The 68611-nt window shown below is 47.1% G+C and overlaps 5 protein-coding genes across 17 annotated transcripts in view; 2 read left to right on the forward strand and 3 right to left on the reverse strand.

Annotated features, from left to right (window-relative positions):
• The first annotated feature begins 4081 nt into the window (after window positions 1–4081).
• On the forward strand, window positions 4082–16274 carry LOC100910497 (paired immunoglobulin-like type 2 receptor alpha-like). 4 transcript variants are annotated; one of them, XM_039090051.2, is made up of 7 exons: window positions 4082–4330; window positions 4597–5012; window positions 9363–9566; window positions 11554–11584; window positions 14272–14318; window positions 14635–14666; window positions 14829–16274. In XM_039090051.2, exons 1-7 carry the CDS (start codon window positions 4317–4319, stop codon window positions 14952–14954), a joined length of 870 nt encoding a protein of 289 aa, XP_038945979.1. In that variant the 5' UTR covers window positions 4082–4316; the 3' UTR covers window positions 14955–16274. The 4 variants fall into 4 exon arrangements, with proteins under 4 accessions (XP_038945979.1, XP_063127850.1, XP_038945978.1 ...); XM_063271780.1 differs by having other exon boundaries at window positions 4083–4330; window positions 4635–5012; XM_039090050.2 differs by having other exon boundaries at window positions 4085–4330; window positions 4626–5012.
• Window positions 15609–46123, reverse strand: Zcwpw1 (zinc finger CW-type and PWWP domain containing 1). 7 transcript variants are annotated; one of them, XM_039090046.2, is made up of 17 exons: window positions 45459–46123; window positions 38559–38609; window positions 37304–37548; window positions 35767–35842; window positions 34303–34393; window positions 33662–33819; window positions 32939–33040; window positions 23950–24066; window positions 23157–23277; window positions 22494–22569; window positions 22023–22127; window positions 20692–20775; window positions 20157–20220; window positions 19776–19870; window positions 18702–18762; window positions 18147–18281; window positions 15609–16069 (listed from the first exon to the last, which is right to left on the reverse strand). In XM_039090046.2, the coding sequence occupies exons 2-17, from the start codon at window positions 38581–38583 to the stop codon at window positions 15756–15758; spliced, it is 1869 nt and encodes a 622-aa protein (XP_038945974.1). In that variant the 5' UTR covers window positions 38584–38609; window positions 45459–46123; the 3' UTR covers window positions 15609–15755. The 7 variants fall into 7 exon arrangements, with proteins under 7 accessions (XP_038945974.1, XP_063127848.1, XP_038945975.1 ...); XM_063271778.1 differs by having other exon boundaries at window positions 32948–33037; window positions 45459–45696; XM_039090047.2 differs by having other exon boundaries at window positions 32939–33037; window positions 45459–45696.
• A 653-nt stretch (window positions 46124–46776) lies between these two features.
• On the forward strand, window positions 46777–51496 carry Mepce (methylphosphate capping enzyme). Its single transcript, NM_001100678.1, has 4 exons — window positions 46777–48951; window positions 50035–50253; window positions 50688–50814; window positions 50914–51496. The coding sequence occupies exons 1-4, from the start codon at window positions 47368–47370 to the stop codon at window positions 50964–50966; spliced, it is 1983 nt and encodes a 660-aa protein (NP_001094148.1). The 5' UTR covers window positions 46777–47367; the 3' UTR covers window positions 50967–51496.
• Window positions 50890–54221, reverse strand: Ppp1r35 (protein phosphatase 1, regulatory subunit 35). Of its 4 annotated transcripts, XM_039089742.2 has the most exons (5): window positions 53904–54221; window positions 53577–53820; window positions 53360–53496; window positions 53073–53268; window positions 50890–51020 (listed from the first exon to the last, which is right to left on the reverse strand). In XM_039089742.2, the coding sequence occupies exons 1-4, from the start codon at window positions 54129–54131 to the stop codon at window positions 53095–53097; spliced, it is 783 nt and encodes a 260-aa protein (XP_038945670.1). In that variant the 5' UTR covers window positions 54132–54221; the 3' UTR covers window positions 50890–51020; window positions 53073–53094. The 4 variants fall into 4 exon arrangements, with proteins under 4 accessions (XP_038945670.1, XP_038945672.1, XP_038945671.1 ...); NM_001109451.1 differs by lacking the exon at window positions 50890–51020 and having other exon boundaries at window positions 53016–53268; window positions 53904–54209; XM_039089744.1 differs by lacking the exons at window positions 53073–53268; window positions 53360–53496.
• Window positions 54222–65587: 11366 nt separating this feature from the next.
• Window positions 65588–68611, reverse strand: part of Spacdr (sperm acrosome developmental regulator) — a 6180-nt gene continuing 3156 nt past the window's right edge. Inside the window, exon 3 of the mRNA NM_001271236.1 lies at window positions 65588–66069. Coding sequence (NP_001258165.1) covers window positions 65827–66069 — 243 coding nt within the window. The 3' untranslated portion in view covers window positions 65588–65826. The remainder of the gene's footprint in view (window positions 66070–68611) is intronic.

Below are 68611 nucleotides of genomic sequence, written 5' to 3' on the forward strand. Positions count from 1 at the left end.
CACAAAGCCACAGTCATGAAATAGCAATGAAACACTTTTATGGGTGGAGTCACCCCAACATGAGGAAATTATGACGCTTATGAGAACCCAGCATTATGAAACTTGAGAAACACTGAAACTGAAGCTATACTTAGCACCGCTTGAGTTTGAGGCCCCCTCAGTTACAGGAGACTTTGTCTTGAAACCAACAGCAAAGCCAACTCAAACTTCAAATAACACAGAGAGGTCATGGAGAAAGATCATCTGTTGGTTCCCTTTCTGTTGAGGATGGAGAACTTGAAGATGATACCAGTTTCCTCTTCAGATTTACATAAAAATTGTGAATATCAATACTTTAGAGTATGTTATTTGTTTGTTCTTGTCTTCTTTTTGTTTTTGAAAAAGGGGTCTTTCTGCTCTATAGATCCGACTGTGCTAGACCTTGCTTTGTCGACCAAGTCAGGCCTCAAATTCAGAGATGCGACGGCTGCTGTATCCTCCAAAATGGGATGAAGTGTTCCACTACCATGCCTGGTTTATTAGTAGTTTTCAGTTTCTTTTATGGGGTTGCTTATGGTTGTTTTGTTTTTAAGCTACATACCTAGCACTAACACAGCGAGAAGTGAAAGTCTCTCTGTTTCTGTGACCACAAACTAAATGATTCATTTATAAATGCCTCTGTCCTTGGCTATCGGCAGAAGTTGGCAAACGTCATACCAGAGGAGATTGGGCTAGTCCCCCAATCCCACTCACTTGGCCTTTAGGACACAGTGTAGACCCACTTCCTGGTGACTCCTTTGGACAGGGTGACAGGGGGTGCTCATGCTGAGGCTGGGCAGCAGATGAGGAAGAGGAAGATGATGACGTCATCCTAGGGAGAAACACGAGGTCAGATGGCAGCAGGCAGCTGTGCTATTGTAAAGCTTCAGCTGCAACCTGAGCTTCCTGTCTGCACCTCCAGCCATCATCCTTCCTCCACCCTCTCTAGCTTCTCCACTCTACTCAGCCCACAGTCTGAGTAGGGTACTTTGAGTTTCCTTGAAGTCTGTGTGTTGTCACTAGGGAAGAGAAATCAAGAAGTGTGTAGGTAGGTGGTGTGACACAAGTGGAGAGGAGAAAAGTAGGACACCATCCTACTTTTCGTCTGAGGTTATCTGTTGGGTCAGGGCCCACAGAGCCTGCAGTATGTGTTATCTGAGAGATGTTTCTCCAATGGGAGTGGTCAGAGAGGAATAGGAAGCCTTGAGCCTGTTCTCTCTCATCACTGTCATGGGATAATCAATTCGGGCATAAAATCAGATACTCTTAGTACTGTGGACTTGTCAGAAAGTGGACTCTTAAAAGTCACTGATGCTGGTCTGAGGGAGGCCATGTTTGCTCAGGATGAAGACTGGGGAAAGTTGTGGAAGCTGATCAGCTGTCAAAGGTGCCTTGAATGATCTCTGTCTCTGTCTCTCTGTATGTGTGTGTGAGAAAGAGACAGAGAGAGAAAAAGAGAGAGAGAATGTGTGAGTGTGTGTTTCTATGAGTGTGTGAGTGTATATGTGTGAGTGTGTGTATGTGTGTATGTGTGTGTGTGTGTGTGAGAGAGAGAGAGAGAGAGAGAGAGAGAGAGAGAGAGAGAGATCCTATGTGCACACTCAGGTTCATGCATATATAAGTGTGTGTTCAGATATATAGAGTCCAGAGGACATCCTCGTTCATTATGATTAGGGACACCACCCTATTGGACTATCAACCTTTGGTTTCTGTGCTTGGTTTCCTGCCATTTTGATATGTGGGATTTTGTTGTTGTTGTTGTTGTTGTTGTTGTTGGTTTGGTTTGGTTTGGTTTGATTTTCTTGGTTTTGGTTTTCTTGTTTTTTGTTTGTTTGGTTTGGTTTAGATTTTTTTCTTTTCTTTTCTTCTTTTTTTTTTTTTTTTTTTTTGGAGCTGGGGATCGAACCCAGGGCCTTGCACTTGCTAGGCAAGTGCTCTACCACTGAGCTAAATCCCCAACCCCTAGATTTTTTTTTGAGACAAATTTTTACTATGTAGTGTTGCTGCCCTGAAACTAAATGCATAGACCATACTGGCTTCAAACTCAGAGAGATTCATTTGTCTCTTCCCATAGCAGGGTTCACATAGAAATTCAATTGAGTCCAAAACATGAAACTAGGACAGACCCATGACTCAGGATTAAGGAGCCAGTAGGTGACAGCAGTGGAGCAGGGCACAAGGGGCAGCTGGGATCCTGTAGAACTCACCAGGGCCTGTTGTGTAAAAATACTGAGGCTTAGCACATGGCATATGAGAGCCTCGTCATGTCCACCCCCTTCTTGCATGAGTTAGCAATCATGTTTGCCCAGAGGCCCCAAAAAGTAAAGGAAAGGCTGATGAAATCTAGAGGTGAGGACTCAGGACCAGGAGGCCATCGTCACAGACCTCACTGCAGCTAAGAATGTGGTTCATGTGGTAGAGCTGGACTGGCATGCACAGAAGCAAACATTTTATGTCCTACAGGAGATAAAGGGGCATGATGGTGCTCACCTGTAATCCCTGCTCATGGGAAGTCCAGGCAGGAGGACCTGTAGACTTTCATTGTCATCTTTAGATAAATAAAAAGTTCAAGGACAGCTTGGGCTACTTGAGATAAAACTTAAACACATACACACACACACACACACACACACACACACACACACACACACAATTCTTTGTGACAAGGACCACAGCCCTAGGACTTCCAACACATCCCAAAGGTCCTGTGCCTCAGTGTCTCCAAGGGTAGTATGGATATGTGCAGCTGGCAGGGAGGCCATGAGAGATTGTTTCTGGCTCAGGACAATGTATCTGAGGACCACAGGAACACAAGTAGGACAGAGAAGCAGGCATGAGGGCGGGCAGCCTACATAGCCAGCTTCAGGGAAACATGGACAAGGCAGCCTATGCCAGGAAAGTAAGGAAATGGGATGATGCCTCTGCACATGCTACTCAGAGATAATAATGTCACTTCCTCTGATACAATCATGTCTTCCTGCCCTTCAGGGAGCTGATGTCACTGTGTCCTGGGGAAGGGTAGGATGAACCTCCATAGAACAAGCGCTGAGGCCCCCACAGCCTCTGCTCCCACCTCTCATGTCTTCACCCAAGTCACAGGCCAGCTGTGTCCACTGTCAGACATGTCCCAGGCCTTATGTCTTGAGTGACAGACATGTGACTGCTCTAAGCCATCTTTGCCCACTTATTCCAAAGAAAGTTCTGGCATAACTTTCCAAAGAAAGTAAAAATAACTAGAGGGAGTCACTCAGGAGCTTTATGAAAAGAGCCTCCTCAGAGGCTGCACTGAGCCAGCCGATGGAAGTCTCTGAGTGGAAAGGAAGTCTATAATAACTCAATGTGACTAACATCCAGTCAATCAGCCATGTGACTATCATGTGACTTGTGCCATGGCTTCTGTGATCCTTGCTATCCTGTTATGAGTGAGTGTTATGTTGGTGGAGAGAGAGAGGAATGGGATGCTGGTAGAAAGGCTTCTTTAAAAACTTGATTAGATTTAGAGTCATTGTCCTCTTGCCCAGGGAAGTTGGAGACTGTACCACAGGGAGCAGGCCAAGTCAAAGGAGAGTCAACCAGGACTTGGTTCTGTTTGGGCACTGTGAGGGGCACCTAAAAGACACAAAAATGCCAAAGCACAGCTGGGGTGCAGGGAGGGGGAAGGAGGAGAATGGTAAGGGGAGGTGATTGTGCTAGGGGGACTGAATGTGTTTTCTCATCACCACCTTCTTCATTATGTCTGAAGTGGTTAAGAGACTGACAACTTCATTATGTGAGATTATTAGAGAGACACAGTAACCATCATGGTGGGAGACATAATACAGAAGAGATTGAGAGGGAGAGGGAAGGAATAGAGGAAATATAGAGGAAAGGGGCAGAGTGATTAACAAGCTACTTAGGAAATGGAGTAGAGTAAGGCATACTGTCAAGGTGGAAGAGAGGAGAACCAACCATGCCAAGGACTAGGACATGTCTCCCAGCCAAAAATGGGGTCCAAGAGCCCTGTCATGTTGTCAGTAACCACAAGGGCGGATCTTCTGCAACATGGGAAAAGAAGAAGCCAGATCAATAAAGGAAGTTGCTGGCCACAAGGAGGTGGAGATGGAGAGGTCCTGCCCAACTCAGTCCTCCACTTGAGAAGGTCTGAGCATGGGTGTCGCTTTACTCTGATTCTCTCTGGAGTCCTGAGCACGCAGTGTCCCTAGACAGGGCATCCACGCCTTCCTGACAGCCCGGTTGCCCTCACTTCCTGGAAAGAATCTGGCTATGGCTCGGCTTCTCCTTCTTTTGCTGTCAGCAGCATGTCTGCACAGTGGTGAGTGGTGGGGACCTCACTAGCAGGTACTGAACCAGAGGAGGGGACAGAGTGGCTGGGAAAAGTGGATGTCTTGTGAACAGTGTCTGGTAGAGGAGCCAGCCAGGTCTCTCTGCCCTAAGAGTTCAACCTTCAGAGTAAGTCCAACCCAACCCTTCCCTCTTTTTGCTGTCCCCCCAGCCATAGGGACAGTCCTGCCCTGTGTCCCACCCCTCCCTTCAGATGAAGGCTCAGGATGCTCAGGGTTGTCCTTTAAATCCCTGCAGTGGCTTCAGATTCTCCCTGTCCTTCCCAGGGAATTCAGCAGGATATCCAAAAAAGTATGACTATGGTGTCGACCAACCAGCTGTCCTCTCTGGAGTCCAGGGCAGCTCCATCGAGATCCCCTTCTCCTTCTACTTCCCCTGGAATTTGACCAAGGATCCACAGATGAGCATAGCCTGGAGATGGAAGAACTTCCATGGGGAATTCATCTACAACTCCACCCAGCCTTTCATTCATGAGCATTTTAAGGACCGGCTCATCATGAATTGGACACAGGGTCAGACATCTGGTGTCCTCAGAATCCTGAACTTTAAGAAGAATGACCAGGCCACATACTTCGGCCGAGTTCTTCTGCAAACAACAGAAGGCATGAAGGTGTGGCAGTCAATCCCTGGCACCAACCTCACTGTGACCAATAGTGAGTACATTTCAGCCCTGGCTTTGGCGGTCCCTAGCTTCCTTATAGAAGTCATAAGAGAACATCAACTTCTGATCCTTCTTGCAGATTTTTCTCATGTGTTCTCTCCCCTCCGCAGAGCTCTGACAACTTTGCCTTCTCTCTTCCTCATAATCATCTGCAAATCTTTGCAGCTCTTTCTGAGCTGGTCTCTCATTGTGCCCTCAGATCCCACCTCCCTACTTCCAGGCCTCAGCTCTTCCTAGACAGCACCATTTCCTGCTCCCTTCTCCAAACTGTCACTACCATCCATCCTGCCCACCCCCACCCTCATTGCTAGAGATCCATGGGTATCTGGCTTCTCCAGGATGGAGCAGCCCTCCCTCAGTTCTGCATCAGGGTATCGCTTAGATGGAGGGGTTACACATATCTCGTGGCTTCCACAGTAGGTAGCTTCTGGTCCCCATGTACCTCTGATTATCCCTACTTCACCAGTCCTTAAGACATATTCCCTCAGTTTCTTTTTCTCCCCCTCATTTCCTACTTCTCCCTCCTTCCTCATCAACCCCCATCTTTCCCACATGGACCCTCATGGTCTTACTACGATCAGGTTTTCTGTTTACTTCACCTCCTCCACTGCAGCTCTAACTGCATCCACAGAGTGTACACAGGCCCAACCTGCTCATTGGTGGGCATTACCCCAGCCTCTGTCAGTCACCACTGCTGGGCACTCTCATGGTCTATGCACAGAGTGAGACACGGAGGCCAGCAGAGCTCAACCCCTGCTCAAGGACACAGTGATGATGAACAGGCCTTGGAAGGGACCCTTTTCCTCCAAGCTTATCTCAACCAAGAGTCACAAGGCCTCTGCTTGAGTTCACTCTATTGCTTGCCTCCCTTCTGTCTTAATTTTGTGGAGCATGTATATATGGTGTAAGTATGTGTGTGAGTGAGTGCGTGTGTGTGTGCGTGCATGTGGGTCCCTAATATAATACAACACAATAAAGTATAATAAAAGCAAGACCCACCTCATTCCCTTGAGGCAAGGTCTCTCACTGAACCTGTAACTCACTGTTTTGGGCTAAGGCTGGGCTATGAAGCCACAATCATCCGGTCTCCATCTCCCACGGTGTTGTGGGTTATAGGTGTTCACATGGCCTGACTTGCAAAATAAGATGCATGATGTCTGAGGAAGGAACACTCAAGGTTGGCCTCTGGCCTTCACACACACACACGCACACACACACACACTCACACACACACAAACACACACACAAACACACATGCACACATGTACACATGCAGATGCACACATGCACATGCATGCACACACATGCACACACATACACACACATGCACACACAAACACACATGCACACACGCACACATGCAAATGCACACACATACACACACATACATGCACACACATGACTCATACACAAAGGTGTGTATAGAATTTGATAAAACATAAACTTATGGAAAATAAAATATAAAATTAACTGTCAAATAACAATTGATTATCAATAATTATGTTGTGGATGCTCAGCAGGGCCAGTGATAAATGGGCTGTCCCTTCTAGGTTAGACCCACCCGCCTTCCCTGGCCAATCACTGTCTCATCTTGACCCTGGCCAGGAAGCCATATATCTGTGTTTCCTGTGCCTCCTACACAGTAACACATTTGTTTTGTGGCAGTTCCAGAACTTCTATTAAGTTCCAGAACTTTTCTCAGTGAAATATTTCCTTTGTTGCCCTAGGGGATTTTAACAGGGCATTTATTAAAAAAATAACAGAACCTAAATGGCCTTTTCTGAAATTTCCACTCTTCCCAGCCCTCTCCCTCTTCCCCCTTTGATGCTCTCTCCTGGTCTTTGAGATAATCTCTCAGGTGCTTGGTATAACAATCACTACAAGGCAACCATCTCTCTCTCCACTTCTGTCAGACGCACCATGTTTTTCCGCGTGTCCCAACACGCACACTAGACCAGGGTTCTGCCGATGAGTTAAACCTCCCTTCCTCTACAGGTTCTTTCATCAGTATTTTTTTTAATTAATTCATTAACTTAACATTCCTTTCTGTTATTTTTTTAATTTTTTTATTAGATATATTTCTTTACTTACATTTCAAATGTTATTCCCCTTCCCGGTTACCTGTCCATAAGACCGCATCCCCTCCCCTTCCCCCTCCCACCTATGGGTATTCCCCCTATACATCCCCCTTATTGCCCCCCCATATTCCCCTGCACTGGGGGTCCAACTTTGGCAGGACCAAGGGCTTCCCTTTCCCCTAGTGCCCCAACAAGGCTATTCTCTGCTACCTATGCAGTTGGAGCCCTGGGTCAGTCCATGTATAGTCTTTCAGTAGTGGTTTAGTCCCTGGAAGCTCTGGTTGGTTGGCATTGTTGTTTTTATCAGGTTCCTTTCTGTTATTTTTTTAATACATGCCCTGTTAAAATCCCCTAGGGCAACAAAGGAAATATTTCACTGAGAAAAGTTCTGGAACTTAATAGAAGTTCTGGAACTGCCACAAAACAAATGTGTTCTTGGCTACTGAACTGTATGTTACATAGTTCAAATACTTGTCTTATATTAATACATTTATGCCAATAACAATAAATTTTTTTGAGACAGGGTCTCAGTGTGTAGCCCTAGCTAGATTGGAACTTGCTATGTAGGAACTCACAGAGGTCTGCCTGCCTCTGCCTCTTGAATGCCAGGATTAAAGCTGTGTGCCACCACACATAATTTTTTGGGGTGGTATACACCTGAAATCCCAGGACATCAGAGGTAGAGGCAGAGATCTGAAGTTCACGGTCATTTTAGCTACACAGAAAGTTCAAGGCCAATCTAGACTATACGGGGCTTTGTTTTATTTTGTTTTTGTTTTTGTTTTGTTTTGTTTTGTTTTTTAAGAAAAAGTTAAGAGTCATTAGGGGCACTGGTTTTGTGATTGCGAAGACTAATGCTCAAAATCCCAGTACCCAGGAAGGAAGCTGGGTGGCCCTGCACATGCTTGTAAATTCGTGACATTGGAATGTTGGTTCCAAGGAGGAGGATTGCTGGCATTTGTTGGCTTTCAACATGGCTGACACTTGAGCGCTCATTTCATGGGGAGACCGCACCCTGAGGAAAAGATGAACAATGGTGGAAGAGAACACCATAGCCTCTTCTGGCCTCTGTATGCATTTTCAGGTACACATCTCACCCTGTGTGTGCACACGTGCGTTCGTGTGCTTGTGCACATGTGTGTATAGAGAAGTATATGTACACTCACACACACTGCACACATAAACAAAATGAATGGCTAAAAGATTTTGGTACTATTTTATTATTTAAATGTGCCATACATTTAAATAATGTATTCTGATCACATCTACATCAAAAGCGAGGCGTGTCTTCAGCAATAGGTCCTTGCCATCTAGTTGTGGTTGGTAATCGAGAACTATGGCCATAGCCTATGTTGTATTGAGGCCCTTTGGGGCCTCCCTGACCAATAACTCATGGGCAGTTAAGCTGTGCCTATTTTCACTTCATACTCCATGTCTTTAGGAACAACGTTGCCCACCCTTGCAGCTCTTGTCCTAATGAGAATTGTTTTTTTAGAAAAAAGAGTGTTTTTGATGTGTGCAACTTAGAGATTGCTCTTTGTAACTGACGGTGGACATGAGGGTGAGGACATCCTACCAGGAAGTAGCGAGTCATCACTGCTCTCCAGATTCTCAACCTCTGCCCTTGTTCCCTTCTTCCTGTGTGAGCTTCTGAGAGCTGTTCCCCATCCCACATCCCCCACAGGAGACAAGGTACCCATGTCTTCGCCAACCCGAAAAGAAACAATTTGTTACTTGAGTATAGAGTCAGAGTCTGGACCCTAGACGCTCTAACAAGCCAGGTCTGGCTATCTGTTCTCAACAGGACAAGTAAAGGAACAGGTCACAATGACAAGCAAAGGAAAGAGGTTTGCTCAACATGACCAAAGTGGGAAGAGGAACAAGGAGGTCCAGTGTCCCTGTGCCAAGTCCATATTTGGGGTTTTGACAGGACCTGACCTGAGGTTTAGACTTAAATGGAAGGCATTGCTAAGCAGGCCCAGTTGGCCCCCGTGTGGCCCCACCCGCCAGTAAGTCATCACTGTCTCCAGTCTCTCCTGCAAGCTGCTCTGAGGAGCTGTCAGAACTGTGTGAACTAACTCTCTTTCTGGGAGACCAGTTCTCTGGCTGGCTGGCTCCAGGCTCCAACCTTTTCCTTCTCCCGAATTCTTTGGCTGATTCCAACTCCTTGGAGTCCATCGCTTCCGTAGTCTGAAGGGCAAAGAGTGCAGCAAAGACATCTTTAGGACATCTTCACTCCTGCTGACTTTCTCGCTGTCTTCCAGACACCAGCACCCCCGCTACACTTCCAAGCACCACCACTGCCACACCTTCTACACACCCCCAAACCGTCACAACAGAAGGCATGAAGGACGAGCCAAAGAGTGGCCTGGATCCACAAACCATAATTGTGTTGGCAGTGGCTGCTGCTGTGTTCCTGGCTGGGGTTTTGGGATTGACAGTGTTCCTCGGGTGGAGGAGAAAGCAAGGTAAGTGGTGCAGCACTGCGTCCCCAATCACACCTCGTGGGTGTTTCCACGACAATCTACACCAGAGGCATCGAAGGTGAATTTTTACAGGGCCGATCCTCGGGCTCAGTCAGTAAAAGCACTTGCCACACAAGCACGAGGACTTCAGTTCTAACACCATAATGCATGAATCCCTGTGCTGAGGAGGTAGAGACAGGATGGTCCCTGGGGCTTGAAGGCTAGCCACACTAGCCTAATCGGTGAGCCCCAGGCCCCAGTGAGAGACCCTGTCTTTAAAAAATAAATTAATAATAAAAAAATAATAATAAATAACAATTATTAATAATAATGTGGACAGCTACTGAGGAGTGATAGGAAAGGTTGTCGTCTGGCCTCCTCCCTCCCTCTCTCCCAGGTGCAGATCTTTGAAGCCCAAAGTCAGGCCCAGAGGCTTGTGCTTAGAATAGCTGGGGTCTTTTTGTCAGTGTCGTTTTGGTTTAGATGGCTGCAGGTGGGCACTGCTAATCCGCCTCAGAATCTGCTCTAAGTGAACTCAGGTGAAGCTTCTGCAGGGTCAAGTCTGTGAACTGCCCAGTCCAGTCACACCTCAGGTTCTTCTCTGTTGACTTAGTCATTCGTCACCAGTCCTTTGGCTTTCAAAGGAAAAAGGACCTGCCTGGAAGAAAGCCAGGGGAAAAGCAGAGCAGACACGAAGTTGCCTCAGCTCAGCTGTGTCCCTTCGCTTCCCAAAATCTGACCTGACTGGAGGATCACAAGTAGATGAAGCACTAAGCTCCCTCACTCCGTGGGGATGGGGGAGGTGTCCTGAGGGCTGAGTGTTCACTCTGGAAGGAGCTGTGGTGTTGACAGACACAGCCAGAGGAGAAGTGGGTAATTAGACGAACTCTCAAAGGAAATCAAATAATACAGAGTCAAAGAATAAATGATGACAGTGAGAAGTAGCGAGATGGCCTGGAAGGTCAAGGCACCGGCAATGATCAGAGAGCGTGCGAGCGTGCGAACGAGGGAGCGTGCGTGCGTGCGTGCGTGCGTGCGTGCGTGCATGCGTACTCACATACATAGTAAATAAATAAATATACTAAAATAAAAACAGTGACAGCCGATGGTGATCCACACCTGCAGTCACTGCACTTGAGAGGTAGAGGCAGGAGGATTTGAGTTCAAGGCCAGCCTGGACTACATGAGAATTTATCTTAGCCCCACCTCCCGTCCACAAAATAACCAGGAAAGTGTCGGGAGCCATGTAAAGAAAAGGGAAACCATCTCAAAAACTCCTGTGGTGTGTGGTGCTGGTGGAGGAGGCAGATGACAGAACCTTGTAACAGACTGAAGCTTCGGGGTATCTGAAGCCCTCTCCTGAAATCCGCAGGCATTTGCTCTCATGTGCGTATGCCCCCTCCCCACAGATGCACATAGTTTAAAAATTCTTTTCAAAAAAAAGTCTTTAAGCTACAGTTGTATTCAAAGGGTAAAGGAGTTGAGCTCTCCAAGCCTAACCACCTGCAAGTTGTCCTCTGACCTCCACACAAACTGTGGCATGCCTCCCGACATATGATAAAAAAAAAAAAAAGTGGGAATTTTTAAAGACTCTAAAACCTATAGTAGTTAAAACAGCATAGTATGCACCAAGACAAATAGACCGGTAGGATAAAATATAACCCAGAAAGAGGCAGTTTCTAAGGGTGCTAAAAGGAAGGTGGCTAAGTGTAGAGTGTAAACCGGGTATGGGATGAGAGGGATCTCAAGGACAAGGAAGCAAAGAGACAGAAGGGATGGGGCATGGACCAGGCAGAGATTTGGGAGGAGGGGTCGCTAGTAAGACAGTAGCCCTGCAGAGGTAGTTCCGGGCTCTCCCTTGACTGCCCCAGGCAGTTTCTTTGCTCCCCCCCCACCCCCCATCTCCTGAAGGCGTCTGAAATAGAGGACAGTGAGGGATGATGGGGGATCAGCGCCAATGCCACACTGACACTATTTCTTCCCCCAACAGGCCAGAGGACTAAAGCGGAAACCCCAGCCAGGTGAGTGCCCTCTCTCCAGCAGATAACACTTAAACACAAAAGGAGAGCCATGTGCAGGGGCTCTTTGCAGCATCTCCTGCCGCCCCTGGCTCACCCTGTCTTCTGTCTCCCTCACCCTCTGACACCAAGCTCTCACCCCACCAGCTTTGCATACCGACGGGAGTGCAGCAGAGTTTCAGGAGTCTCCCTCTCAGGACAGCTTCCGATTCATCCCCATGCCTCATGGGGTCTTTCTTCTTCTCTCCTGTTGTTGCCTTAACTTCCCTCTCAGTCGGATTTCTTCTCAGCTTTGAGAATCTGCCTGGATTCAGCCAGCTCTCCCATCTTTTCCTTTCTTCTCTGTCTGGTTGGTGAGCCCTCATCCCCCCAGAAACCTTTGCTCTAGATCTTCCCCCATCGCTCCTATTTCCTTTGCCTTCTGACCTCTCTGCCCTTTTCCCCTGCCTTTTCCTTCCCTTACCATACATTGCCTGTTCTAAGCCTTTCTCCTCCAAACCCCACTTTTTCTGAGAAAAGGTCTCATGTAGACCAGGCTAGCCTCAAACTCACTATCTAGCCAAGGATGACCTTGAACTTGCGATCCTTTTGCCTCCCCTTCCTAAGAGTTGGAATGACAGGCTCTGCATCACACCTGGTTTATGAGATGCTTTGGATGAGATCCAGAAGCTTGCGACTGTGATGCAAACAACCCGCTAACTCCTCCCACCCCCAGACTCCTCCCTCTTCCCTCTCCGGGCTCCTTCTTTGGCCAGATGTGTGTGCTTGAGTGCTCCAATCCAAGCTCAGTAAAGCTTCTGTAGTTAAAAAAAAATATTTAAAAATCCTGGTGCGGGGTTCCTTCCCACCTTAGACCAGTGATGTCCCTGAATGAAAGACACACACAGCCTTATATTTTAATAAGTCTTAAGCAGCACAATAGCTGGGCTGCACTCCGTGCTCTAAGAATCCATTTCCTTATCGATACTAGTTAATATGTTTCATCTGGGCTGCTCTTAGCTCTAATTGGCCAGCCCATAGAGCCACGTCTTCTTTACTCCTACCCCACAGAGGCTCTCTCTTCCTCCTACAAGTTCTTTTTCCATGCCGGCTCCTTTCTTCTCCGTGAGGGCACTTCCTCATGGCCTCCTCTCTCTAAGCCTCCGAAAAACCTCCTCCCCACTCATGTCTCTTCTCCCCAGCCATTGCCTTTTGGCATCTTGTTAACTTGGGGGCAGGGTCTCAGGAGCTATGTGCAGACTCTGGGGGTCTTAGAGACCGGCACTTAGCATTACGATAGACAGTAAAAGACGAAACCTCAACACCTGAGTGCCGACCCAGAAGATATGAAACTCTTTTTGCCTTCTAGTTATAACCAAGGTAGTGAGAGAGGATACACTTCATTCTTCCTATTTCTAGTTTCTGTTCCTGCCTAGATTTCCTAGAATAACTCAGCTTTAACTAGTGCTAAGAGACCTCGACCTGGCTATCTTACCAAGGCCTCTCATCCTCTTCCAGAGAGCCTTCTTGTGAGGGCCTAACACCATCATGTTCATCCTCAGTCACTAAGGATCCCAGAGACCACTCAAAGGGAACCTTGGGTGCGGGCGCTTGTGCATGGGAGCGCTTGCATGTGCTTGTGTGTGTTCTCGGGTGCTATCCATTTCTTAAAATAATAATTTTTTTACAGTTTGTTTGTATGCATGTAGATATATGTGTGTGGGATGAGCTTGATATGGCTGGCATGCATGTGGAAGACCGAGGACAAATTCTGAGAGCTGGCTGTTTCCTTCTACCTTACAGGATCGTTAGAATGAGACTCAGGTTGTCAGTCTTAATGGCAAGGCCTTAACCACCAAGTCATCGCACCAGACCCCACTTTGTTGTTGTTGTTGTTGTCGTTGTTGTTGTTGAGACAGGATCTTCCACTGGTCTGGAACTCACCAACTAGACAAGATTGGTTGGCCAGTGAGCACCAGGAGTCCTCCTGCCTCCACCTCCTGAATACAGAGACCATGCCCAGTTCTGTGTGTGTTATGACATGTTCCTGTGTGTGTATGCATGTACAGATGCACATGCACAGGTGCCCACGTGTGTAGAGGTCAGAAGTCCATGTCATGCCTTTGTTGGTCGCTCTCCATCCTATTTTATGTTCTGCATGTATGTTGTGTTTGTGCGTCGTGCTCATGTGTGAGGAGGCTAGAGGTCTATGTGGTGACTCTTCTCAATTTCTCCCCTCCTTTATTTCAAGACAGGGTCTCTCACTAACCTGAAGCTCATCAGTTTGGCCAGGTTGACCAGACAATGAGCTTCAGGGACCCACCTGTCTCTATTCCCTCTTCAAGGCTCACTGTGCCCTGCATCTTTTACATGGGTCCTGGGAATCCCAACCTGGGTCTTCATGTCTGTGAAACAGCCACTTTACCGACTGAACCACCTCTCCGGCCCTCCGATTCATCTTTGAAACGGGGTCTTTCTCTAAATCTGGAGCTCAGCAGTTAGTCTAGGCTGCTCAACCAGTGAGTTCCAGGGATTTCTCTGCCTGTCTCTGCTTCTCCAGTGTCCAGCTTTACATGGTCACTGTGGGGATCAGAACTCTGGTCTTCAAGCTTATGGGACAAGTACCTTCCTAACTGAGATATCCCAGCACTGAATGTCTTAACTCTTTCTCGTCCAGCCTCTAATAGGTTGCCCATCTTATTCCCATGCAGGGAGCCATTGGAAAACAGTGAGAAACGTGAGAGTATTGGCCATGAAGGTAATCCTGTCAGTTTCTTGTTTCCACACTTGGCTCTGCCTTCTCCCAAGACCCCACACTTCCATAAGCATTCCCCTCAGTGCTTCCTTTCATTGTCTCTTTTTTTTTTTTCGGAGCTGGGGACTGAACCCAGGGCCTTGCACTTCCTAGGCAAGCGCTCTACCACTGAGCTAAACCCCCAACCCCTCAGTGCTTCCTTTCCCGCCTCACACTGTCCCTCCAAGTAACCAAAGTAACCACTGTGGGAACTCCCAGTCATCTGTCTGCTCTCCTGCCACTTGCCTGACTTCAGCACTCCATGTTCCTTTTTCTCTAGGACAATATATGGATCCCACAGAGAACCCCAAGGTAAGCAACTCAGACTCCAGCCTGAAGAGAGTGAAAGGGTGTTGAAGGTGGTGGCCAGGTAGAGGCCTGTGGTGTGGGCCTGTGGTGGCCTCAGGCTGCAGCTGCTGCTTTACGGTAGCCACAACTGCACCGCTCCCATCTGACCTCTCATTTCTCCCTCAGGATAATAACATCGTGTATGCCTCCATCTCCCTCTCAAGCCCGACATCACCAGGAGCAGCACCTAGCCTGCCTGTCCAAAAGAACCCCCAGGAAGAGACCGTGTACTCTACCATAAAGGCCAAATGAGTGGGTCTGGGTGACACTCTTACGGTGACTTTTGTTTCTGGTGGGAAGACTCCCAGCTTCCACTGACAACACAGACAGAAATAAACTCACGGGTCACTGAAACCACAGGCAAACACAGAAATTCGTTCGTCAGAGAGTCTGACCACAGAGAAACTGAGAAACTCCCAAGTTCCCTTTTCTAACTTCCTAAGCCTTCCTCACAAAAGTAAACAGATACACAGAATCTGCCTACTTAGAAGAATCTAAGAAGAGAATTGATGTGACCCTTGACTTCTGGCCCTCTAAGGACCCTCCTCTATCACTTTTCTAGCAGCCCAAGCAGGGGAATCCTAAATGCTGGCAGCCAGACTCCATGATGTGCACCCTCATCTGTGACTGTAATAATCAGCTCGGTGTGACTGATTCCCATGTACCACTGCACTGGACATCAGCCCAAATCCTAGATAGACGATGAGGCCGGAAACTCAAATAAACCCCAGGTGGCCAAGGTGTTTGCCAAAGGCCATGTAGCTCCCAGGAAGTTGTCAAGCCAGACATGCTTTCCTAGAGATCCCCCCAGCTCTGGGTCTCACTGCTGTCCCCAGCTTCCACTATTCTCCAGAGAAGGCAGTTTTCCATAGTGACACATACACAGAAAAAGCACACTCAGCAGAGTAATCTCAGAGACCTGCTTTATTAATACAGGCCGCACAGCTCTGATTTGAACTGTGGAGCAGGTCAACAACACCAACATTTAACAGCTGACCAGGAGGACGGAGATGCTCTCCCTGCAGCAGACAACAGCAGGGGGACCACAATACTCTATTCCTCAAAGAGGGCTGCCAGAAACTCCTCCGAGCTGCCCCTCTGCTGCATCTCCCCTCTCTCTTCTGGCTCTCCAATGTCTTCCATGAGTTGTTCCAAGTCCAGGTCACTGGAACCATCATCGTCAGGAGGGAAACTTGTTGCACCCTGTGTCAGGGGCACCTGGGGCTCAAGCCCATCCTTTCCCAATGTATAAACCCCATGCTGAGCTGGTGGGGCAGGGCACTTGGACACAATTTTAATTTCTTTCTCCTCAGATAAGTTGTTGACTGAAGCCTTGTTTTCAGGAGCTTTAAATTTTTTCTTAGGGCCTAGAGAGAATAAGGGACAAAGTTAAGAGTCAACTTATCCTGACTTTCTACAAGCCAGATTTCTGAATTGTTTTAAACATATGACAGGATAACACCTTTATCAAAACATGGAATATGGGCTTTCAGGTCACACTTGGATTCTAGCCTTGTGTCAGCTATATATTCAATATAGATGGCCAATAAATTTGAAACCTAAGTCTCAGTACACTTGTGTCTGAAATGTCAGTGGGGATGGAAAGATGGCTTAGCAGTTAAAAGCTTCAAGTCCCAATGCTCACAGAGTAGCCCAACCATCTGCAACCCCAGGTCTAGACTATATGACACCTTCTTCTGGCCACCAGGCATACACTGTAAAAATAAGTAAGCAAAATGTTAAAACTCAGGCCAGTGATGGGACTAAGGCTCATTCCATGAGAAGGAAGCCATACCTGGCACTGTGGGTAAACAGATCGCAGGCCCTACGGGGAAATCCAATACCATTATCCTACTTAATGGACACAGAATTAAAATGACTCCTAATAACGTACTGCTTCCCCACGGATCACTGCACCTCTCAACCCTTGTCAGAGATGCTTCTCCTTGTAGTAGGTGCCACCTCTCAACTGACCAGCATTCTGAGAATAAGAGACTATGGCATGCACAGCCCTAAACAGAACATGGCACACCCCAGATAAAGCCAGATAAAATTCCAGTATGGAAAGGGAAGGTACACATGAAATCTCCGTGCTAGTTGAGAAACTGCTGACATTTTTTAAAACAGATTTTGCTTTATGTGTATGGGTGTTTTCCCTGCAAGTATATGCATCCCATATGAGGAGTGTCCATGGAGGTCAGAAGAGGGTTTGGCTCCCCGGGAACTAGTTTTGGATGGTTGTGAGCTACCATGTGAGGGCCAGAAACTGAACATGGGTCCTCTGGAAGAGCAGCCAGTGCTTGATTTAGCTTGATAGCTTCTGGGAGGGGGCAGGTCAGTTTTCTTTAATGATACGATTGACCCCTGGTGGGTCACCTACACACCAGGCCTGGCCCCATACCTAAGACTAGCTGGGCAATACTAGCTGGGAAGAAGAAAACTCAAGTTTGGGTGGTCAGGGACGGGAGGGTGAAGAAAAAGAAATAGGAGACGTTGAGGAAGTGAATGTGATCAAAATACACTGTATGAAGTTCTCAAGCCAGGCAGCGGTGGCGCACGTCTTTGATCCCAGCACTCAGGAGGCAGAGGCAGGTGAATCTCTGTGAGCTCAGGGCCAGCCTGGTCTACAGAGTGAACTCCAGATCAGCTAGGGCTACATAGTGAAACCCTGTCTCAAAAACAAAGCAAAATGAGTCAGCGAGATATCTCAGTGAGGAAGCCCACGTGGTAAAGAAGAGAACTGACTCCCCAAAGCGGTCTTCTTGCCTCCACATCTGCACCATGCCATGCACGCACACACACACACACACACACACACACAGAACAGGTAACTGTAAAATGCCAAGTCTAGTCCCAGGACCACTGTGACTTAGTGACTTAGGTTTAAAGGGAATATCATGGAAGCAGCAGGCATCTACTTAGCCACCCATGACCGTATCAGTAAACGCCCTCTACCATTTGGTTTACCATTGGATTTAATCAAATCAGAAACAATTACATTTTCTTGTTTGTTTACTTAGTTCTTGTGAGATAGGGTCTCTCTATATAGCTCTAGCTGGCCTGAAACTCACACAGCTGCCTGCCCCTGCTCTTGAGTGCTGGGATTAAAGGTCTTCCATGCTATCACTGGCCACAATTAAGTTTGTAAAGTTTATAAAGAATGTTCTAGGTTCATTCTGAAACATGGTCTTTCATTCAGAATTTCATTTATCCTTCTCCTTCTCCTCTCTGTCTCCTTCTTTTCAGTGTTTTTGAAAAAGGGTCCCTCTGTGGAGTCCATGCTGGCCTAGACCTCATATATAATACAGGCAAACCTCAACGTCCTAATACTCCACCTCAGCACAAAAGCAGGAAGAGTTGTTCAGTTGCTGAGAAATGATCCAGGGAGGAGAGATGCAGACAAGGACCTCATTCCCCCACAGCCTTCCAGTGTCTGAAACTTACCTGGGTGGTCCAGGTCTGAATTCCCCTGTTCTTCCTTTCCTCTCAGTGTAGGTCCAGGAGGGACTGTGGATTCACTGACCAGAGATTTCTTCACAGTCTTCTTCTTTGGAGTCCCATCTTGTCCTCCTACTGGGCCTGTGTAAACCCCAAGCATAAAGAAAATTTGCTGACAGTTGGCAAGGAAGACAGTAGCTACAAATTTCGCTTCTGCCTTGTTCCACATCCCTTGCTCAGTCTCAGTCTACCAGGTTCCCTCAGTGGCTTCCAGTTCCAGCCATCTTGACACTGCTGCCCCAGGATCTTCTCCTTCCTATGGATGTGCTCAGAACCAGCCTTCTCCAAGAAATCAGCCTTGGGGACTAAGCTGAACCCTACACCTTTAACCTAAGACTTTGGGAACAAGAACGAGGTGCTGTGACTTCTGCCCTGGCATCACCTGGCCTATTCTCTCAGATCCTAGAAATAGGAGTCAGTCAGGCACAACCACCTGTCACACCTACTGTCTGCTTCTGCCCCCCATCTGTGGGACTTGCCCTTTCCAGCTGTCTTGCTTACCTCTTGACTTGGGTCTTTTTCTCTGTATTTTAGCTGGCTTGGGTCTAGGCAAAGTTGGGTCCTTCAATAGGGAAAGAACAGAAAAGGGCAAATTGAATTGTGAAACTCTTTCTGAAGACCATCAGTCATGTGATTCCCACGCAAACATGAGGGCCTGAGTTCACTCTCCAGAACCTACCTAAAAGGCTGTGTGTGGTGGAGCCCACTTGTGATCCCAGCGCTGGAGGTGTGGGAACAGGTGCATTCTTGGGGCTTGATAACCAGCCTACCTGAATGGTCACGCTACAGACCTATCTCAAAAACCCAAGGTGGACGGCATCTGAAGAACGATGCCTGAGAATGACCTTTGACCTCCACATGCATTTGCACACACATGCATGCACAACTTCACACGTGTGCACTAGCATACCATACTCTTTTTAGAAGAGGAGGTGCTAGGGAATGATGTGTAGGCCTCAGAAAGTTAAATTTGGTTTGACTGCAGCCTGGTTCAGCAGGAGATGGTCACCCTCCCATCCTACTTAGTACCAGTCAATGCAAGGACTGGATGCATAAAAAGAGGCTGAGGTGGGGAAGGTAACTTAGAGACTATGAGACGGCTCGGTGGCTCCAAGCCTGACAACCAGAGTTTAATTGGGGGCTGACAAGGTGAAAAGAGAACCATCTCCCTCAACTTGTGCTCTGCCATGTGTTCCCACACCCAAGTAAGCAAATGTAGTAATACACTTTTTTCACAAAAAAGAAGGTGGTGAACTAAAAGAGAATGTGAAAATGAATGTTTCAAAGTGATGTGAAGAAAATGGGTGACATCTGAAGTGTCCACGCAGGAGAAAGCAGTGGGAAAAGAAACTGGCGCATGAAACACAGCACAAACTGAAACTGCAATCAAGGAAATTCCTAAAGAGCTGAGAAAGTCCCACAGAGAAGGTGGAAGCCTCCTTTCCTGGAGGTCTGAAGGGCTGAGCCAGACAGCCAGTCAGTGCCCCAGGCGGGATGGTTCCCAGGGACGGTGAGTCTGTGCCAACCACACCCTACAGGGATCCTGAAGTCACTGGAGCTTTCCCTTAGCCTTACCTTCTTCCCTCCTTCCTCCTCCTTCTCCTCCTCGGAGTTCTTCTCCTCCTTCTCCAGACAAGACTCAGGGCTGTTGGACTCACAGAGCATCCAATCTAGAGAGGGGAAAGAGGGAAGACTATCTGTCTGAGATACACTGTTGAATTGAGCTGATCGCAAGAAATCCATCTTCAAACCCTGTCGTCTGAGTCCTGGGGAGAGCTCCCGCATCACCATGGTCCTACTGATCAAGACTCACACACACCCTGTCTTATCCTCTTCTCCCCATCTGTCTGGGTCACAGTCAAATAGCTCCCATTAGAGAATCTGGACGGGGCAGAGTACAGGCTTGGGTCCTGAGGCAGGGGGCTCTCCACCCTCTGGCCCCTACTCTCTTCCTACCTTTTCCTTCCCCGATGTCTGCTCCATTGTATCGACTCCAGAAACCAAACAAGTTAACCCGCTCCTGGGGAGCCAAGAAACAACAGTGTCACCCACTCCTCCTACCAGGCACGGCTTTGCCCTGTCTTCCAGATTCTAGTTATGACAAAGTTTTCCAAACCATTATCATTTGAAATATCACATTGGCTTTATCTGAACCTTTAAAGGAGATTAATTATAATCTCTTTTCTAGTTTATTCGTGATGGAACAAGTAACTAGGAAAGAGAAATTCACATGTCATTCTCTACCCCACCCTGCTCCTTCCAGAGGAATTTGAAGGTGAAAACCATGTTTGGGCTGAGAGAAGACACCAAGTGTCTAAGGGCAGGGAGAGGAATGGACGTCTTAGGCATCAGGGAAACCTGGCCAGGAAGGAAAGGGTGAGCTGTTAGAGCTGCCATAGGAAAGGCCTCCAGTCCCCTGCAGTGAGGCAGCCGGTGTCGGTTGCCTTTGGACTGAATGGGGCTGGCCAGGGTGAGCCGAGCACTGTCCCACCTGGATATTGATCTGTTCTGCCCTGTGTGCCATCGATATGGCTGCCTCCAGCTTCTGGGTAGAGTCCTTGTTCTTGCATTTTTTCTAAAATAGAGGGTTAGACCTGATGATAAATATGCCTTTAAAACTAGCCAATACAGAAACCTTCAAATAACTAAAAGATTTTTTCACTAGATAATATGGAGCATGAGAGATGGCTCAGCAATTAAGGACCCAAGTTAGGGTCACAGCATCCACACCAGACAGCTCATTACCATATGAAGGTTTGAGTCTAGGTAGGTACCTGCATGCATGTGCTTATACCCACAATTTAAAACAAAATAAATCTTTTTTTAAGGAAAAGATAATCAATAATAATACTAGACACATGATCCCAACATACCACTACCCCCAAGACATTTTTGTTTTTTGAGGCAGGATCACACTCTGTAGCTCAGTCTGACCTAACATCACTTATAGCCTACTGGCCTTAAACTTACAGCAATCCTCCTGCCTCAGCCTCCTGAGTGCTGAATTATAGACATGAATCATCACACCTGACTTAGACACTCTCTTAGCTGCAGGTGTTTCAGTTCCTGGTACTGATACAATCCTCTGTTGTTAGTCTTTTGGGGCACTCCTTCCTAATGACATTTTGGTGCCCTCTCCACAGTGAATCATGCAGGGATTTGAAGGAAAAGAAGAGAGAAGTTCAGGTGACTCCCCTTCCAGCCCCTCACAGGTTCCTCTAAGCCCAGCAGTTTAATACTCAATTGAATAGAAGGCCCACAACAAACATGTCTTCTCCCAACTCCATAATTCTAAAGACCATCTCGTTGGTCTGTGGGACCTCTGCTCACTTTAAGGCTAGTTAAACCCAAAATGAATATAGGAAGGAAGTACGATTTAGAGGTTACTTTGCTTCTCAACTAGGGGACGTTTTTCTCTCAGAAGACAACGTTTGAGGACAATTATTTGGCTGTCCCAACTAGAAAGACAAAACACCAGGTAGAAGATGCTCAGTGCCCAAGATTGTTGCTAACAACTGCATGCACAGCAGCCCTCCACAGCAAAGGACTGTGTGAGCGAAGAGGCCCACGGTGCTGCTGCGACTGAGAAGCCCTGGGTTAACCTGGGCCCTTGAGCTGCAACTCTGACTGATTCAGATAGGGGGTGGTGTTGTCTGCCTGGAAACAGGAGGTTGGGGGCAGAAGGATCAGAAGTTCGAGGTCATCCTTAACTACATAGTGAGTTCTAGGCCAGCCTGAGGTATATGAGAGCCTCTCTCAAAAAAGAGAAAACAAATCACAAAAAGTTTCCCGTCTCACAACAGATGTCCCAAGTTTGCTCACCAGTCTAGCTAGCTCCAAAGACAGCTCCTGGAAATTCTTCAGCATACGGACTGGGATCCACGCACGAGAAACCGCTTCTCCGAAAAATGTCACATGGTACTTAGACTGTAATGAAAGGTGGTATTGTTTGGATTCCTGCCCTTCTGTCTGCCTCTCCCTTAGAAATGGTAGAGGATTCACAGGGAAGATGCTGGAACTCACACACTCCCTGAGGCCTGGCTCACCTACCCAGCCCACCCTACTATTCCTCTACTCTGACCTCAAGAACCCCAGGCAAAGTGTACTGAGCAAAACAAAAATGCCCTGCTAGGAAGCAAGTGTACCTCGCTACAAGTTCATCTCTCCATGACAGTATTTATCTTACCTCCACGTCTGTCACTCTAGCTAAGGGTCTGCTGGCTACATCTGTCTCTAACTCTAAATGTGTTAGGATGCATGTGTTCCTACTTGGGCCAGAACCAGGAAACTCACCGGCAGGGAATCAAGATGAGATGCAAACAGAAAGTACTCCCCCAGGTCAGGATCACATTCTATCATGCCTGGCCACCTGTGGAAGCGGGGAGTTGGGAGAGAAGGGGTTATGATCAGAACACAACCTCACCATCACGCACACATGGAAATCACCAAGATGTTTTATAGAAGATCAAAAGCTATACCCTATTAGTCTTCACCGGCACTCACTACCAAATGACTGACATAACTTCATGCAGAATAAAAGAGATCTCAGTCCTAGAAAACCTGAGGACACTGTCATCCTTCCCTTCCCTCTGCCTGCCCTCCACATGTTAAAAGGCTGTGAAGCAGGCTGTGGTGGCATGTGCCTCACGATCCTGCACTAGGGAGACTTAGACAGGATTTCCAGCTCAGCATTGTCTCAAAAGCAAGAAATTGCTTTAGGTCCTTCTCCCTCTTTAAATCCACTCTCTCCTGCAGCATCAGACCCATTTTTCCATCCCATCCCGCCTCCACCCTGAACCTCCCAAGGCCTTCCAACTCAGCCCTCACCTTTTCCCTCACTGATGCTCCTCCTAATGCAGGCACCAGCTCTACCACAAAGAATTGCCACATCCTTCCTCCCTGCATGACTCAGCACCCCCAGATTCAGGAAAGATGCTCTCTGTCATGGTGCCCTACCATGGGTAACCGTACTGCTTGGCCCAGACAATGGATCCTGGAACGTAGGAGGCATAGGCCACATCGCTCTCACACCCTGTCCAGCTCTCCTCAGGAATATCACAGCGGTTATAATTCAGGTCTGACAAAAGAGAAGAAACACAGAAGCAGGGGACTCAGCAGGCAAAATTAGGATACAGGACACAGAGAGGAGAGAGCAAAGGGACATGGGCAGCCTGCAGGTGGGGGAAAACAGAAACCCAGAGAGAAAATGCAGCTAGAGCCAAGAAAAGGAGTGGGGCCTCCAAAAACAGATTCCAAACCCTGGCTCACATCCCAGTCTGGCTTGGTAGGGCAGTGTGGGGGTCGCCTCTCTGAGAGGCTGTCTCACCTGTAAAACAAGTGTGCTGGACTAGATGGTCATAATCACTCCCAAACTGTCTCACACATCCTAGAATGAGTGCTAAGCTCACTGGGTCTTTCTCGGTTGCCTTTCCTGCCAGGTCATATATCCCTCTCTGTCTAGCACAACCCAACACTAATATTCCAGGCAGTGCTGATTAAGAGCAGGCAATGCTGACATAAGTGGGAGTCACTCAGTGTACACGTAAAGCTGCCCAGTCCACCCCAGGTCTTCCTGCCACCCTTTATGCCACATTCAGCCACAGAACAGGAAGATCCTTCCTTCCCAGAGCTCACAAGGACCCCTCAATGCCAGCTACAACTGACTTGCACTTAATTGAAATAAGATGTGTTGGGAAAGAAACAGAGGAACGATAAAAACTAGGGGGAAACCATTTCCACTCCTAACTACCTGGATTCTGGTCACAAGACCAGTCATCTGGAAGAACGGAGGGATCAATGTCCCCACGGAGCTGCCTCCACTTCTCACACTTTGGAGAGGAACACTGGACCCAGATGACACAGTGGCCTGTGACAGGAGAGAAACTGTTGTGAGACAAAAAACACACCCTTCCTTCTTCCATCCAACTAAATTCAATACACTTTCACCCCACCCCTGAATCGTATCTCAGAGCTTGCATACTAACCAGTCACGTCTCTGAGTTATACGCGGCAGAGTGAAGTCTCGGAGATAGCAATTTACGGAAGGCCAAGCTAACTTGATGACAGACCTGACCTTAGAACTCAAGCCTTCCATTGTAATCTACCAAACACGAATGACACTTTCTGTATTGACATCAAACAGGAAGGCTGCCTTAGTTCAGCAGTTGGGAGCATGCACCCCTTTTCTAGGGTTTAGTTCCAGCACCCCACTCGCTAATGCCTTAACTTCTACTTCGAGGGATCTGATGCTCTCCCCTCTGGCCTCTGTAGGCACTTGGCTCATGTGCACAAACCCACATTCCTGCACACACATACACACAATTTGAAAGCTTGGAGCTAGGAAACTGCTTTCCTTGAAAGCAGGAGAGCTGAGTTAGATCCACACACTACCTACAAAAAAAAAAAAAAAAAAAATGCTGGGCATGGTGATGGGTGCTTATAACCTAGAGAGGAATGGAGGGATCCCTAGGGCTCAATGGCTAACTGGCCTTGGTTGGTGAGTTCCAGGCCAGTGGGAATCAGTCTCAGTCTGGGGGGTGGGGTGTCTGTCTGTCTGTCTGTCTGTCTGTCTGTCTCTCTCTCTCTCTCTCTCTCTCACACACACACACACACACACACACACAAAAGAATGGAAGAAAAGGTGGATGGTGCCTGGGGTTGCCCCTTGGTCTGGCATCTTTCTGGGTCTGATTCTCTGACACTGCACTAGTGTTCTCCAAACACTACCTACCCTGCATCTTTTGTGCACGATATTCATAGTTCTTATCCAAATCTCATTGGATTTATCTTTCTGCTATCAGGTTACAAGCTTAAGACTGCAGGGCTGAGAGATGCCTCAGTGATTAAGAGCAGAGCACACACTAAAGAGGACCAGGGGACCTGAGTTCAGTTCCCAACACCCACCCACACAGGGCATCTCACAACTGCAGCCCCAGAGGATCCTACTTTCTCATCTGGCCTCAGGAGGCACTGCATTCGTGTACACAAATCTACATGCAATATATATGTATACATTTAAAAATAAAATAAATCTTTAAAAATCATGTTAGGACCAATGCCCTGAGTTGATCCTCCTCCACAAGACACAGTTCTGGGCCCAGCATTTCTCTCTTAACCACTTGCTTTGGGCTCCACTCAGAGGCCATGGCTTCCACTTCTTTCAAACCTCCACTTCTATCTCTCTGCTAAACTTTTCTACTATGTTCTTTGAAACTTTGCAAGCTTGAGAAACTATTCACGCAAGCAACAGCCTCTTCTGGGAACTCCACCTCCTTCTGTGTGTGTGCTCACATGTGTGCCTATACAGGTCAGAAGTTGATAGCCAGCATTCTCCTCTGTTATGGTCCATCTTACTGTTTTTACTGTGTATGACTCGGGGGCTATGTGTATATGTGTGTACACACACTGGTGTGTGAGTAGATGTACACACATGCACATGGGTTTTTATAGAAAATTGATTTCTTTTTTGAGACAAGTTTTTACTGCCTGTCCTCAAACTGGCTGTCCTCAGAATCTCGCCTCTCTGCCCCTGCCTCTGCCCCTGCCCCTGCCTCTGCCCCTGCCCCCGCCCCTGACCCTGACCCTGACCCTGACCCTGCCTCCCAAGTACCCAGATTAAAAGCATGAGCCACCATGCCTGGTAAGATTTTATTTTTAATTATGTGTATATAGGACTATGTGTGCATGGAGTGCAGTGCTCACAGAGAAAGATGTGGGCACCGGATCCTCTGGAACTAAAGTTAAAGTCAGTTATGAGACCCTAACCTGGGTGCCGAAGTTGAGCTCAGAACCTCTGCAAGAGCAGTAAACCCTCTTAACCACTCTGCACATCTCTAGCCCCCTCCACCTGATATTTTTAAGTCAGGATCTCTGAACCTGGAGCATCCTGCTTCTGCTTCCTCAGCACTAGGGTTACGGACACACGTCACTGCACCTAGCTTTAACACGTGGGTTCTAATCAAGGCTCAGACTCATATCCTCATGCTTGCTTGTCAAGCACTTTTCTGAGCAAGCCATCTCCATAGCTGTCAATCTTCATTTTGATCCCTGGATGACCACCCGTCACTCTGCCCCCATTCAACCTCCAGCTCAGCCCCCTAAGCGGAGTCTGTTCCTTCTCACATTCCCCACATCTCTCAAGGCAGAAAGTAGGTCAAACATTATCATTCACCCTGCCACTGAGCCCCTCTCTCCTGCAGAAACTATCTTGCCCTCTTGTCTCCTGATCAGCCTTTGCCTCTCCTCTCCCAGCCTTCAGTTTAGAGGATCACCACATCAAGGAATACCTCACAAACACCCCATCTGGGTTTCTTGACCCTTTTCCATACACCTCATAACCTACTCCTACTCCTGCACGGCCCAGCCAGTCATGTAAGAAAGCACACGCCCACTGAGTCCTTGTGTAAACGTCCTCTGACACACATGCCATCCTCGCCACCTCACTTGCTGAAAGAGCACTGCGACTCTTACTATATCCGGTCTCCAGCCCACCAGCCTGCCCATCCACTCCATCCACCCGCAGAGCATGAGAGCCTGAGGTTTGGATCTCCAGCAACAATGTTAAAAATCAGGGTACAGTAGTGTACATCTTTAATCCCAGTGCTAGGGAGATAAAGACAGGATCCGTGGAGTTCATTGCCAGCCAGGCTAGCTGAATCAGTGATACCCAGGTTAAGTGAGAGACCTTACCCCAGAGAGCAAGACGGAGCGTGATTGAGGAGGAGACCTAAGTCTGATCTCTAGCCTAGGCAGACAGACAGACAGACAGACACACACACACACACACACACACACACACACACACAATCATCAAACAGCAGTTCCCCTGTAAGTGTGCCTTGTTAAAATTGTGCCCACTGTCAATTTTTACCTTAAAACATGTTCAATGCAGGGACACACCTCACCCATTTCCAATCCCATCCCACTGGAATAACTCAGAAAAGGTGACTTACATTGGGTCTTTTCAAAATACCATATACTATGAATGGATCATTTCTTAAGTATTTTATCTCGAAGCAAAATCCTAGGAGCTGGAGAGATGGCTCAGTGGTTAAGAGTACTTGCTGTTTTTTCAGAGGGTCTAGGATCAGTTCCCAGCACCCACATGGTGGCTCACAACCACCTATAACTCCAGTTCAAGGGGAGTTGACCTCTTCGGGTCCCTGTAGGCACCCACCATTGACACGGTGCTTGGATAGACTTGCAGGCAAAATATCCACACATGTGGGATGATGTCACACACAGGTGAGGCAGGTACAGGATAGAACGAGACCTGTCATTGGATGAGAAGAGGAAGGATGGGCAGGAGAAAAGCTTGAAGGAAGAGGAGACTACAGAGAAGACATCGCAGAGAGAATATGGAGGCTGACATTAAGACTCCACTCTGTGTATTTATAGGTTGTTATGAATGTTCTTGAGGGATGGATGTATAGGGCTTTGTATGTTTAGATGGGCAATTGTATCTTATCAATTGGATCAGAGGTTACTGCGTTGTGTGTTCTGTCATGTGCAGACTTAAGTGTAAGAGAGTGTGTGGTGGCTAGTCTGGGCCGCCACAGAGTTGGGATGTGTGCTTCTGGCAAGATAGCTACCAGATATCATGGGGTGCTGTGGTGCTGGATGTATGAATTCACCATTTTTTATAATTTTACAGCAATACATACACATAAAATAAAAGGTAAAACAAAACAAAAACACTAGTTGGGCATGATGGATTAGTTAGAAATGACAGTTGCTAGGCCTGAGAGGAAGCTCAGCTGATAGAATGCTTGCCTAGCATGCCTGACGCCCTGAGTCCCATCACTAGCACCTCATTAACTTTGTGCACTGGCTCAGAGCTGCCATCCCAGCACTTAGAAGGCAGGAGGATGTGGAGTTCAAGGCATCTTCAGCTAAACAGTAGGTTCAAGGCTAGCCTAGGCTACATGAGACCCTATCTTTTAAACAAAACAAAAACAAACAAAATATGACCAATGCAATAGTTTGGTATTTATAGAGATGGCCTAGCATGACAAAAACAAGAAAAAAGAGTTGGAGAGGGGCTGGTTTCCAGACACTGAAAGGCAGCTGCATGTATGAATTCACAGTAGTTTTGACAACATGCACAAGCCTTTCAAACTCAAGCCAGACAAAATCCCAGCATGGAGAGGAGAGGTGGACACCAAGCCCTGCCCCTACCCAAGGAATTATTGGTAGCTTGATAGCTGCTAAGGAAGGAGAGCCAATTTTCTTTAAGAGTGAAGCCCCTGTGGAAAGCCACACCCCAAGAGCGGACAGGCAGCATTTTGTACTTGACAATTAAAGCGAGAGGGAGAGAAAGAACAAAGGGTTGTGTGGGTAGGGAAGTGGGGGTGGATCTGGGAGGAGTTGAGGGGAAAAGCGACTATGATAAAATATATTAAAAATTCTCAAAGAGCTCATAATGAGTGGAAAAACTGGTTTGATGCTCAGCCTGTGTGGCTGTATGACAATGGAAGCCAATGAGGTCGCGCGCACAGAGCATTCCAGCTGCCTGCTCATTCCTGAAAGACTAGCTTCCTGTCCTCTGCAATAGCTCGCTCACTCTCCTGTCTCCTCTCACCTTCCTGGCGGCTTCTTTTCAGATTCCTTTGCTCCGTTCTTTTTTTTTCCACCCAGTCCCAACAGTCAGGGTTCCAAAGGGCTTCTCTCCCCACATCACACTTTGCTCTAAGCTGAGCTCATCCATTCCCATAGTTGTGAAGTCTATGTTTCATACCTGACAATACACAATTGTATTCTCTCGGCCTCGGTTATGAATTCAGTGCTACTTTGCTCTTGACACCTGTATACTATCCTATGTCATATCACGTTGTGTTTCTCTGATTAATTTTTGTGGTGCTGAGGACTGATCCCAGAACCGTGTACACACTGAGCTCTACCACTGAGCTGTTCTCCCAGCTATGTCCTGACTGTCGATTTAGATGTCCCATACAGATCTCAAACTTAATGCACCCAAACCAAAACGTTTACTCTTCCCCATGTCTTCTCATACTCCAATTCCTGTAGCATAATGATTATACCAGAGACCAACCTCTTTTGATACCTTCCTCTCTCACACTCCACCAATTGACAGTCATTACCTTGTCCTCACGACTTTCTCTCTAAAATATTATAAAGCAATACACTTCTACCTCTGCTTTCACCATCCGAACCCAAGCCACCACTGCACATTCTGACACTACTGCTCAATTATTAATGGCTCTGACCTCCTCCATGCTCCATTCTCTGATGCGTCATTGAAGGATCATCTTCAAACATTAATCTGAAGATGTCATCACATGGATACAACCCACCAGTGGCTTCTCATTGCCCTTAAGATAAAATCCTCAATATTAGGTATCTTTCTTTCAAAGATTTTATTTTACCTATTCTTATTATTGTTGTTATTATTAGCATCATCAAACTCAGTGTTTCTTTGTGTAGCCCTGACTGTCCTAAAACTAGCTCTCTAGACCAGGCTGGCCTTGAATTCACAGAGATCTGCCTGCCTCTGCCTCTTGAATGCTAGGATTAAAGGCTTACACCACCACCACCCATATCTCAAAGATTTTATTCAATTTTTATTTATCTATCTGTGTATATGTATGTATCTGTGTTTGCACATGACTGCATGTGCCCATGGAGACAAGAAAAGGGCATCAGATCCCCTACAGCTGGACTTATGGGTGGTTTTTAGACTCACACGCGAGTCCTCTGCAAGAGCTGAGACATCTCTCTAGTCTACAGTATTTTCTCCAACTGAACTACTGCCTGCTTCTTACCAGTTTTTCCGAAGCACTCCTCATACCTTCTCCCCTTGATCTCAGAACTCCAACCATATTGGCTTTCTTTCAATACCCAGAATTTACCAAATCTTACCTTACCTAAAACTTTCTCCTACCCTCCGCTTAGATAATTTGTAGTTGGTTTTCAGGTTTTAACAGAAACATAATTACCTTAGGAATACATTTTTGGGCTGGCCTAATGTTTCCATTCATAACATAAGGTTCTTTCCCTTCACCATATTTATTACAAATTATATTTATGATAGTCAGTCCCTTTCTACATCCTATACCAGGAAGGCTCTCCTGTCCTTGGCAACTTTAAGAAACAGAAAGAATGGTTCATTTGCAAAGTTCTTAGTTCTCCTTTTAAGAAATAACCTATTCTCTTCTCTCCCTGTGTCCTCCCCAACCTAATGCCTACTATTTCCAAAAAGAACAATGGAAGTGCCTGGGAATCTGAGAGTGACCCTAGCTAAGACTTACTTCTAGCAAAGGGGGATATGGAACTGGCCATCTCCTGTTACCAGGCCGACTTCCAATGGAGGGACTGGGACACCAACCCAGCCAGAAAACCTGAGACCCACAATTTGTCCTGCCTACAAGATGTGTAGAGGTAAAAGATGGAGCAGAATTTGAGATAATGGCCAACCAATGAGGAGCGAGGGTGAGGAGTTGAAAGGGAGGGATTGGATGGGAAGGAGGGAGGGGAAGCTGTGATTGGGATATAAAGAAAATAATTTAATTAAAAAGAGAAAAAAATCGATTTAGATCTTTCTTCTGGGTGATTTAAGCCCTACACGAGTTGACTGCCTAAAGACATCTCACACCCAGCTCCTGTTATGCATATTAAGCCCAGGTTTCCTACCACTCACAGTCTTTCTAGAACATGCAAACCAAGTTCGCTTTTAAAATAACAATTATGTAAATACAGGGATGGGGAGAGGACTTGATCAGTAAAGTCCTTCTCATTGCAAGCCCTGAGCTCAATGTCCAGAACCCATAGAAAAGAAGATTGGAAAAAAAGAAGATGGTCACTGGGCTAGTGAGACAGCTCAACAGGTAAGGGAACCTGGCACTGAGCCTAACTATCTGTTTGATTCCTGAGACCCATATGGTGGAGAGAACCAATTCTTGCAAGTTGTCCTGTGACCTCCACATGTGTCAAGAGCATACACGCATACACACACACACACACACACACACACACACAGACACACACACACATATTAATTAATTATTATTAATTAAAAATTCTAGGTACGCTGGCAAATATTTGTAATCAGCACCGGGGAGATGGAGACAGGCGGATTTCTAGGGCTCACTGGCCTGCCAACCTAAGCCTACTTTGTAGGTTCCAGGCCAATGAGAACCCATATCTTTAAAAAAAAAAAAAAAAAAAAGACAGCTCCTGAGGAACAACAGTTGAGGTTGCCTTTGGCCTATACAGGCAATTGTTTATGTATCTACACATATGAGCAAATACAGCATGAACACACGTATGTACGCACACAAAGAGAAAACTAGACTATGAACATATAGACACACCACCAGACACTAGCTGAGTTTTAGTTTCACTGGTTCTTAGACCAAATGCTCTAGATTGTTGTTTATTTTTGCGACATAGTCTCAGTATGTATCTTTGGCTGATCTGGGGCACTACATTGACCGGGCTGGCTGTGAACTCCAAGATCCACCTGCTTCTGCCTCCCAAGTGCTGAAATTAAGGCATGCGGCACCACACCCAGCTTCTGGGATTTTTCTTTTAAGGGTTATTTTCATTTGGGCTTTTTTTTTTATGTATGTGAGCCTGTTTTCTTCCCAACTATTACTTAATTTTTATTTTTTTAAGCTTAACAATGATCTGTTTGAGCTTACTGTCTGATCTATTTTATTTCTCATCACTAAATTTCTCAAGGTCATCTTCATTATTTGATGCATTTATCATCTAACACAAGAAATTGTAGTTTCTATGAAGGAAGGATTCATCATTTCTTTGGGGTTTCTTTCTTATCTATCTATCTATCTATCTATCTATCTATCTATCTATCTATCTATTTGTTTGACACATGGTTTCTCTGTGTAGCCTAGATCTCCTGGAACTCACCCTGTAGACCAGGCTGGCCTTGAACTCACAGAGATGCACCTGCCTCTGCCTCCTGAGTGCTGAGATTAAAGGTATAAACTGCCATGCCCAGCCCGGCTCACCATTTCTTTTGTTGTTGATATTTTGATTTATCATGTATGTGTGAATGTGGGTGCATGCATACCGTGGCGTGTATGAAAATGCCAGCATGTGCATGCCACAGCATGTATGCAGAGATCAAAAGACAACTACATCATGCCTTCTACCTTCTTTGAGACAGTCTCATTTTTCCTTTCTTTATGATTCTCCTGTCTCCACATCCTTTTTCCCTGTGGCAACCCTTCATTTACATATGTGTGTGCTATTGCATCCAGGTCTGTGTGAGTTCCAGGGACCTTAATGCCAGCTCTTAACCAAATATAGCCTGCCAATCACCTTGACCAACCCATACAGCAGCCATCACTAAGACCCTGATGGCTTACTGATTCTGATGTACTTGAACATTTCAAATCTTCATCCTCCTCTGACTTGTCTGTGAGTGTGTTTGCCGTGACTGGGTACTCTCTCCTTCATGAAATTCTCCCCTTACCTGACACCATTCCACCACCCTCTCCTACGTGTTCAATTTGCTTCTGGGCCAACCTTAATTTCCATCTGCACACCATCTAAAATACCAGGTAGAGAATGTGGATTCTGTGAATAAATAACCAAACAGATGAAGTCTTTCTACTTCTTCCTCTTTCCATATCTCCTAAGAAGCAATTGTGCAAGATAAATAACAGTTTTGTGGTTTCCTTTAACATCCTATGCACTGTGTATCTCCTCCATCTTGAAATTTCAGCCCAAGTTTCTCCACACTCAACTGAGCTCACCAAAACTACCTTCCTCTTCTTTCTGATCCCGAATCATTATCTTCTGCTTCTCTTTCAGAGTGCACTCACGTTCATCTTGGATTTTCTCCATTTTCTCATCTTCTGGGAAAACAAAACAAAGCACTGTGAAGTGGGAGATACGAGAATGTCTGCAGCAATAAAATCAGGGAAAGAGTCTCCAGGAAGCCCCAAGACTGGGGCAAGAAGTTGTAGACTGGTTCGTGTTCCATTTTCTAATTTCTTGAATAAGTACTTGAACCAGGTTTCAAAGGAGGACTGACTTGGGCTAACATAGAAGCCACAGTAGAAAGAAAGAACTGACCCCCCAAAATTGTTCTCTGACTTCCGCACATGAACATGTAGGGCATGTGCATGCCCTACACTAATAGTAACATTTTAAAAGTTTAAAGGATATCTGGGAGCTAGAAAGAAGACCCTACATTGGCTCCCAGGGCTCACTTTGGGTAACTCACAACCACCTTGTAACTGCAACTCCAGGGGATTCAACATCCTCTTCTGACTCCTATAGGTGCCCACATATACATGGTATACCCTCACACAGACACGTGTGTGTGTGTGTGTGTGTGTGTGTGTGTGTGTGTGTGTGTGTGTGTACATAGATAGACAGATAGATAGATAGATAGATAGACAGACAGACAGAGAGAGACAGAGATTTATCAATAGAAAATAAATCTTTTTTTAAAGCCATATGATGACACTTACCAGCTTTCTTCTTTTGTTTGCTTAAAGAGCGTCTATCCCATTTCTTCTTAGAAGGTTCAGTACCTGGCTGGCATAAACTAGATGTGCCCATCTCAGAATTCACTCCCTCTTCTACAGAAGATGCAATATCTGGAGTGTCAGGAGTTATTACCTTCTCTCTGAAAATGATATTGTTTAAATAAAAAGTCTTCAGAGAGACACTTGCCATGCCAATTCTTTGAAAAAGAAACCAGGGGTTAAAAGTAAAACAGGAGGGGTTGGGGATTTAGCTCAGTGGTAGAGCGCTTGCCTAGGAAGCGCAAGCAAGGCCCTGGGTTCGGTCCCCAGCTCCGAAAAAAAGAACCAAAAAAAAAAAAAAAAAAAAAAGTAAAACAGGAATTCTAAAGGAGAAGAAGCTCTATGGTACAGCATGCACTAGAAACTGTTTAATCCCCAGTAGACACACACAAGCGCCAGGCCTCCTAAGGTCGCCTGAGGTCATTCTATCTCACTCCTTGCCTGCTTGCTTCCCAACTCAAAGAGGCGTCTTTCCTGAGCTAAGAGAAATCAATATAATATAATATAATGATAGGAAGACAGGACACCGTGTACCAATGTTATGTCCACCCTGTGTTCAACTTGTCTCTCTGGAATAAACTTACGGATCAGCATTTTCCTTATCAGTGGCAGAAGGAGCAATGCCCGGTTCTTTGTCTGATTTGGTAGGTCTTATGCGTTGGATACAGGAAGTCTCTGCAAAATTAAGGCCAGACCCTAGCCCTTCCAAAATCAAATATTACAAGCAGAAAAGAAACACGGAAAAACAAATACTCTAGTATTTCTCAACCCCAACATTCCATTCAGATACCTTTCCCCTGTGCTTAAAAGAGTCTACTTCTGGTGTTTTTGTCATATAATAGAACTTAAAATCATTAAAATTCAGGAAAAACTAAAATTCGTATCTTTCTGCAAGCTTTTTCTATATTGATCAGCCCCGTTTCAGAGCTGATAACCCTACTGCACGTGTACTATTTTATCTTATCTTTCGTCAAACACCTTTCAAGAGATGTACACCTACAAACAGCTATGAGACCATTCTCCTTACTCACATGGCCTTATAGAAAAGGCCCCTGAGCCTACATAAGAGCCCTTTTTATTCTAAAAAAAAAAAAATCAAACCTGGGGCTGGGGAAATAGCTCAATCAATAAAGTGTTTGCCTTACAGGTATGAGGATCTCAGTTCAATCCTTATAAGCCATGTAAAAATCAAAGCAAAATAAATGAAATGTGGTGGCAGGCACCGTATTCCCAGCACTGAAGAGACAAGGACAGGCAGCTCCCTGCACCTCCCTAAAGTCTAGACTAAAGGAACTGGTTGAGATCCAGGCTAGAGAGTGACACTGACTCAAAAACACAAGGCAGAGCCTGAGGAGTGACAAGTAAGGTTGACTTCTGGCCTCAATCCAGCGGTAGACACATGCATCTGTATGTGTACGCATGCACACCTGCATACAGTAACACTGATACATATGAGCCTGTACATGCATTTAAATGCAGAGACACTAAATATATAGTAATAAAAACCAAATCCATAAAACGAAGCAATGCAATATTACAGATATATAAGCCTTGGCCCAGTAAGACAGCTCAGCGCCTAGCCTGAAAACCAGAGGTCAATCCCTAAGATCTACTTAGTAGGAGGAAGAAAAGCAATGTCTGCAAGCTGTTCTCTCACCTGTACATATAAACCATAGCATGGTGCATGTGTGCACACACACACTGCACACACTAAAAATAATAAAATGTCTAAATACACGTCCATATCTTACACATAAAATACATTCTCTAAATCTGGGGAATACTATCTTTTCTAAGTAGATATGAGTAAATTAAAATTGCATTTGAAAACTCAGATGAGGCTGTGTTGATTCTAAAGTAGTATCAGCTACTTTTCTAAAAGTCTTTTCTTTCACTTTTCTCTAGCATGGTTTAGCTATAGATTAAATAAGAATCATTTAATATTTTCTCAGGAAGGTGGCAGAGGAAGAAGCTGTCAGACTTATATGACCCCTTAGATGACAGTCACTCTGTCTAATGAAACCCTTTCTCTTCACGCCAGGCCATACCCAAGCACTCCTGCAAGGACTTCTGTAGTACAATCTGGAAAATCTCCTCAAATTCTGCACTGGTAAGAGTTTTTTCCTGCAGAAGTGAGAATAGAAAAGAATAAGAATAGTTTCTCATTTCCGACAGTCAGGAAGCCTTGTTTACCCGAAGCAGTAAATGAACACAACTATGGGTTTTAAGTCAAGAGGAATCCAAAAACTTTACCCAGAACTCCTGGGGATAAAGGGGCACAAATGGGAAACTGTTTATGAACTCTCTGCCCATCCCTGCTCTGGTCCTTATCCCACTCTCACCCCCATTATTTCTAGCTACATGCTTTCATCAAAACATTTTGGTGTTGCAGTATGGTGGCACACATCTGTTATCTCAAAACTAGGGAGACAGAGGCAGAAGAATCAGGAATTCAAGGCCAATCTTGACTACATAGCAAGTTTATGGTCATCTTGAGCTACATGGGACTCCATCTTAAGAATTAATGCACACTTCATACAGTAGCACAGACACACATGAGCCTGTGAGTACATTTAATTAAAGTAATTTCAACACTTGAAAAGCTGAGACAGAGGGCTGGAGAGATGGCTCAGCGGTTAAGAGCTCCGACTGCTCTTCCAGAGGTCCTGAGTTCAAATCCCAGCAACCACATGGTGGCTCATAACCATCTGTAATGGGATCTGATGCCTTCTTCTGGTGTGTCTGAAGACAGCTACAGTGTACTTATATATAATAAATAAAATAAATCTTTAGGGCTGGAGAGATGGCTCAGAGGTTAAGAGCACTGTCTGCTCTTCCAGAGGTCCCGAGTTCAATTCCCAGCAACCACATGGTGGCTTACAACCATCTATAATCAGGTCTGGTGCCCTCTTCTGGCCTGCAGGCATACATGCAGGCAGAAAGCTGTATGATGTATACATAATAAATAAATAAATGGTTTAAAAAAGAAAAGAAAAGAAAAGCTGAGACAGGAGTTAGTTCTAGTTCATTGGTTCTAGGCCAGTATGGGGCTACAAAGCAAGATACAAGCCAGCTTTGCTACAAGATTCTGTCTCAAAACCCAAAGTGGTTTTTGTTTGTTTGTTTTTACAGAGTAAGATAAACAGTGGCAAAATATGCCTGTAACCCCAGCTATTCAGGAAGGACGCTGCAGTGAAATAACTACAATTCCAAGGCCAGCCCAGGAAATGAAGAAAGTCCTTTCTCAAAATTAAAAACAAGCAAACAAAACAATGAGTGTGGTGGAACAGATCTTTAATCCCAGCAGTTGGGAGGCCAAGGCAGGCAGATATCTGTGAGTTCAAGGCCAGCCTGATTTACATAGGGAGTCCTAGGCCAGCCATAGCTGAAAGTAGCCATAGGGTTGAAAGTATAAGTAATAGGGTGCTTGCCTACCATGCATGGGGCCTTGGGTTCATTCCTCAATAACAGATCCTAAACATACACAGGATATTCCCCAACCTGAAAAGATTCTGTTTATGTGGCTTATCCAGGAAACAGAGGAAGTGAGACTGTCCCACTGGAGTCCATCAGTGTGACTCATACCTTTCCTTTCTTCTCAGCTGGCTGGTCATGAGCCTTTTGCTTTTTCTCCTGGCCCCTGCTTGGACCATGCTCTGTGGTTGCCTTCTGCTTCTTCTTCAGGCTGGCTTTGAGCAGGCTTGGTTTGGTCTCTGCCTCTAGAGAACTGGTCCCTGGGGTGTCCTCCTTCCATGAGTTGGGCCGAGGTTTCTCAATATGTGATTTTTGTGTAGGTGGGGCAAAGGTTTTCTTTGTTCCCTTTTCATATTCTGAAGAAATTGCAATTGAAATTTAGAAAACCCAGTGTCTAACAGAGATTGCTTAACATTCCCTGTGACGTAGTCAAGTTGGAATTAGCTTTTAACAATTCTTATCTCTCAGTTCCTCCTCCCATATCCAATTCCTCTATCCTTGAGACTACTTTAAAGCAGTCTGGAGAGCCATACATTTGTAATTTGACAAGATTAGTTGGTTCTAACATACTCCAAGTTTGGTACCACTAAGTCAGATGACTAATACAAGCAAGTAGGAAAGTGAATTATCCAAGTGTGAACTGTTTTCTTTTAACTTTGTGAAAATAAGTTTTTAAAAACCTATTGAGCATTTAGAAATGACTGAGACTTGGTCTTTTTTTTTTTAATCTATTTTTAACTGATCAAAATGCATACAGAAGTGTCTCCAAACTAAACACACACAGTAAAATTGCCAAGACCAAGTCTGACGCCATCTCTTCTATGAAAATGACATTGATGCCACCAGGTATGAATGATAGTCTATTTTTTCTAAGGGCCTGTAACACTTTGTACTTCTTTAATGGCATTTGGCATATTTAACTTTGTATTATAAATTTAAATGTATTTTTTTTCTCCCTGTGAATTCATTCATGCATTCTTTGAGCATGGTTGGCTTTTTTAAGGATTACTTAGTCTTTTTTTTTATTTACATGAACATATGTGCACTTTGTGCATGCAGGTACCCATGGAGGCCATGTGGCATCTAATCCCCTGGAGCAGGAGGTACAGGCAGCTGATGTGGGTGCTGGGAACCACCCCTGGGTCCTCTGGAAGAGCAGCAAGTACTCTTAACCACTGAGCCATCTCTCTAGTCCCATCAGGGCTGTTTCTAAGGCATATTTATTGCTCAGTGCAACTGGCAGCGCGGTAATTTGAACAGAGTAAACAGAAAGCGTGTGACCCGGATTCCCCTCTGAAGGAAAGGATGAACAGAAGGGAAAGAGAAGAGAAATCGAGTAAGTGAACCTCTCTCATCCTTGGCTTACCTCTGTGACTCTGTAATGCAGCCATCAGTTCAGAAACTACACTTTCTTTGCCTGTTGCAAGAAAGGAAATTGTTATTACTTTGGTTAAATATAATTTAGACTTGCCTTTCTCCCTATCTTCTTGGACTTAAATTTGCCTGGGATGCCAGACAATACTTCTGCCTTCCTCACTCCAATTCTACTACTCTACGAGCACAAATTCATGACTGGGCATAGAAAGAATCAAATTACCCTGCTTGTGTTTAAACCAGCGATCCTTGGGTTTATGCTTCTGCAGTACTGGGGTTTAAACTTGGCCCTCTGTAGCCAGGGAAACACTTTACCACTGAGCTGTATTTCCACCCTTTTTCATTTAAGGCAGGGACTCCATAAGTCATCAAGGCTGGCCTTTAATTTCTTTTTAATCCTTGAACTCGCTCTATAACCCAGAGGTAGTATTGGAGCAGTGGTAACAGGGCGTGATCAATGCTGGGAGTTATGAAGAGCACCCCTCATTTCAAAAAGTTCCCCCAAATACTTCAGAAGCAAATAACTTGGCAATTCTCCAATCTAATTCGGAGGTTCCTATATTTGAATGTTCAGGCCAAAAAAAAAAGTTCCCAAAATACTGGATTTTACCAATTGTAGCTCAGAAATATGTGGTAACCAGAAAGGGTGCCCAAAGAACTTAGCATTTTCTCTCTTGCTCTTCCTCTTTTTTTTTTTTTTTTTGGTTCTTTTTTTTTTTCCCCTGGAGCTGGGGACCGAACCCAGGGCCTTGCGCTTCCTAGGCAAGGGCTCTACCACTGAGCTAAATCCCCAACCCCCTTGCTCTTCCTCTTTAACATGAGATGAGAGATGAGCATCTTTGATGGTCACAGTCCATCCTTAGGGAAGTACTCTCAGTAGTTCTACACTTACAAATATATTTTGTTCTGACTTGTGACTAACAATGGCTAACACACATCCAGCACAGGCTATGCTCTTTACCATTTACCATCTTGGCATTTAATTCCAACAGCAAATCTATGAGATAGATTCCAAGGCATAAAGTATCTTTCATTAGATCACAAGATGTGTTTAAGATGTTCTGGCCACATTAAGCTAAATACAAAGTCTTTTTCAACTTCTCTTTGGCATTTTCCCATCCCTTTTCATGTATGTGTATGTGCGCACATCTATACAAGTACTTGAGGCTTGCTATTCTGAAGCAGTTACTGCTCCTCTGTAGTAAGGAGCATTATTTTCACACCATTTATCTCTTAATTTATCACTGCTAGTCCCTACATATATTTGCTCCATTAAAAAAGGCAAGGGACTAGGCAGTGGTGGCACACATCTTTACTCCCAGCACCTGGGAGGCAGACGCAGGTGGAACTCTGAGTTCAAGGCCAGCCTGGTCTACAAGTGAGTTCCAGGACAGACAATGTTACACAGAGAAACCATGTCTCTAAAAAAGAAGGAGGAGGAGGAAAATGACAAAGAGGAAGAGAAGGAGGAGGAGGAGGAGAGGGGGGAGAGAAAGAGAAGGAGGAGGGGGAGGAGGAGTAAGAAAAACATTAAAAGAACTCATTCCTTTTTTCTTAGAGTCCTGAATAGAAGCTAAAAATTGAATAATGGGTACTAATTTGGCCACACAGGACTAACATGTCTTCTCCCAACTCCATAACTCCAAGCAGATCATGAGAAGTGCCTGGGAACGGAGAAAAGGCAGAGTGAAAAACCTGTGAGTTTGACGTAACACTTTGCTATTTAAAATGCATGCTTACATAACAGAATATATATTCATAAACTAATCCTGAAAAAAACAAAGAACTGATCAAAATGTAAATGTCTCTGAGGAGCAGATCTAGGTAGATGCAGAGTGTATGTATGGAGCTTGCCACTGTCCTCTACTCTGATGTACTTGCACTCATACACACACACACACACACACACACACACACACACACACTAAACTATAAACTGTTTAAATATATAAAAAAAAGAATAGTCTTCACAAACTGCAAACCTTTAAATATTTCAAAGTCTATTTAAACCTATACATGTCTCCCAGGCTAATGCATTTCTGGAGTTCTAACTAACTAGAGGGAATTTATAAATCATGGAGCTGGAGAGATAGCTCAGTTGTTAAGAATGCTTGTGGCGGGGTTGGGGATTTAGCTCAGTGGTAGAGCACTTGCCTAGCAAGCGCAAGGCCCTGGGTTCGGTCCCCAGCTCTGAAAAAAGAAAAAAAAAAGAAAGAAAAAAAAAAAGAATGCTTGTGGCCCCAGAATACAGCAAATACATAGGCAAATGCCAGCAGCAAACCACTGAACTGAGAACGGGATTCCCCATTGAAGGAATCAGAGAAAGGACTGGAAGAGCTTGAAGGGGCTCAAGACCCCATATGTACAACAATGCCAAACAACCAGAGCTTCCAGGGACTAAGCCACTACCCAAAGACTATACATGGACTGACCCTGGCTTCCAACCTCATAGGTAGCAATTAATAGCCTAGTAAGAGCACCAGTGGAAGGGGAAGCCCTTGGTCCTGCCAAGACTGAACCCCCAGTGAACGTGATTGTTGGGGGGAGGGTGGTAATGGGAGGAGGATGGGGAGGGGAAGCCTATAAAGCAGGGGAGGGGGAGGGGGATGTTGGCCTGGAAACCGGGAAGGGGAATAACAATCGAAATGTAAATAAGAAATACTCAAGTTAATAAAGATTAAAAAAAAAAAAGCTTGTGGCATGCTCTTCCAGAGAACCCAGCCAGCACCCATATCAGGCAGCTAACAATTGCCTGCTACTACAGCTCCAGAAGATTGGACTCTCTGCAACCAGAGACGTGTGCATGGATACATAAATAAAAACACAAATAAAGAATTACAGCAGCATCCCAGCACTCGGGAGGCAGAGGCAGGTGGATCTCTGAATTAGAGAACAGCCAGGACTACATGCAGAAATTCTGTCCCCAAAAAACAAAAGAAACAAAAGAATTGCCGATAAGCCAGGTATAACGGCACACACTTTAATCCTAGCCTTGGAAAGCAATGGTGGGAATATCACTGTGAGTTCCCCCAGTAGAGTGGTGTGAATTCCAAGCTAGCCATGGCGGCAAGAATACAACCAAACTCCCCCCACCTACCCCTCTCTTCTCTTCTCTTCTCTCCTCTCCTCTCCTCTCCTCTCCTCTCCTCTCCTCTTCTCTCTCTCTCTCTCTCTCTCTCTCTCTCTCTCTCACACACACACACACACACACAACTCTCTCTCACACACACACACACACACATACACACACACACACACAAAGGAAAGGTAAAGAAAAGAGAAGAGAAGAAAAGAAAAAGAAAAAGAGAGATAGCTCAGCAGTTAAGAGCATTTGTTGTTCCTGTTCTTGCAGAGAACTGTGATTCAGTTCCCAGTACCTTTGTGGTGGTTTATAACCATCGATAACTCCAGTTCAGGGGATCAGATTCCCTTCTCTGACAATGGCAGGTACCAAGTACACAAATGGTACACATTCATGATATTCAGACCATACATTCACAAATAAAATGAATAAATATAATTAACTTTAAAAAATAAGGAAAATGTTATATATTTTTGCACTATTACATGAATAAAATATAGCAAATCTCTAAGACGAGATACGTAATAAAGACTCCCCTTAATTTAAAGTGGAAATTGTGAAGAGAAAGCCAGGAAGTTATTTTCTGATAAGCAAAGCTGCTGCTCCATTTGAGATGAATTTGCTTCTTCTACAATAACAAATATTTAAAAAGCTGACTCAGGAAGCTGGAGAGATGGCTCAGCAGTTAAGAGCACTGGCTGCTCTTCCAGAGGTCCTGAGTTCAACTCCCAGCAGCCATACCGTGCCCTCTTCTGGCCTGCAGGCGTACATGCAGGCAGAATTCTATTTACATAATAAAAAAATAATTCCTTTAAAAAAAAAAAAAAGCTGAGGGGTTGGGGATTTAGCTCAGTGGTAGAGCGCTTGCCTAGCAAGGGCAAGGCCCTGGGTTTGGTCCTCAGCTCAAAAAAAAAAAAAAAAAGCTGATTCAGAGGGGAAAATACTAGTTAATAAATATGCAAAATACCAACTTGCACTTGTCTGTATGTTCCTTGATAATAGGAAGTCTATCATTTTCTACTTATTTTTTTTCCCCTGTGGCAGGGTCTCTCAGTGATCTCAGACCTTGCCATTTCAGATAGACTGGCTGGTCAACCAGCCCCCAGGATCCAACTGTCTCCACCTCCCAGGGCTAAGGTCACAAACCCACAGGACCTTGTCCAGTTTTTTTTATGTGGTTTTGGGGATCCTCTACTTAGCACTGTAGGTATTTACTTGTTATCTTCCTAGTCTCCATTTGAGGTTTTAATTTCTCTTTGCTCTCAGATGAAAAGGAGACAAGGCAGGAGAGAGAAAAAAAAACATAGACAATCCCAGCTAGAAAGATAGCTCTGAAGTAAAGGGCAAGTGCTTCTTGCCCTTCACCGGTTAAGATGGGAATAAAAGAGAGTAGTTGGGATGAATATGATCGAAATGTACAATACACATGTACAAATTTGTCACAATGAAACTTGTTATATATAACATGTACTCGCAAACTTAAAAAGTTTACAAATAAAAGTTCTAAATAGACCTGATATAGCGAAGTAATTTAATTCAGTGCTGCCAGTATTCATCAAAAAGCATTAATTATCCACCATTTGACTAGGTAATTATTCTCTTTTTATACTAACTCTCCACTCCTTAAAGATAAGTAAACCTTTCAGTCTGTCTATTATCATAGATTCTAAGAGTTTCTAAAAATCGTAAAAACTATATTTAATGCCAGCATTCAGGAAATTGAGGAAGGATTTAGAGTTCAAATTTGATGGCTGTATAGCAAGACCCTGTCATTTAAAAAAGAAGAAAAAAAAAGGAAACAAAGCTTTTCAATCTCCTTTAAGCTAGGATCACTAGTAAGCCATGTCTAAGCTTCAATCCTAGGAATGTTCTAGTTTGAGACCTCCAGAAAGACCCTGTAGCCCCTCCAAAACAACAACAAAAACAAAACCACACACACACACACACACACACACACACACTCCTATATTTAAAATTCTCATTTAAGACAATATTTAAGATCATGGCTATAATCACAGCACTTGAGAGACTGAAGGAAGTCGATTGCTTCAACTTTGAGTCCAGTCTGGGCTACAAAGTAACTTTGAAAAATAGCCAGGGATATAGACAAGACCCTTTCTCAAAAAATTAATAAATGATAGATAGATAAATAGATAGATAGTCGATAGATAGGCAAACAAACAAACAAATAAATGCTTACAAATGATTCAGTGGGTAAGGGCGCTTGCCACCAAGCCTAATGACCTGAGACTGTTCTCCCACATGATTGGCAGGGGTGGACAGACAGACAGGATGACACGACATGAACAGGCTGTCCTCTGGCCTTCCCATGCTCCATGGCATATGCACACACACGCCCAACAAACAACAAATAAATAAGGGTAATAAAACTTTTAAAAATAAAATTCACTTAAAAAATTTCCTGTCCTGGAGCCTGGCAGTGGCATGCCAGCACTCTGTAGGCAGAGGCAGGGAAATCTCCAAGTTTAAGGCCAGCCTGGTCTACAGAGTGTGTTCCAGGTCAGTGAGCACTACTGAGAGAGCGGTGGGGTGGGGGGGTGTGGCGGGGGGGGGTGGGAGGGGGCGGGGTGGCGAGGAGCTGGTGAGGTGGCTCAAGAGTTAGGGCACGGGTTTGGGGATTTAGCTCAGTGGTAGAGCGCTTGCCTAGCAAGTGCAAGGCCCTGGGTTTGGTCCCCAGCTCCAAAAAGAAAGAAGAAGAAAAAAAAAAAAAAAAAGAGTTAGAGCACTGGGTGCTCACAATCATCTATAAAGGGATCTAATGTCCACTTCTGGCCTGCAGGTGTACATGCAGACCGAACATTTTTTTTAAAAAGTTTAAAAAAGAACAAAAATAATGATGATGATGATAGAACATATGAAAATTTAATTTCCTTTAAGATGGAATTGATGGGTTTTTTATATTATCTAATAGCCTATGAAATCCTGCCTATTCTCGTGGCTTACCTGTTTTGTTTTTAAGTTCACTTTGTGAGCACTTGTGTGCTCTGCAGATCTTTTAAACATTTGACAAGGAAAAAAAGGAGGAAGGGAGGGGAGGGGAGAAGAGAGAGGGGCAGGGATGTTCCATCGGATTTACCCTGACCAGATTTACTCTTAGAAGTAACTACCCAAACTAAACTTTCCACAGAACGTTACAAATAAAATTCATGGTAACCTGTATTGGCTCAGAGCAGGGGTGGGGGAGTGGAAGAAACCCTAAAGACCTGTGGTCACTTGTGAGCAAAACAGTTTCTTTCCAATAGTTGTCATTTCTATTTTTGACCTCAGCCTCTGGATGGCTTCCACTCATGTCCCTCCACAACCTTGTCCCGCACCTCAGGCTGGCCCTTGGGGATGTTCCCAGACTTCTGCTTACAGCCATCACGGTGCGGCGCCATGAAAACCGAACCCCCTCCCCCGTGGGGGGGACTTTGAGTGCTCTTCTAGTTTTCCTCTTTCTTTATCAATTCTCTCTGGTACGGCCATTAACACCAAAGATCTCACCCAGGCAAACAACCCTCGCCTCCCCTCAAAGCGTCAAGTAGCGGTTTGCTATTCTCTCACCTGACCAAGAATCCCGCCGTGGAAGCCTCCCCTCCGCTCCCGCTCAGTCTACTGTCCCTCAACTCTCCATTTCCCGCCACAATACTGGGTTATTTTTTTGTTACGAGTGTTTTGAAGATTAGCGATTCTGAAGAGAAGAGGCTAGGGTTCGCTGTGACTCTGAAGAGAAAATTTCTCCTCAGCCAACAGGTACCCAGATTCACCACAGCTAACACCTTCCTCTGCAGCCGCATAAAAGACAACTACCTTCTGGGGAGACGAGGACCTAAAGATGAAGCGCAGCTAACGCTATCGCAGCCATTCCGCACATCCCTTCCACCTCGAGCTACTTTTCCCGCCACCAGGAGAAGGCGCGAAGACACGGACAAATCCCGCCCCCAAGCGGCGTGCGCTCACAGACGTAGTGCGCATGCGCCGAGGGAAGCCGCTTTTGCGTCTGAGCAGCTGGAGTAGCTCGCCATCTTCCGAGTGAAAGCCTAGTGAAACTACAAGTCCCATAATCCACGCCGGCGCCTTTATTCCCCCCCCCCCCCATAAGCTGCAGCGGAGCACCTGAGGCACTTCGTTCTTGTCTCTGCCTAAAATCTCCTTCTCCTTCCTGTTTCCATGTTATGACCCCTATCTTTTAGTTTCCGTCACGCTCTTATATTTTGAGACCATCTTGGGCCCCCCTCTTGCTTCTTTTCTGATAGTCTGCTGACAGGGAAACTCCGCCAGCCATCAGTCTAGGGACTCGGCATGGAATCAGTGCTTCCCATTGGCCGAAGCAGAAGGCCCAAAACAGGTCGATACCCGTTCCCGCCCACATTCGCTTGTGTGTCTAGTGGAGCAAAGCTGCAGCGATAATGCTGTAAAATCCACAACGCGAAAGGTGGCATTGACGATAACAACAACGCCACCCTTCGCGCTGGGGACTGATGCGCAGGCGCCGCACTGTAGCGGAGGCGTCCGAGGCCTGACGTAGGTGAAGGGAGGAGAGGAAGGCGTGGTTCTCTAGATGTTCCTCGCTGGTGGAAGGGAGGTCGCCTGAACGACCAGGCCGTTTCAGGGGAAGAGGAATTTGTACAGCCTCGATGTTTTAGTGCTTGCTTGTTTTCAATTCGAAGAATATTTTAAACAATGTATTGCATTTAATTGACAACAGTTCTTGAGACAGTGTGCTCGACTCCTTCGCCTACTTTATCATTCCCCCCTCAGGTTCTCCTAAATCCTTCTAATTCTAATGAGATGGGCGGGAAGAAGGAGGGGAAGGACTAGATTGCTCATGAATAATTCATGAGCTTGCCCCTTTCCTGGGAATGCACAACCCTTGGAAACGTGCTGACGCACGCTGCGTGCATCTAACCTAAGGAAACGACGTCATACTCCCCGCCCCTAGGACGGAGGGGGCGGAGCATCATCTCCAGCACGTGTTGCCCCTTCAACCCGCGCAAGCCCAAAAGGACGGTGCGCAGGCGCTCTCTAGGAGGGGCGGGGATGGGGGAGGAAGGAGGCGGGGCAGGGAGGTTGTTGGGTTTAGAGCCGGGCGGAGACCGCGGAGCCTCATTCCTCAGGAACAAGGGTCGGGTGTCAAGGAGACCTTTTCACACCAGCTCCCGTTCCCCGCCTACGGTGGGTGGGATCTCACAGCAGAGACAAAGGATATCAGTAGGGCTTGGACTTAGCAGCGAAGGGAAGTCGGGTGTCCGTGTGGGGCGGTGGGCGTCTCGGGCTGGGGGAGGGTGAGGCTATTAGGGAGGGGGGGCTGTATTTAAACTCTCAGAGCCGTTAAGTTGGTTCGCACTCCCGATGCGCGCGCAGCCTGGGTGGTGGCGGAGCGCGCATGCGTGGGTCCTGGGCGAGCGGAACGCGCGCCCGTCGTGCGCGCTCGCGGCAGAGTGGTAGAGGCGGCGGAGAAAAGGGTGTCAGCGCACGCGCAGTTGGTTCCTCGGCTTGTCCGGGTCTCGCGGGCATCTTGTTTTGGTCTCGCGGGCGAGTGGAGCGCGCTTGGTGTGTTGCGGGAGGGAGGTGGAGGCGCTTGGGCGCGAGGCAGAGCTGCGCGCGCACTCGGGGAAGGAGGGAGTGAGGTGGTCTTAGGAAGGGTTACAGGGGGGCTTCCCCTTGATCTCTTCTCAGTACCCTCGCTTGGGAAGGGGAAATTAAACAGGGAGAGGAGATGATCGAGATGGCGGCGGAGAAGGAGCCCTTTCTGGTGCCAGCCCCACCGCCGCCGCTCAAAGATGAGTCGGGTGGAGGGGGCGGCCCCGAGGTGCGATCGCACCAAGAGGCTGCCTCCGGGGAGCTCCTCGACGGGACAGAACGCGGGCCGGGCCCACGCGCGCACTCGGCCGGGGCCACAGCCAGCGGAGGGGGCGGCCCCCAGGCACAGACGCATGGGGAGCCCCACGGGCGAGCTGCCGCTCCTGCGGACGTGGGGGAGGAGCGCCGGGGAGGGGGCGGGACGGACCTGGGTCCCCCAGCCCCTCCTCGACCTCGCAATGGCTACCAGCCCCACCGACCCCCAGTGGGTGGTGGGGGCAAAAGAAGAAATAGCTGTAACGTGGGGGGAGGGAGCGGTGGAAGCTTCAAACATCCGGCCTTCAAGAGGCGCCGGCGAGTGAATTCGGACTGCGACTCCGTGTTACCATCCAATTTCCTTCTGGGGGGTAATATATTTGATCCACTGAACCTGAATAGCCTCCTGGATGAGGAAGTGAGTCGCGCACTCAATGCGGAGACCCCAAAGTCATCCCCACTTCCGGCCAAGGGGAGAGACCCTGTGGAGATCCTCATCCCAAAAGATATCACTGACCCACTCAGTCTCAACACGTGCACTGATGAAGCCCATGTAGTGCTTGCTTCACCACTCAAGATTGGTCGCAAGCGCCATAGACACCGGGGACCGCACCACCAGCAGCAGCAGGCATCTGGAGGGAATGATAGCCAAGCTGTGCTGCCCACTGACCCTCTCACACCCTCAGTCCATGGGGAGGGTGCTACGCAGCAGCACAGAGGCCAGAACCGAGATGACCCTCAACCCTATGAACTCAACACAGCCATCAACTGCAGGGATGAAGTTGTGTCTCCCCTTCCGTCTGCCCTGCAGGGTTCCTCAGGCTCCCTTTCTGCCCCTCCAGCTGCCTCAGTTACCTCTGCACCCTCTTCCTCCTCCTCCCGACATCGCAAACGTCGCAGGACTTCCAGCAAGTCAGAGGCAGGGGCTAGGGGTGGAAGCCAGGGTTCCAAGGAAAAGGGCAGAGGGAGTGGGGGAGGCCGTCACCACCACCCACTACCTGCAACTGGCTTCAAAAAGCAACAGCTCAAGTTCCAGTATGGGAATTACTGCAAGTACTATGGCTATCGCAATCCTTCCTGTGAGGACATGCGCCTTAGGGTATTGAAGCCTGAGTGGTTTCAAGGCCGGGACGTCCTAGATCTGGGCTGCAACGTTGGCCATCTGACCCTAAGTATTGCCTGCAAGTGGGGCCCAGCCCGCATGGTGGGGCTGGACATTGATCCACGACTTATCCACTCTGCCCGCCAAAATATCCGACACTACCTGTCCGAGGAGCTTCGTCTCCAAGCTCAGACTTCTGAGGGGGACCCAGGGACAGAGGGGGAGGAAGGGACTACCACTGTCCGAAAAAGGAGCTGCTTCCCAGCCTCACTGACAGCCAGCCGGGGTCCCATCGCTGCACCCCATTTGCCCTTGGATGGAGCGGACACATCTGTCTTCCCCAACAATGTCGTCTTCGTCACGGTAAGAGTCCAGAGGCTCTTGGAATAGGGTCCCAATGTGAAGATGAGATTAAGTAGGGATGTGTTGGGGGGGATGGCCATATCCATGCATCTGTTCCTTCATACAAGAACCATCTCCCGGAGAGAACAGTCTGGATTGGCCAGAGAATCTCTGCTGGGTGTGTTATCTCTGCTCCTATAACGTGGAAAGTGGGATCTCTACCTTCAGGCTCTAACATCTGGTCTTTTCTCATGACTACAAACAAGGATCTCATCCCTAACATAGGGGGCTGACTTGTTCTGCTTCCAACTGGGACTAAAATCCAAACAATCCGCTTCCCTTGAGGGTAACCTCTCCTGTTGAGTCCAGATGGAACCTTGTCCTCAAATCTCCTGAGGGAGCCTGAAGTTGGGTGTCTGGGGGAGGGGAAACACTCCAATATGTGTAGTTTGGGACTTTGATAGGGACTTTATTTGCCTTTTTTCCCCAGATGCAGCACAGACTGCTGAAATTACTGGTCAGGAACTCATGGGCTTGTCTTCCCATGCTGACTGAACAATGAGAAGGGGCAGTGAAGGCAGGGCTCTACATGGAGCGAGTGCCCAGCCTGACATCATGCTAGTTCCCTCCATTACACAGTTGTTAGGCCATCCAGGGGAACTTTTGCCAGTGGCTTGGCCTGGGAAATGTCTCCCCAGGAATGGTGATGAGTTTACCTTCTTTAAAAAGAGATTTCTTAAGGTTATTTCCTTAGAGAAAGAACAGACCTGAAACACAGCTTAAGAGTCTCTGTCTTTAAAACAGTGCATGGCCTTTGTATGTGAGGTCTCCTGGGTAAGGGTTTTGGGAACACTGTAATTTCTCCAGTTAACCATTAGATAAATTAGCTCAATTTAAACCTAACCAGGCTCCCCTTTAAGTTTGTTTGGTTTAGCACCAGGAGCTTAAAAGGGAGAAGAGAACATGGGGCTAAAAGAGGGTGCTGTTGGGAAGAGCCTCAGGAAGCCACAGGGCTGAAGTGAGGTTCTCAGTCCTCAGGTGGTTGTGGGGCCAGCAGTGCTTCTCATCCCTCTTTTTGACATCTTCCCCTCTTCTGGCCCACAGGGTAACTATGTCCTGGACAGAGATGAGCTGGTGGATGCCCAAAGACCTGAGTATGATGTGGTGCTCTGCTTCAGCCTCACCAAGTGGGTGCACCTGAACTGGGGTGATGAGGGGCTGAAGAGAATGTTCCGCCGGATCTACCGGCATCTGCGACCTGGGGGCATTCTGGTCCTGGAGCCCCAACCGTGGTCGTCCTACTGCAGGAGAAAGTCTCTCACAGTGAGTTGGGTTTCTGTGGAGAGAGGGAATAATCACCTTTTTATTTTTACGGAGGACTGAGCCCCTTACCTCACACGTGGCAGGGATAACCTACCCTCTACCAGTGAGCTACAGCCCCAGTCCTTATTATTCAAGACTGTTTTTGTGTGTAGCCTTGGCTGTCCTGAAGCTTACTCTGGACCAGGCTCTCTTAAACTTAGAGACCCATCTGCCTCTGCCTCCTATGGACTGGAATTAAAGACTTGGACTGACAATAACCGGCCCCTTTTTATTTGGGGCTGGCTAAGCTGCTGGCCTGAACTGGCTCTGTGGTGCAGGCTGGTCTTGCCTCCACTACATCCTCCAGCTCAGACTTCCTGAGCAAGGAAAAGAGTGTCATAATTGGCCGAGGGAGAAAGGGTGGTAAGAAGTAACCCATTCCCTTTTTCCCTTAGGAAACAATCTATAAGAACTACTTTCGAATCCAGCTGAAGCCAGAACAGTTCAGCTCCTACCTGACATCTCCAGAGGTGGGTTTCTCCAGCTATGAGCTTGTGGCCACACCAAGTAACACCTCCAGAGGTAAGAATGGCTGGGAGGGGCTGGTCCTGGCCACAAGGGTACAGGCCCTGTGGAGAACCCCAAGGTCCTACCCACCTGCCTCTGTGTTCTTCCCTGCAGGCTTCCAGCGTCCGGTGTACTTGTTCCACAAGGCCCGATCTCCCAGCCACTGAGTGGCTTTCTGAGTTAGAAGTTGTGAAGAGGCTGCCCTTGCTGCTCCTGAGGACCTGGAAGAAGAGGAAATTATCCCAAGGTCTTTCCTAACTCCAAAAAGTTTCTCCTTTTCTTGGATCTGTAAAGAGCGCTTTTCCTAAGTTGCTACCCCACGTCTCCTCCCTGACACCTCTGGCACTTGAGCAAGCCCAGCTGTGCTGGAATTCCATCAGCTTCCTCTCCCAGCCTGCTGTGCTGGATGGCATGGACTGTTTGCTGACTCTGTCCTCCTAGGGCATGGGAAGGGGGAATGTCAAATTCTCTAGGCCCTTCCTCCTCTTCTCGGAAGATTTCCTGCTTCTCCTCAGCCTTTGTTCCTAGCTGCACTTAAATGGACCATGGTTGGACTAAGGGTGTTAGAGGGGAAATTTGGTAAGGAGACACACAGGTACTGTGAAAGTCCTTCTGCTGTCCCCGGTGGGAGGGAGCTGGGTTTGGAACATGAGAACAGCACAATAAACTTGATAACTAGGGCAGTGGCCCCCCTGCACCGGTGTCGGGCACTTTCTATCCGGGTACTAAGTGCTACCTGGTAGGAATGTGTGATCCCTTTGCCCATGCTAGTCTCTTGAGGGTAGGTTTTATTGGGTGTGGTAGTACATAGGCCTCTTATCCCAGCACTTGGGAGGCAGAGACAGGCAGGACCTCAAGGTGTGAAGCCAGCCTGGTTTGACTGCATAGTGATTCAGGGTCTCAAAGAAGTAGAGGTTAGAGAGGTCGGTAGTTTGGAAGACTGTTAGTACCTGTCTTAGGGTCACTATTGCTATGAAACACCATGACCAAAGAGTTGGGGAAGAGATTTATTCAGCTTGTGCTTCCATACCTCAGGGGAAGGCAAGGTCAGAAGGCAGGAGCTGATGCACAGGCCATTGAGGGGTGCTGCTTACTGAATTGTTCCTCGTGGCTTGCTCAGCCTTTCTTATAGACCCCAGGACTACCAGCCCACCCACAATGAGCCAGGCCCTCTCCTTGTCAACCACTAATTAAGAAAATGTCCTGTAGGCTGGCCTACAGCCTGATTAAAGAGGCACTTTCTCAGTTGAGGCTCCCTCCTCTCGAGCTTGCATCAATGTTGATAGAAACTAGGCAGTACAGTACCCTTATGCACTGCTTAAGATGGGGATGGGTCCAAGTTACCTTCCTCAGAATAAACCCCAGGTATGTGTGTATGGAAGTTTGAAGCAAGTTAACTTTAGAGTGCTTGACAGTGGAGGTAAAATGGAAGCAGAAATGGTTACCAGCCCAGAGCCACAAACCTGCTCCCCTTGGTGGAATGAGATGCCTGGGTGGTTTGCAAAGTATGGGTCTTGGTTAGTTTTTCAAGAGTGGCTGGAACCTTGAAAACTCTCTTAGTAGTCCCAGACAAGGTGGGTAACACTCAGATAAAAGGAAGCCAGCAAAGTCTCCTTTGAAGCAATCATTAAATGTTAAAACCCACATTTGGAGAAGTACTTTTTGCTCAGAAGTAGTGGTACATGCCTTTAGTCCCAGCACTTGGGAAGCAGAGGCAGGGCAAGTCTCTTGAGTTTAAGACTAGCTCGGTCTACAACAAGAGTTATAAGGCAACCAGAGCTATGTAGAAAGTTTTTACAATGGGGCAGTGTGTGTATGCAGTGTTGTTTTGAGACAGTATCAACTAACTTAGGTTGGCCTGGAATGCCTGCTCCTGTCTCTACCTCAAGTGTCCTTCATCATCACACCCAGCCAAAGTGGAACTTGGTGACCAGTTTTTGCCTTCACTCATGCACTCACTATGAGGACTGACCCTAGGGCTTTGTACATGCTTCATCAGATACTACCGCTGCTCTGAACCCACCCAGCCTGAAGCCATATCATAATATGAATTATATAACTATAAGGTTGTGATTTAAGTGAAGAGGAAGATCTGACCCCACACTTGGGACAGTGCTTTCCTCTTGCCATCGTAGAGTGGGGGTTGGGGGCTTCCAACCAGGACCTAAGACCTTGACACTTTGTCCTATCTAAGCTCCCAAGAACAGTTCCGTGATTTAGGGGAAAAAAACATTTTATTCTATGAAAAAACAGTTCGAACAAAAAATACAGACTAGCATTCCGGAGTTTTGAGGGCTATGCTTCCCAGCGCCTCAGCATCTGATGCATGAGAAAGGTATCTTCTGAAGGGCGGGGCCGGGCTTGAAGCCTTAGAGGGGGCAGCCCATCCACTGTCAAGTGCGGAGATTCATACCACAGAGAATCTGGGTTGCACAGCATGGTCATGTCGGGCCCCGGCCCAAGCACCTCCTGTGGGAAGGTGAGGCAGGTTACTCTCCGGGTGGAGGAAGAGAGCCCAGGGCATAGAGGGATGCCCAAGTCCCTGGATCCCATCCTTCACCTTCGGGGGCGGGGCTCGGGGCTGCGGTGGCAACATCGCCAACTTCTCCCTCAACGCCGCGTTCAGGACCTGCTCCTCCGGCACCTGCAGACTCACCAGGTCTCGGTAGAGCCGCTTAGAGCGTGGCACGTTCAACCCTGAGAGCGCAGGGAAGGCGGGGGTGAGGGACGCCCTTCACCCAGACCACCGCACCGGGCCGGCCGTCTGCCCCCCTCACCCTCTGCCACGGTCTCCTCCAGGACACAGCGGGTCTGGAACGACTTTCTCAGCTGCTCCTCCACCGCCTTCGAGGCATTAAATTGGCCGCTGGCGACAGCGGCGCGCGCGTTCTGCAGCTCCAGACTCAAAGCCAAACTGCTCTGCAGAGCCGGTGCCTCCAACTCATGACCGTCGCCCAGTGCACCAGCCGCCACTCGCGGCTCCGACCGGACAGGGGAGGGCGGCGCCAGTTGAAAACGAACCTGGGAGCAGAGGGCGGAATGTTGAGCAGCGGATTCCCGGGCCCTCGGCGGGCAGGGGGCCCGACCTTAACGCCGCCGCTCACCTGCCGCCCCCTCCGGCTACCGCCTCGCCGCCCCTTCCGCTGACCCGGGCTATTCTTCCGCTGCTTCGGACTCTCGGGCAGTGGGCTCGGGCTCAGACTCAAGTCCAAGCCCGGCTCGGTCTCTAGGACCCAGGGTTCCGGTGCTCGCGGCTCCGGGGGTGGCCCTAGGGTCTCCAAGGCCCCTTCGCTTTCAATGGACTCTAACGGGGACGTCCCGAAGTTCATCATCTTGTTGTAGGGATTTGGGATTTCGGGCTGCGGCGTCGCCTCTTTTCTCCCACCCTCGGGGGGCTACCACTACCGGAAACCGTTAGCCATTACCCACCGGTGTAAGACAACAAGCCCGCCGCGCCACTCCATTGGCGCTCCTGGACGTCATTCCCACCACTCCGCCCCCCAGCTTCCGGACGCACTTCCGCCCTCACTTGTTCGCCTTTAAGGGCAGGGCGTTAGAACAACGGTTCCCTAGGTGCTCAACGTTTTCCCATCAAGACTACTTTTCCTTTAGGGAACGCGAATGTAGCGTCCTTGCCTGTCAGATTCTTTTGCTCATTTGTTCTGGGATTGTTAGTCCTCTTTTACTGTAACAAAATCCTCACTGCTCCCGCTTCTAGAAGTCCTGAGCGGCGCGCCCCTCCCCTGCCGCCCAATGTTCCTTAAGGTTTTGGTCATTTCTGAATGCTGATCAAATCAAAGCTTCTCTGTACGTAGAAGCGGACTTGTTGCAAAATCCTATATTCTGATATATGAGTACGGAAATACAGGAATTAACGGAATATCGCCTTAATTTTAAATCCATGTCCTGGGGATTGGCAAGATGGCTCAGAGGTTAGGAAGGAGAGAACTCCCACAAGTTGTCTCAACTTGTCTAAGTGTTGTGATCAACTTGTCTAAGTGTTGTGATCAACACTTAGAGTAAGTAAAATCCACATCCTAGTCCCTCACACCCCCACCACCACCGCTTACACACACAGACACACACACAGAAGACGTTAAAAGCAATGACAGCTTGGGAGTTGGAAGCAGAAAAGAATCAATCTGAAGTTATTCAGAGCCATTCTTAGTGAACACATTGAGCTATGAGAGAGCCGGTTAATTAAACCCCAAAAACGTGACCTCCAATTCCATATCCTTAGACAATGGGAAATATCCGATTATTCATAGTTCCAAACTACAAATGCCTTTCAACAGATAAAAGGGTTAAAATGTGGTACACGAATACCATAAAACAGTACTCCGCAATAATGGAAAACAAACTATTGATATAGCAACTAGAGTGGATGATACTCTTTGCCAGTCTGCAAAGGATAGACAATGTGTGGTTTCTTTTACACTTTTAAGAATGGATAAAAGTTTGGCAGAGTGTGATGGTGCAAGCCTGGATTCCCAGTATTTGGAGGCAGCACAAGAGGATCTGGAATCCAAAGTCATCCTCAGCTACACAGAGAATTTAAGACCAGCCTGGGCTAAAAGGAGAGGGAAGGTAGAAGAGTATAAACCTTCCTGTATTAACTTCTTGTTTGCTTGCTTGCCTGCTTGCTTGCTTGCTTGCTTAAGACAGGGTCTCACTATCTCTGGCTGTCCTGGAACTCACTTTGTAGACCAGATGGCCTCGAACTCCCAGAAATCCACCTGCCTCTGTCTCCTGGATGCTGGAATTAAAGGCATGCACCACCACACCCTGCAAAAATAGGATTTTTTTTCTTCACATTTTTTTCTCTTGTGAGGTGGAGAAAGGAGCTTCCAGGCACAACATTGCCTGATTCTGTGGTTCTTCAACAACAACAGCAGCAACAACCAAAACAAAATGGAGCTTCTGTTTCTCTTCATCAAGAATCTAGATAGTCACAAGAAGTCGAATGCTCTTGCTGGAAGCTGGGTCGCTTGGGGCAGTGGGAGGAAGCAAGTGGGGAGCCATCCATACAGAATTCATGTTAAAGGGTTCCTCGAGGGTCTTCCACGAAGATCCAGAGGCTGGCACCCAGGGGACAGACAGCAGCATCACTGGAGATGGCTCACGGGAAAGTGCTTGCCGCACAAGCATTAGAATCTGAATTCAGAGACCGACAGTGGCGGCTCACACCTCTATTTCGGCACCCGGGAGGCAGAAGCAGGCAGATCTCTGAGTTTAAGACCAGCCTGGTCTATAGAGTGTGATCCAGGACAGCCAGGGCTACACAAAGATACTCATCTTGAAAAGCAAACAAAAGGGGACTGGGAGATGGCTCAGTGGTTAAGAGCACTGACTGCTCTTCCAGAGGACCTGAGTTCAAATCCCAGCAACCACATGGTGGCTCACAACCATCTGTAATGGGATCCGATGCCCTCTTCTGGTGTGTCTGAAGACAGTGACAGTGAGAACAGTATACTCACATATATAAAATAAATCTTTAAAATAAAAAGGCAAAAAGAAAAGAAAAGAAAAAGGGGGGAAAAGGAATAAGAAAGAATCTGAGTTTTGATTCTCAGCATCTATGTAAAACCCAGTAACCCCAGTGCTGGATTCCAGGGGTCAATGGCCAGCCAGCCAGCCAGCCAAACATTGAGTTCCAGGCTCACATCCAGTCACTGCCTTAACAAACAAGGTGAGAGAGGAAGACACCTGCTGTTCATGGTCTACACACACACACACACACACACATGAATGGAGCAACTGCACCTACACACAGGTCTACACATAGATGTGCACAGGTGAACTCACATGCATAGAGCACACATTCATGAAAAGAAAACCAGCATCTTATGTTGATGTAAAAGCAGGCTGACTGGTACACAGTGTCTACCTTTGGATGAGCCTGAGACTAAAGGGTTTCTAATGCCAAACACAGCTCGAACCTTAAAGGTAATAGGATACTTTATTGTGAAACCAAAAGGAGCGTGACCATGGTCCGGAAAAAGATTCAGATCACCCCAAATACCACACCCCAATATGGTAACGGGGCCATAATGTTTTTGCATTAACAAAGAACAAAGACAATTACAAATCAAGGTATCTCTCAAATACCCAGCTGGGAACATCAGGTATGGGTTAGAGCAGAGAGGCCATCTCTGTTATATACCTCGGATGAGATCCAAGGACATTCTCAGCCTTTGGGTTGGGGAAGCTGTTTATACTTTTCTAAAAAGATTTTACCTGATAATTGGGTAAATTAACATCATCCTACCCCATTCTCCTTTCAAGGACGCTATGTCAAATACAAGAGCAGGGCAATGAATAATTTATTAGGAGGGCAAGGGAAGGTGTGTGTGTGTGTGTGTGTGTGTGTGTGTGTGTGTGTGTGTCACTTATATATATATAAATGAGTTTTGCTTTCCACTCTTTCTTTTTAAAGAAAACCCAGTGTGGGCTGGAGAGATGGCTCAGAGGTTAAGAGCACTGACTGCTCTTCCAAGGTCCTGAGTTCAATTCCCAGCAACCACGTGGTGGCTCACAACCATCTGTAATGGGATCTTCTGGTGTGTCTGAAGTCAGCGTACAGTGTACTCACATACATAAAATCTTAAAATACAATCTTAAATCACATACAATAAATCACATACAATAATCACATACAATAAATCTTAAAAGAAAGAAAAAGAGGAGAAAACCCAATGAAAGGCAGACAAGACACCTCAGTGGGCCAAGATGCTTGCTGCCAAGCCTGGTGACCTGAATTTGTTCCCTGGGAACCCCACAGTGGAAGAAGAAAACCAGCTCCAGCAAGTTGTCCTCTGACTTACACACAAACACAGGTCTTAGCATGAGCTAGTCCACACCCACATCTAAAAATAAATGTTACAATTTAAGGGGGGGGGGTTGTGTTGTAGCTCAGCAGAGCAGAGTGCTTTCCCAGTACCAGGAAAAAAAAAAAAAAAGATGGCAACCAGGGTGGGTTTGTACTGGGTCCTGTCTTTGTTCCTGGCACTAGACTTCTCTCTCCTCCCTTGTATGTCCTTTACAACATCATCCTACCCCGTTCTCCTTTCATTGTTTTGTCAGCAAATGAATGGGATGTCAAGAATTCTGGCCGGGGGGTTGGGGATTTAGCTCAGTGGTAGAGTGCTTGCCTAGGAAGCACAAGGCCCTGGGTTCGGTCCCCAGCTCCAAAAAATAGAACCAAAAAAAAAAAAAAAAAAAAAAAGAATTCTGGCCGGCCAAAGACCCTCCTGTGTTTGGGGGAAGGGGAGTTTCCAAGACACAGTTCTTACTCTGTCCAAACTCAGCCCCTAGCACCTGGTCTTGCACACGCCCCTTCCAAGCCAACCCTGGCTCCATTCATGACGCCAGCTTTGTGCAATGAGGAAAGAAGGTAGGACTGGAAATGTGGCCCCAGGGAGGTTATAACCCCATAAGGCATGCCACACCTGCCACCTGTGGAATTGTTGGCATGGACCACTGAGAGAGACAGACGTGATCATGCGTGTAACCCCAGCCAGGGAAGCTGAAGCAGGGAGGTCACAAATTCACAGCTAGCCTTGGCTGTAAGAGAGACCCTGTCAGGGGGTGTCAGGGGGTGCCTAGCAGGCATGAGACTCTGGATTCCATCTCCAGAACCTCCTAAAACAAGGTGTACATGCCTGTAGTCTCAGCACCCCAGAGATGGACACAGAAGAATTAGTAGTCCAGTCATCGCCTTCTCCACAGGAAGTTGGAGGTCAACCTAGATACACTTGACTCTGTGTCTTTAAAAAGAAGAAGCTGGGCAGTGGTGGCGTACGCCTTTAATCCCAGCACTTGGGATGCAGAGACAGGTGGATCTCTGAGTTCTTTACTTTTCTATCATTTTTATGTGTATGCCTGTGTGCCTGAGAGCACATATGTGCACCACATGCCTGAAGTGCCCTTGAGAGACAGAGAGAGAGAGAGCATAGGATCCCCTAGAACCTGAGTTCCAGATAGTTGTGAGCTGCCTGATGTACGTGCTGGGAACTGAATCTGGGTCCTGTGCAAGAGGAGCAAGTGCTTGTGACCACTGAGCCACCTCTCCATCCCCTCGTCCTCTTCCTTGCCTCTTTCATAAAGACATCCTTTTCCTGGAGACAGATGTAACACTTCTCACGCACCCAGTGGGGATTTACTGTCCCTACTTCTGGCTTACTCAGCACTATTTTAGACTCAAAGAGAGTCGTCACGTTCAATAAATCACAACCTTAAAACCTTTTCCCCACTGGGAGACAAGATCTGTAAACCGAGGCTGGCTTTGAGCTCCCTGCATAGCCCACAGTGACTTTGAACTCCTCATCCTCCTGAGTCCAACCTCTGAATTGTTGGGATTCCAAGTGTATAGCGTCATAACGGGGCTTCTGTGGTACCAGAGCTGGAACCCAGCACCTCACGCATGCAAGGTGAGCACTCTACCAACTGAGTTGTGTCCCCAGCTCTCCAACAAAGTCCTTTATTTCTTTAACCGATGTATTTGTTCTTACTTACCTTGGTGCTCTGCCTACATGTTTATCTGTGTAAGGGTGTCAGATGCCACACAACCAGAATTACAGACAGTTGTGAGTTGCTATGTGGGTGCCAGGAATTGAACCCAGGTCCTTTGGAAGGGCAGCCAGTACTCTTTTTTTTTTTTTCCTTTTTCTTTTCTTTTTTTCTTTCAGAGCTGGAGACCGAACCCAGGTCCTTGCGCTTCCTAGGTAAGTGCTCTACCACTGAGCTAAATCCCCAGCCCCCCTGCCAGTACTCTTAATGGCTGAGCCTCTATCCAGCCCCCACTTTACAGCATTTTTTTTTTTTGAGATAGGGTTTCCCAATGTAACTCTGGCTGTCTTGGAACTTTCTCTGTAGACCAGGCTGGCCTCGAACTCAGGCCTCCACCTGCCTCTACCTCCTGAGTGCTAGGATTAAAGGTGTGCGCCACTACCGCCCAGCACCAGGATCCCTTTAATAGCAACTAATATGTATCGAGTTGTTACAATGTGTGTCCTCTGATCCTTCAGACAATCTCGTGATTCAGATTTTAACCCCCACCCCACTTTACACTTGAAAAAAAACAAGACTCAGAACAGTTAGTTAACCAACTCACCGCAGGAAAGCATTGCTTTTGGCCACTTCCAGTGCCTTTGGTTTCTCCTTTTTGACAATGTCCCCTGTATCTCTGGCTGGTCTTAAACTTCCTCTGTAGCTACTATGCCCTTGAACTCCTGATTCTCCTGCCTCTACCTCCAAAACGTTCTGAAACTGCAGTTTGTGCTACCATGCCCAGCTCAAAGTGGCACTTTTCAACACACGGATGGGAGGACTAGGTCAGATATTTAGAAACAATAGGCCCACTTAGGAGACAATGATTAAAAGCAAGAACTGTGTTGGTCTGAAGTGGACGAATTAGTTGCTGAGCTGAACAAGCATCATTAGAAGTCTTTCTAGAAGGCTGTGACAGCTTGTTTGCAAGCTTGTGGCTCTAGCTTTAAAAATTGGGGGGGGGGGTGAAGCCAGGAGTAGTGACACACACCTTTAATCCCAGCAGAGGCAGATCTATGAGTTCGAGGGTAGCTTGGTCTACAAAGTTAGTTCCAGGACAGCCTGTCCTAAAAAAGGGGGTGGAGGATGTGTTGAGACAGGCAAGTTATTACCATATATCCCTGGCTGGCCAGGCTGGCCCATACTTAAAAATCTTCATTACATTTATGTGGGGTGTGTGTGTGTGTGTGTGTGTGTGTGTGTGTGTGTGTGTGTGTGTGTGTAGGCCAGAAACAGCCTTGGGTGTCATTCCACAGGAGGTACCATCCGCTATCTATTTATTTATGTATTTGGACAGGGTCTCTCACTGGCCGGCAAGTCACCAGTTGAGCTAGGCTGACTCTAGGAAGTCTCAGGGTTGCTTCTGTCTCTGCCTTCCCATGTGCCACTCACTCCTGGCTTCTTGGTTGTTGCTACTGTTTTGGCTTTTGTTTTTATACGGGAATTCTAGGAATGGAATTCATGTCTGCCTTTCCTTTAGTCTTGGTCACAGCTACCTGAGTGTTTCTATTTTAAGTCTGGCAATTTTAATTTCAGGTATGTGATGGACCATGAAAAACTAACTCCCAGGAGGAGATGACCTCTGAGGTGGGTCTCTCTTGATCACTAGATCAGGTGGTTTGGGAGAGCGTCCAGGCTGACTGAAACGGAGATGCTGGGATGGAACTCAGTTGGGAGAGTGCTTAGGTAGCATGCACAAAGCCTTGTAAAAGCGCGGTGGCACCGGTCTGTAATCCCAGCCCTTGGGAGGCAGACGCAGGTGGATCTCTGTGGGTTCAAGATCTGTCCCCAGAATTAGTTCCAGGACAGCCAAGGCTACACAGCGAAACCCTGTCTCAAAACAATGAAAAAAGAAGAAAAAAGGGGTGGGGGATTGAAGAAGTAGAGGAGTCGGGGTGGGGAGAGGAGAAGAAGGACAAAGAAGGCAGCTTTCTTTTCCTCGGGGATCACTGCCTCTTCCACCTCCAGAGACCCAGCACCGTCTCCCTCCTGCTTGGCCAGCCCCTCCTCTGATAACTCACACTCATTTTCTAGGACTCTGAGATGGACCCTTTCGGAACAGGTCAGAATGGAAGCCAACTGTAGAGAGAATATTTTATGTGCCGTACGGATGCCTCACCTGTCAATTAAAAGCCTACGGCCTATGGCTTTGGCAGGAAATATAGGTGGGACATCGGGAATAAGAAAGGATTCTGGGATAGAACGAGGGGCAGAGATGAGAAGAGACAGATGTGTGGTATCTGAGCCCAGGTAACCAACCTTGTGGCAAAATGTAGGTTAAAACAAACCGGATATTTTAAGTTATAGCTCATCAGAGAAGAGCCTAGCTATACGGCCAACGTATTTGTAAATATATTTTAAGTCTGAGTCTTATCTCTGGGAGGAAGAAACAGCCAACAGACTGAGAAAAAGCGAGTTCTACACACTGGATCCGTCTACACCCACCGTCTTTCTTTTCACAAGCCTCCCTGCCTGTGCTGCCTGTGCTCAGCCAAGCTCAGACAGGACTAGCAGAAGGAGTCAGGTGAGATGTGTGGAAGGCTCTCAAGGCTGCTGGCTAAATGCTTCTTCCTTGACCTGCCTCCCACTCTTGATGTTGAAGGGAGAGTAAGGATGCCACCCCTTTCCTTGAGCCCACAGTCTCCGGCCCAACCCAACTCCTGAACCTGTAACTACCTGTGAGGTTATTCCCCAGTGACTGTTTGGGCCTGCCTGTTTGGCCCTCTGTATAGACCATGGAACTCTCCCTGCTCCTCTGTCTCCCTACCTCCCTCTCTTATCTCAGCCTTTTCAGTAACTGGAATTCAGGGATGTGTTGCCAACTGGGCCCAGCCAGCTAAGAGAATGCAGAATTTGGAGTAGTACTCTGCGTGAGATGCAGGATCGGCCACGTGTCTTAGAAACAAACTCTTCTTCACTGCTAACATCAAGTCTCAAGAATGGAGGATCCAGGAACTGAGGTCCATCCTCAGTTGGTAAAGCACTTATCTTAGCACGCACAAAGCCCTCTGTTTCATCCCCAACACCACATTAAATAACATCAACAGACAAAAATAGCAGGCATGTGGATTTTTTTTTAAGATTTTTATTTATTTTATGTATTGAGTACACTGCAGCTCTTCAGACACACCAGAAGAGGGCATCAGATCCCATTACAGATGGTCGTGAGCCACCATGTGGTTGCTGGGAATTGAACTCAGGACCTCTGAAAGAGCAGTCCACGCTCTTAATCACTGAGCCATCTCTCCAGCCCAGGCATGTGGATTCTTACAGGATCAGGTAGAAGTCCAAGGTCATCCTCTTTTACGTCGTGAGTTTGAGGCTAGTCTGGGCTACTGAGTAAATTCAAAGCCAGCCTGAGTCTCATCTCGAAATAAGATGTAAAAGGATCACCATGCATATTATTTCTATAAGCCCACCACAAAGAAGGCTGGAGCAAAAGAATTGAGAGTTTAAGGCTAGCCTGAGCTACGTAGTGAGGCTGTGTCTTCTAAAAAGTACGGAGCTGGAGAGATGACTCCCCCAGAACACCTAGGTTTGGTTCCCCAGCCCTTATGTTGCAGCTCACCCCCATCTGTAACTCCAGTTCCAGGGTCTCTAATTCGGGGACCAGGTATGCACGTGGTGCACAGACAAAAGCAGGCCGAACACCCACATACACAGTATAAAAATTGTTTAAAAGTAACTGTGTGTGTTGGGTGTGGTGGGGGATATAATGGGTAAAGTTCCTGCTGCCCAATCATGAGGACCTGAGTTCAAGTCCCACATTAAATACCTGGGTGTGGTAACAGACATGCATGGGTAATCCTAGTGCTGGAGCAGCAGAGATCCCTGAATGGCCGGCTAGCCTAGCAAAATTGTCCAGCCCCAGGTCTCAGGGAGAAACCCTGAGTAGCAAAAAAACAAGGTGGAGAGGGGCTGAGAATGCACCAATTAACTACTCTCTCTACATGCACACACACACACACACACACACACACACACACACACACACACACGTTGGGGGTTGGTGGAGAGGAGCTTGGGAGTGTGGTTCAGTGGTAAAGCACTTGCCCATGGCTGGGTGGTAGAGCGCTCACCTAGCACACACCAAGCACTGGGTTTGATCTCATATGCATAGTGCATATCTGGATAGAGCAGAGATTCTCAACCTTCCTAATGCTGCCACCCTTTAATACAGTTCCTCTTGCTGTGCTGACCCCAACCATAACATTATTTCCATTGTTACTCCATAACTGTAATTTTGCTACTGTTATGAATCCTAGAGTAAATACCCATGTTTTCCAATGGCTTAGGCGACCTCTGAAAGGATTGTTCTACCCATCCCATCCCCACAAAAGGGATCGAGACCCAGAGGTTGAGAACCACTGGGGTTGTGCCTTGGGGGTGGGAGGATTGTTTGTTTTTTTAAACAAGGTGGCTAACCCTGCCTATCTCTCTTTACTGCCCCCTTGTGGTCAGGGTGCAAATTACAACTCACAAGTAACATCCCTGTGTGTGTACAGGTGTGTATTCGTGTGTGTGTGTGTGTGTGTGTGTGTGTGTTACTATATGTACATATGGAAGAGTCAGAGGACAGCTTATATGTCTTTTCTCCTTCCGCCATATGGGCCCCAGGAGTTATATTTCGGTGTCAGTCTCGATGGCCGGAGCCTTAACCTGCTGAGCCATCTCACTGGCCCTCCACCTTGGTTTGTGAAACAGGGTCTCTTGGTGAACCCGAAGGTCACCCATTCTGCTAGACTGACTGTCTGGCTGGTGTATGTGCTGCCCAGCCTGTCATTTTACAACGGGTTCTGCTGATTCAAACTCAGGTCCTCAGGCAGCTGACGATGGCCTCGAACTTCTGATCTTCCCACCTCTGCCTCCCTAGTGTTGGGGTTACAGGAATGTACTACTTTGCCTAGTTCGTGCAGTGCTGAGGATTGAACCCAAGGCTTTGTGCGTTCTAGGTAAGGCCTCCCTAACATCTGAGCCAAAGCCCCAGTCTCTGACTTCCAGGATCATCGTGCAAAACAGCTGCCAGCCCTTCCTATCTCCTCTCCTTCCCCCGAAACCCCACCCTTACCTTCCTCCTTTCTCTACTCTTCTCTCCCGCCCAAGGAACGTGCTGACACCTTTAAGTTTCCCTAGCTTCAAACATTGCTGCTAACCCCAAGCCCTGAAAACCCTCAAATCTCTATAAGTTTCTATTTGTGTTTCCTTGGGGAGCTACCTCGTGTACAAGAGGGCAGGCGGAGAGGGAGGGCGGGACAGGATTGCAAGCCCAGGGTGCCCTCTCTTGTTGCCTCATGCATACACAGCCTCCCTCCCAATTACTTCATAGGATTCTTCCCCCTCTCAGCTAATGAGTCACAGCTCCTGCTTACCCTCCTCAGCCCACCCTGACACCCCGACACCCCCCCCCCCGTCTTCCCTAGCCTTGCTCAGAGCTCATGTGGCTTCCAGACAACCCTGGGAAGCATTGTATTCTAAGGCTCTCAACAGGGTCCAGGCAACGGAACCAAATTTCTTCCCCAGCAGATGAATCTCCTGCAGTCCCAAGTGGGCATCCTCAGAATCACAGCGTCCGAGGCTGGTATGACGTCACACTCTTGCCATCACCGCATATGAGAGACTGAGGCAGAAGAACCAGTAGTCTAAGATCATCCTCAATCTGCAGATTGAGTTTGAGTCCAGCCCGGGCTGCATGGAGTCCTTCTAGATAAAAGCTACTAAGCCTGGTGTCCTGAATTCAACCCCTGTGATTTACATGGTTCAGTAGAGGATCGGTAGAGAGAACCGATTCCTGCCAAGTTGTCACCCAGTCACATGACCACTATGGCACACACACACACACACACACACACACACACACACACGCACACGCACACGCACACACACGCACACGCACACACACAGAGACATCCTTAACTGGAGGGCCTGGATGAGTCCCTAGACCACCCCATCTCGTGGAATTGCTCAGAGAAAAGTCAGGGCTGCAGCCAGTGGGCATGATGCCGTTGCTATGGTTTCTGGCTAGACAGAGCAGCCAAAGGCAATTCATCTCCTAGGAGGGGGTGGAGATGTAAGGACAGGACTGGCCCACTTCTAACCTATCATGCGACACCTAGGGATTGCTTTCGTGCATGACTGTAAAGCCACACACACACATGTGGTATGTGGGTGTTTCTTTCTCCACATACACCACAACCCCACCGAGTCCCCTTTCTGCCTCTCAGTCACGAGCACAGACTACATCTTCTCAGAAACATCCGGTATTTATTTCTCAAAATTTAGATAATTTATTTTTTAAAAAAATTTTGAATAAACACAGAGAAGGGGAGCGTGTTCAACCCCAGGCCTGGTCTTGGGGTTCCAGTGAGATATGACACCATGGTCTCCTCACCAGCAGTTCTGGCCTGACGGCCACTGAACCCTTCCTGTCAACCTTCCGTAAGAGTGAGGTGGAGACTTTCAAAGGATCTGGGGCTCCCCTGCCTAGAGGGGACTTCGGGCATCATGTTTGAGGCCCTGCACTGATTCGGAGTGACGGGAAGTATGGGAGGCATGAGACCGCATACGGCGCCGTCTGCGCCTCTCTTGCCTGCGAGCCAGCTCTCTTAGTTGTTTGCGAATGACCCAGAGCACCAAGTACACTTCCCGCAGCATCTCAGCCTCTGGCGTCCCCAAGGCTGACCCGGTCCTCGTATGGGAGGAAACTTTGCCAGTACTCATAGAAGACTGTAAAAGAAAGAAATATGGGGGTGTCAAGGGAGGAGAGATGGACCAGCAAATAAACGGCAAAGGGTTAGACTCCTTTTACCTCCATCAAATTAGCAGAGGCATCACCTCCTCCAGGAAGTCCTCTCAGCTTGCATTAGGTGATGGTCCTTTCTGCCTTTATGTTTGCCCCCATGTTTCTTTTGTTTTCTTCCTTCCTCCTCTCTCCCTCACTCCTTCCCTTTCTCCTCTTCATTTAGAAGTGGTAACTCATGTCACTCAGTCCGGACTTGAAAACTGCTATGTGGCCAAAGGTGGCCTTGAATTCCTGATCCTCCTGCCTCAACCTCTGCCATGACCAGGCTGGGGGTGGAACCCAGAGTCTCATGCTAGGCAAAAACTGAGCTCCCTATCCAGCATGTGTTAGCTGTTGACAGTCTTGCACAGCCAAGCTGGCTTTGAATTCACAGTCCTCCTGCCTTGGCCTCTGAGTGCTGACATTTTAGGCATGAACATCATCAATTCAGCCTCATTTTCTCTTTTATTTCCTCCTTCCTCTCTCTCCTTTGTTTTCCCGTCCCTCTCTTACTTCCCCCATTTGTCTTCCTTTCTGCTTTGGTTTTTTGAGAGAAAGTCTCATGCTGTGATTCCAGGTTAGCCCCAAACTTAGAGACTCCTCCCACCTCCACTTCCCGGATGCCGGAATTACAGGTATGAGTCACCTCGCCATGCTTCTTTTCTTTATCTTTTCTTTTTTTATTTTTGTTTGTTTGTTGGGGGGGTGGGGAGGCGTCATTTGGTTGGTTTATCAAGGCAGGGCTTCACTGCATAGGCCTGGCTGTCCTGGGACTCACTGTGTAGTCCTGGCTAGCTTTGAACTCACAGAGATTCCCTGTGTCTCTTGTCTCCCAAGTGGTGGGATTAAAGACGTGTGCTACCACAATTGAGCAACCTATTTTCTTTCAGTAAGAATAATTTACGAGACACAGAAGCAAAGGAAATAGCTTAGTGGGTCAGATCAAATATCAGGACCTAGAGTTGATTCCCAGCACCACGCAACAAACCAAGTGGAGCACCAGGGGGCGCTCTGGCCAGCCCTTCTGTGGGAAAGGACAAGGTCTGGGTTCAGCAGAGATGCTGTCTCAAAAGCTCTGTGTGTTAGTACAGAGTCCCAGCACTTGGGAGAGAGGAGGCAAATCTCTAAGTTTGAAGCCATTTTGGTCTACCTAGAGAGTTCCAGGTCAGCCAGGGTCATGGTATGATCCTGTGTTCAACAACAACAACAACAACAACAACAACAACAACAAAAGCAGAGAATAGTTAAGGAAAATACCCACAGAATAGAGAGTAGCCAGGCATAGTGGCAGACACCTTGAATCCCATCTCTCAGGAGGCAGAGGCACGTTCTCTGTGATTCTGAGGCAAGCCTAGTCTACATGGTGAATTCCAGAAACAGCTACGCAGCGAAACCCTGTCTTGAAAACAACAAACAAAAAGGTTTGTGCTGTTGGCATTTTTAATTACGTGCGTGTGTGCATCTCTGTGTGGGGAAACGTACATTTGAGTGCAGTGCCCACAAAGACCACAAGAGGGCAGTGGATTCACTCGAGTTACTGATGGTCCTAGGTGGGTGCTGGGAAAGAGGACCAAAGGATCCTCTGCAAGAAAAGTGTGCTTGCCCTAAGGGGGGAAAACTGCGTGTGTTTGCCTGTAAATGTACATGTGCACCACACACCATGCAATGCCTGAGATCACAAGAGGGCTGGAACTGGAGTAATAGATGGTTGTGAGCAGCCATGGGCACACTGGGAATTGAACCCGGGTCCTCTCCAAGAGCTGGCCGTGCTCTTAACGGCTGAGCCAACTCTACCACCTGCAGGTATCCCTAGTTTGACTTTTATTCCTGTGTATGTTGTGTGTGTGCGTGTATACGTGCTTAATTCTATAAGACCTTATTACATATGCAGAATTGGGCATTTAACTACCAATCAAGACCATCACAAGAGTTACTAATGGAGTTACTAAGGTTCTCCATCTATTGCGAAGGTAGTCTCAAATCAATTGGTTTCATCCCCTTTGCTGCCTTGTCTCTCACTACCCCTAGCAGTACCAGGGATTAAATCTGAGGCCTCTGACATGCTAGGCAAGCACATTGCCATTGAACTACAGCCCTAGTTCATGTCGGACGACGATTATAACCTCCCCCACACAGCATCTGGCGGCCACCAAACCACTTAACATGCCCTGAGTTTCTATATATTATCCTAACAGTAGTATAGAGAAACTAGCAGTGGGCAGCATACTTCTGTAGCTGGCAAAAAAAAGCCCCACTAACACCTAAACCGTGCGTGGTGGTATACACCTGTAATCCCAGGATTTGGTGTTGGGGGGTGGCACCCCGAGGGCCAGGAATTCAAGGTTACAATAAATACACAGGAAGTTCGACACTGGCCTGCAGGGGACCTTGTCTAAAATAAAATTAAAATAAATGTATAAAGATTAAACATCTCCAAGGCTCTTGTTCTTAGGGTTAAAATCAAATTCTACCACCTGGCCCTTTACC

Source organism: Rattus norvegicus, chromosome 12 (assembly GCF_036323735.1).
Source record: "Rattus norvegicus strain BN/NHsdMcwi chromosome 12, GRCr8, whole genome shotgun sequence".
In the NCBI taxonomy this organism is placed as follows: Eukaryota; Metazoa; Chordata; class Mammalia; order Rodentia; family Muridae; genus Rattus; species Rattus norvegicus.

What these genes read in the sequence shown, in the direction of transcription:
- Zcwpw1 (XM_063271775.1), bottom strand. Translation starts at nt 38,583, where the DNA reads ATGGCTGCATTACAGAGTCACAGAG. An exon ending in AGGTAGTTTTGGTGAGCTCA is followed by an intron (nt 24,067 to 32,929) that starts GTTGAGTGTGGA and finishes CTCCTGTCACAG; the next exon opens with GCCACTGTGTCATCTGGGTC. An exon ending in AGACATCGGGGAAGGAAAAG is followed by an intron (nt 19,871 to 20,156) that starts GTAGGAAGAGAG and finishes TCCCCTCTCTAG; the next exon opens with ATTGGATGCTCTGTGAGTCC.
- Mepce (NM_001100678.1), top strand. Translation starts at nt 47,368, where the DNA reads ATGATCGAGATGGCGGCGGAGAAGGAGCCCTTTCTGGTGCCAGCCCCA. An exon ending in ACAATGTCGTCTTCGTCACG is followed by an intron (nt 48,952 to 50,034) that starts GTAAGAGTCCAG and finishes TCTGGCCCACAG; the next exon opens with GGTAACTATGTCCTGGACAG. An exon ending in ACCAAGTAACACCTCCAGAG is followed by an intron (nt 50,815 to 50,913) that starts GTAAGAATGGCT and finishes TCTTCCCTGCAG; the next exon opens with GCTTCCAGCGTCCGGTGTAC.
- LOC100910497 (XM_039090050.2), top strand. Translation starts at nt 4,282, where the DNA reads ATGGCTCGGCTTCTCCTTCTTTTGCTGTCAGCAGCATGTCTGCACAGT. An exon ending in CAACCTCACTGTGACCAATA is followed by an intron (nt 5,013 to 9,362) that starts GTGAGTACATTT and finishes GCTGTCTTCCAG; the next exon opens with ACACCAGCACCCCCGCTACA. An exon ending in CGGGTGGAGGAGAAAGCAAG is followed by an intron (nt 9,567 to 11,553) that starts GTAAGTGGTGCA and finishes TTCCCCCAACAG; the next exon opens with GCCAGAGGACTAAAGCGGAA.
- Ppp1r35 (XM_039089742.2), bottom strand. Translation starts at nt 54,131, where the DNA reads ATGATGAACTTCGGGACGTCCCCGTTAGAGTCCATTGAAAGCGAAGGG. An exon ending in GTAGCCGGAGGGGGCGGCAG is followed by an intron (nt 53,821 to 53,903) that starts GTGAGCGGCGGC and finishes CTCTGCTCCCAG; the next exon opens with GTTCGTTTTCAACTGGCGCC. An exon ending in CCCGAGCCCCGCCCCCGAAG is followed by an intron (nt 53,269 to 53,359) that starts GTGAAGGATGGG and finishes ACCTTCCCACAG; the next exon opens with GAGGTGCTTGGGCCGGGGCC.